At 45.2% G+C, this 69,596-nt stretch overlaps 6 protein-coding genes and 2 long non-coding RNA genes across 10 annotated transcripts; 5 read left to right on the forward strand and 3 right to left on the reverse strand.

Annotated features, from left to right (window-relative positions):
• The first annotated feature begins 6,399 nt into the window (after positions 1 to 6,399).
• Positions 6,400 to 9,319, forward strand: LOC120665535 (zinc finger MYM-type protein 1-like). Its single transcript, XM_039945124.1, has 2 exons — positions 6,400 to 6,584; positions 6,696 to 9,319. The coding sequence occupies exon 2, from the start codon at positions 6,696 to 6,698 to the stop codon at positions 9,213 to 9,215; it is 2,520 nt and encodes an 839-aa protein (XP_039801058.1). The 5' UTR covers positions 6,400 to 6,584; the 3' UTR covers positions 9,216 to 9,319.
• A 506-nt stretch (positions 9,320 to 9,825) lies between these two features.
• Positions 9,826 to 11,542, reverse strand: LOC120665537 (probable aspartic proteinase GIP2). The gene has a single exon (XM_039945125.1). The coding sequence runs from the start codon at positions 11,323 to 11,325 to the stop codon at positions 9,991 to 9,993; it is 1,335 nt and encodes a 444-aa protein (XP_039801059.1). The 5' UTR covers positions 11,326 to 11,542; the 3' UTR covers positions 9,826 to 9,990.
• Positions 11,543 to 14,251: 2,709 nt separating this feature from the next.
• LOC120665538 (probable manganese-transporting ATPase PDR2) lies at positions 14,252 to 24,185 on the forward strand. Of its 2 annotated transcripts, XM_039945127.1 has the most exons (22): positions 14,281 to 14,407; positions 14,490 to 14,772; positions 14,880 to 14,972; positions 15,055 to 15,257; positions 16,257 to 16,329; positions 16,408 to 16,580; positions 16,656 to 16,821; positions 17,555 to 17,659; positions 17,736 to 17,846; positions 17,928 to 18,014; positions 18,125 to 18,307; positions 18,380 to 18,430; positions 18,510 to 18,635; positions 18,748 to 18,827; positions 19,018 to 19,126; positions 19,847 to 19,975; positions 20,776 to 20,841; positions 20,940 to 21,011; positions 21,222 to 21,370; positions 21,787 to 21,898; positions 21,987 to 22,103; positions 22,894 to 24,185. In XM_039945127.1, the coding sequence occupies exons 2-22, from the start codon at positions 14,524 to 14,526 to the stop codon at positions 23,953 to 23,955; spliced, it is 3,516 nt and encodes a 1,171-aa protein (XP_039801061.1). In that variant the 5' UTR covers positions 14,281 to 14,407; positions 14,490 to 14,523; the 3' UTR covers positions 23,956 to 24,185. The 2 variants fall into 2 exon arrangements, with proteins under 2 accessions (XP_039801060.1, XP_039801061.1); XM_039945126.1 differs by having other exon boundaries at positions 14,252 to 14,772.
• Positions 24,186 to 24,562: 377 nt separating this feature from the next.
• On the reverse strand, positions 24,563 to 24,934 carry LOC120665539. The gene is made up of 2 exons (XR_005671202.1): positions 24,843 to 24,934; positions 24,563 to 24,742 (listed from the first exon to the last, which is right to left on the reverse strand). It is a non-coding gene; the product is annotated as an uncharacterized LOC120665539 (long non-coding RNA).
• A 1,684-nt stretch (positions 24,935 to 26,618) lies between these two features.
• Positions 26,619 to 27,703, reverse strand: LOC120668097. The gene is made up of 2 exons (XM_039948040.1): positions 26,939 to 27,703; positions 26,619 to 26,841 (listed from the first exon to the last, which is right to left on the reverse strand). Exons 1-2 carry the CDS (start codon positions 27,587 to 27,589, stop codon positions 26,791 to 26,793), a joined length of 702 nt encoding a protein of 233 aa, XP_039803974.1. The 5' UTR covers positions 27,590 to 27,703; the 3' UTR covers positions 26,619 to 26,790.
• Positions 27,704 to 43,678: 15,975 nt separating this feature from the next.
• LOC120665540 lies at positions 43,679 to 47,862 on the forward strand. 2 transcript variants are annotated; one of them, XM_039945129.1, is made up of 7 exons: positions 43,679 to 43,855; positions 44,911 to 45,012; positions 45,097 to 45,504; positions 45,609 to 45,694; positions 46,927 to 47,320; positions 47,442 to 47,540; positions 47,581 to 47,862. In XM_039945129.1, exons 2-7 carry the CDS (start codon positions 44,952 to 44,954, stop codon positions 47,652 to 47,654), a joined length of 1,122 nt encoding a protein of 373 aa, XP_039801063.1. In that variant the 5' UTR covers positions 43,679 to 43,855; positions 44,911 to 44,951; the 3' UTR covers positions 47,655 to 47,862. The 2 variants fall into 2 exon arrangements, with proteins under 2 accessions (XP_039801063.1, XP_039801064.1); XM_039945130.1 differs by having other exon boundaries at positions 43,683 to 43,855; positions 47,442 to 47,862.
• A 1,950-nt stretch (positions 47,863 to 49,812) lies between these two features.
• On the forward strand, positions 49,813 to 53,281 carry LOC120665541 (BI1-like protein). The gene is made up of 4 exons (XM_039945131.1): positions 49,813 to 50,285; positions 52,344 to 52,457; positions 52,543 to 52,700; positions 52,817 to 53,281. Exons 1-4 carry the CDS (start codon positions 49,976 to 49,978, stop codon positions 53,027 to 53,029), a joined length of 795 nt encoding a protein of 264 aa, XP_039801065.1. The 5' UTR covers positions 49,813 to 49,975; the 3' UTR covers positions 53,030 to 53,281.
• Positions 53,282 to 62,243: 8,962 nt separating this feature from the next.
• Positions 62,244 to 65,303, forward strand: LOC120668098. Its single transcript, XR_005672234.1, has 3 exons — positions 62,244 to 62,526; positions 64,089 to 64,965; positions 65,073 to 65,303. It is a non-coding gene; the product is annotated as an uncharacterized LOC120668098 (long non-coding RNA).
• Positions 65,304 to 69,596: the final 4,293 nt, after the last annotated feature.

Genomic DNA, 69,596 nt, shown 5'->3' on the forward strand with positions numbered 1-69,596 from the left:
TATATTTAAATAATTAATTGTAATTCAAGCAATTTTTTGAATCAAGTCACATTTGAACTGCAAGTGATTCTAATAATAAAGTAAAATGAGTGGAAAAATGATACTCATATTATTTAATATGGTTCGAGCACAAAGCGAGGAGTTGACTATATGGAGAGCCCCTTTTAGGGCCAAGGGAAGAGCTGTCAGTTGTTCAAATGTGAAAACCTGTGCAATTTATGATAAAAAAGTCATCTAAATTCACAATAAAATCACACGTGTAGATGATATGAAATTTATTATTTTTATATCTCACAAACGAAGTCGAGTTTGGACAAGATATTTCACAAGATTGTGTATCATCATATTATCTATATGTATGATTTTTTTGGTGAATTTAGACGACTCTTTTTCTATGATTTGCATGAGTTTTCATAAAGATTGTGATTTTTATTTGATATGTTCCATGTTACTATTCCCACCTTGCTGCATCCCCACGCATACTGCACCACAAACCCACTATTTGGTAATGGGTCTACACACACATGGGTAACAGGCACAGAGTATATTACAGTTGTTGTATTACAAATGACTCGTTAAATATAATGGACCTTATGCCCAGCACCTATAACAGTGTTACTGATAACGGGCCACGCAGAGGCCTGTTAAAGGCTCAAAAGTAACGAGACACATGGATGCCTGTTGTCTACAGCACCATAAAGGTGTTCGCACCCAAAAGTAGCGGCCTAGAGAAGACCGGTCAGATCTTTTTCTCTAACCGATCAGACCGGTTTGATTCAAGTCCTCAAAATATAAATTGGACTTCATCATTGGATAGCTCTCGTCGAGTAGATCAAGATTCATATGTAAAATATCCAATTTGAACTTTGGATGCAAGAGTATGAAGATTGGAAGATTTGCTGCTGCAGGAAACAAGAGGTTCCGGGATTGATTTCGAATATTCCGGATTTGGTACAGAAAGTTTGAGTCGAAGTTGTAATCTGACACGTTTTCTTTAGGGAATTTGACTGTACTCGGGGCAAGTCCTCCCCACCTTATAAATATAAAGGATCACGGCTGATTAAAAAGAAACAGCACAATCGAACCTATCAAAACACATCTTTTATCATTTTATCTTATTCTCTTTACCCTAGCTTTTCAATCTCGACATTTTGTTCTTCCTTCGTCTCCATGACGTTTGAGGACGCTCTTGCTGGCCTACCGAATCAAGGGCAACCTATGTGCGTTTGCTCTGACAGGGTCCCTCTCGAGTAAGTGTTCGTCGGATTCGCCGGTCTATTCCGATGAAACCAGTATGACCGGTTCTAGCCACCGGTCTGACCAGTATTTGTAGAAGGCGCTGCAAGGAGCTCCTCCTCAAGCCGCGCGATCTAGCATGATCGTGTGTTGGCCCGAAAAATACGAACAAAAGGTAATGGGTCTCTATGAGCCCGTTACCAATGAGAGTATATAGGTAATGGGCCTCATGTTGCCCGTTACAAATGTGGGATTAAAAGATAAAAAAATTTACCTCTAAAAAAGCTAAGAAATAAAATTGAAAATGGAATTGTTCCTTTTCTATATGCATACATACACGAGTGTTTTCACAGACATCCATACACAAATGTATTTCCAAGTTAGCACTAAGTGAAACATGCCTATCTTTCTTCTCTTTGCGGTAACATTATTATAATAAATGTAGGTTCATCCTACTCCCAGACAAGATAATTGTATCAACAGCCAACACTTATTTATCTTTCTAGTACTAATCCCGATAATATCCTGCAACCATGAACAAAAGCATCCGATCACTATTATTTGCAAGATCTGGAATTGGGAAAAGAGAAATATCACAATGTGTAGTAATAAAAGCTATCCAACCATGAACCAAAAGCATCCAATCACTATAATTTGCATGATTTGGAATTGGAAAACGAGAAATATCACAATGTGTAGTAAAACTATCTAGAATACATGCACTATTTCACTAGGGAACGTATCTGGGCATAAGGACTTAAAAGCCCAATTTGACACCATTTTAGGCAAACCGCCGATCATTATCATAAAGATGAGAGCTAACACGCGCTCGCCCAAGAGCATGCCACGTGTTAACCCGAATCTAAAGACACGAACAACCGACACGTAATTCGCCCAAAATAATATTAAATCCGGTAGTCCCGGTACATGCTTGTCACATGCCCAAGATCGAGCGCACATACCATTTACGAAAGGCACATTACCAAAGAACATAGAGAGCAATTTTAAACATAAAGTGGTACAATAATTAGATTATTATAAGTTCGACATAGGATGGTCCAAATCTGAAAATAAAAGGTTCAACAACATAAATCAAGTTTGGTTCAAATGAAAGAGACATGAATAATAGAGTTTAGTGTTTGTCATGATCTCCCAAGAACCCATCTCGCAGTGGAAACGATAATCGCAACAAACGCGTGGAGTAACTTAGGTCCACCGGGGACACCTCTAAACTTCCCTACACATAGGTCCACCGGGGACACCTCTAAACCTCCCTGCATAGCCTCTTGGCCACGTATTTAGGACCGTGCATCAAAGACCAAGTCAAAGAAGGTAATTGACTCATCCATACCATTATTTAGGATATGTGGTAGCACGGAAAGTTGCTCAAAACCAACATCATCCACGGACGGTCCTTAATCGGTTCAAGCGGACTATGCCTCCGAGACTCCTTTCTCTAGGCCCTAACCTTCTGCCCAAACCATGAAACCAACTTTCCAACATAACCAACCCAACCTTTCCAACATAGCCTAAACCGAACTCGTGCGATCAAGGGTAACCAAGTGAGTGTGATGACTCTAAATCATTCCTTCTTTTTCTACCAAGTGATACAAAATATTCTAAGCATGGTTAAGCATCTAGTCAAGTTAAGTATTCAATTAACTAACATGTGACAAGGACAAGGGTAAAATAAACTCAAGGAAGGGTAATGCATAAAAGTAGGTACAAGAATGCAATAAATAATATAATATAGATAACCCAATAATACCCAAGTGAGATATCTAAATTGCATCAATTTAAATAGGCATAAGGAATAATGCATAGCTGCTTGCCTTGGTTTTCTTCCGGCTCAACAAGGAACTCAACACCAGGCTCGGGCTCAACGGACTCGGCAGGCTCAACGGGTTTGCTCTCCGGCGTCTCGATCACTATAATGCATGAATGAGATGTATGCATTAGTGCAATGACATATTCGTGCATGAAATGATATGCCATGAAGAAGAATGGTTCAACATGCGATGATGCACAACAATGACACAAGCAATAGCAATCACGCACAAGCCACTAATACAAGAATAAATCAACAAAAATTTATACAGAAAGCATAAATTATGAAATAAATAAAGTATACAGAAGACATCTAAAGGAACCCAATAGAGTTGGATTTTCAGCAAAAACATTTTTCTATAATTACTTATGAATATTCCAAGTTTCAGCTGTCCTAAAAAAGTTAATTCAGAACATACATGTAAACTTAATTTAAAAAATATAATAAAATTACCACAGATACTAGGCATGGATATAAAGCTAACAAAACCAGTTTCACCATTTTATCATTGTTCTACAAAGAGTTATGCAATAAACAATCTTTCAGACAGCAAGTATGAATCGAGATAAAACCCTAACAAACATGTGCGATTCAAGCCAACGTGTTGCACTACTGGAAATAACAGTTCATAAGGATTCTAAAAAAATTTAGTTTGACATTTTTAGAACAGTACACAATTATATAAGCATTTTACTCACTTTTCCAACAATAAATCATAAGTAAATCTACAGAAGAGTAACATGCAAAACAATATTTTTCCAGAGTATATCTAATCATTATGAATCCAACAGAACAAGTTTCACATTTTTCGGAGATATACACAAATTTACAAGATTTTTTTAAAAAAAACTCAGCACCACACAACAATCCATAAAATGCTAGATCTACACCAAAGGAACCACCCCAGCCCACTGACGGGTGGGCCCAGGAGGCCAGGCGGCTCCCCAGCCTAGGTCAAGGCCACAGGCTTGCCTTGACCGGGCCAGAGCGCGCGCGGCGCGACGCCGCGGCGAGGCGGCATGGCGGCCGGCGGGGACGCGTGGGGAACGGCGGGGTGGCGCGCGCACGGGGACGAGGACCGGTAGGTGAGCCTCATGGGCGGCTCGGACAGGGCGGAACGTCGGTGTGGAGGCTGCGCGACGAGGGAGGGCGGCGGCCGGCGGCGAGCTCCGCCAAGAGGCCCTGCAGAGAGAGGGAGGAAGGGGTTTGAGGGCCGAAATCGGTCGAGGATAGGGAGGAGAAGCTTCCCCTGCGAGGAATCGAGCCACGGCTCACCGGAGACGACGAATCAACGGCGGCAAGGAGCTCCGGGTGGTGGCAATGGAGGTGGCAGCGGCTAGGGTTTGGGGGAAAAGGAGAAGGGGCGGCCGGCCACGCTTTAAAGGAAGGAGGAGAGAGGCGAGCGGCGCGGCGCCCGGCTGCCCGCGGCCACGCTGGACCAGCCAACGGCCGACGGCGTGCGCCACCGCCCCTGCTGCCCAATCCATGGGCAAGCAGGCACGGGAGAGGCGGGTGGAGGGGATGACAGATGGGCCCGGGTGCAAGGAGAAGGGTGGAAGTTAAAAAATCGAATTCAAGGTCTTCCCGGGATAAAAAAATTCATGAAAAATTTACTGAAGCTAGATAAAATCACCAAGAACATTTTCCAAGAAGAATTACTCAAAAGTATTTTGTAGATTGGTCGCAGTAAAATAAACAAGACAGCTGTTTTCAAATATTCCAAGAATTTTATGGCTCAGTTCAAAGGTACTAAAATCCTAAAAAAATATTTTAAAATCAACATTTGAAATCTAGTATTTGAATAAAAAATTTTAGGGCACAATTGTATAGGAAAATTTCAACTTCCTTCACAAGCACTCATATCAAGCAAGCACAAACATTAAATAAATACATGCCACACATGCACATGATGCTCCATTATGCACTAATGATGCTCATGATGATGTTGGTTAATTGTTAATCGTGTTTACAAAGTTTGGGTCGTGACAAGTAGCATCATCACGCATTGCATGAAAGTCCAATACAGAAAACCAGATAAAGAATTTATAACGTTCCAAGGACCATATTGATAAATTCAGGAAGACAGAGACAAATGGGTGCCAGATTAGAAGCTGCAGCCAAGCAGAATGGCGATCAAGCTGATATATAGCAATGTCTAACCAGTTGCTTTGTACCAATCAATCAAGGCACTTCTGGCCATGGGCTAATGGTATTAATATAAGATACTTGTTTTCCAGTTTCAAGTACCAATTGATTCTTACAAAAGCCATGTCTACAATTTCAGTGTGCACTTGCAATCTACTTCATCCGTTCCATATTATAATTCGTTTGACTTCTTAACCCTAATTTTGACCAGTTGTCTTATTCAAAAAAAATTACAAACATAGTCAATTTAAATCATTCTTGAATAACTTTTATTAATAAAGCAAGCCACAACAACAAGAAGTGATATTTTGCATAAATTTTTGAATAAGATGAGTGGTCAAACTTAGAGTCCAAAAAGTCAAAAAATTTATCGAATATGCAAATGATTTGCGCAACTCTATAATTAAGGTAGAAGAAAGTAACTATACAAACGACGCGCTTATTGAAAGCGCTTTAGGAGGTCAACGGAGCTGCTGGACCGTCCTAGCATACAACAGATTCAGAGTTCAATACTACATAAGATATACCACCGAAGCATGCGCGGTGGAGCAACCTATGAGTCAAAAAGGTCAAACGAATTATAATTTGTAACCGAGGGAGTACCTAAGAAAGAAAAAGGCATGCACGGTGTGGTTTACAACCCCTGACAGTGCCAGCTTGGACCTGAGATAGATGCCAGGGGCGGCGCTAGGGGTATGCCCCTGTATGCCTAGGCATACCCAAGATTTGGAGAAAAATACTAGTATGTATTCATATATGTATACTATCATCTACAGCATATGGGCCTAATTCAACGAAAAGCCCAACAACGAAATCACTCCCCACTCCCTGTCTCTGCGCCGTGCGCCCCCGAGGCCCCATCCGCTCCGCTCCTCAACCTCCGCCAGTCCGCCCCTGCCTCCGGCCAGCCGCCAGGCGCCAGCGCCCCAGGTCCCCAGCTCCAGCATCCGACTGATCCGGCTCCGGCCTCCACCCAGCAGGCAAGCAGCAGGGGCGGGCCATCCAGCCGGCAGGAGCGGCGAGCACGGATCCGGACCGCCCCTGCCCCCTGGCCCCTGCACGGCTGCACCAGGCACCACCGCACCAGTGCCGCAGGGGGCTGGGGGCAGCCGGCGGCCAGAGTGAGAGGACTGGAGGCCAGTGCGCACAGCCGCAGCCAGGTCCGTTGTTGCATCGGATTTTTTTTTGAACAATTGCATCGGATATTTCCTCCTCAAGTGCAAACGATGTTCTTCTGAAGGAAAGGTCCCAACGATGTTCAGACTTCAGAGAGCTTCAAGGCTCTAGCGGAGCCCGCAGCGGGTGGCAGGCCGGCAGCCAGCGGCGCGCCGAGTACTGCCTTCAATTCAAGCAAGCCGGCAGCCCAGCGAGCAAGGTAAGATGAAAGTGATGAACACCCTAGATCCAGATCGATCCACTCATCAGTGAACTATACGAATTTTTTTTTCTAATTCTTTCGATTGTGTTCTTAATTTTTGTAATGTAGATGAAGAAGAAGCATGTTAGCATAGTTGCATTGTGGGAGAAAGCTGCAAAGGCCAAAAAAACAGCATCCACATCCACACCAAATGCTGTTGAGATTGAGAGTAATGAGAGCAATGTGCAGTTAGCACTTGTGCCACTGCCAGCGCAGAATGATGGTGAAAAAAATGGTGAAGCTCCCCAGCCGGACAGAGGCTCCCCAACTCCAATTGTAGAAGAAACTGCAAGTGATGAAGAGGCTGAGATGTCTGAAATTAGAGTAGATTTGGAAGCGCTTGAGCATGATCCTGGGAAGCGGATTCCCATCTCAAGGTATGATGTCAATGACCGAGATAGTGTTAGAAGGAGATATATTGAGTTAGGGCCATGTCAACCAAAAAATCATGATTTCAAATACAGAGATATAGGTGGTCATCCACGTCGCTTTTGCCCTGTTTGGTTTAAGGAGAATAAATGGCTTGAGTATAGTGTAGAAAAAGGTGCTGCCTTTTGCTTTATTTGCTATTTGTTCAAGGATAGAATAAAATGTCCTGGTGGAGATACATTTGTGAATGGTGGATGGAGGAACTGGAACCTAAAATCAAGATTGAAAAAACATATTGGTGGTGTCACTAGTGCTCATGCCGAAGCGCAAGAAAAATATGATAGGTTCACTACACCCAGAACATCAATTCGGGAATCTTTTGCTTCTAACACCACCGAGTACAAAGCTTTATATGTACTCCGTTTGACATGGACACTAAAGTGCTTGAGATTTTTGTTGCACCAAGGCTTGGCATTTAGAGGGCATGATGAAAGTGAACAGTCACTGAACAAAGGAAATTTTCTTGAGCTCTTAAATTGGCTTGCAGGAAATTTTGATGAGGTTGACAAGGTGGTTCTAAGGAATGCTCCACAAAATTGTAAGATGACATGCCATGAAATACAACATGAGCTCATCAAGTGTTGTGCCCAAGAAACTACTAAGCTAGTAATTGAAGAACTTGGTGGTCAACATTTTGCAATACTTGCTGATGAGTCTGCTGATGTGTACCAGAATGAGCAGCTAGCTGTTTGCTTGCGTTATGTTGATAAAAAAGGACGAGCAGTTGTCAGGTTTCTTGGTATTGCCCATGTTGAAGATACTAGTGCTCTGACACTTAAGGCTGCAGTGGAGCATATGCTTATGAAGTATAATTTGACCTTGGCGATGGTTCGTGGGCAAGGATACGATGGAGCTAGCAATATGAAAGGTAATGCTAATGGGCTGAAGAAACTAATTATGGATGAGTCTCCATATGCTTATTATGTTCATTGCTTTGCTCATCAGCTGCAATTAACTCTGGTTGCTGTTGCTAAGGAGAGTGGGGATTGCACATGGTTTTTTGGACAGCTTGGTATCTTGTTAAATGTTCTTAGCAATTCTTGTAAAAAGATGAGAATGCTTCGAATGGCTCAGGCTGAGGAACTAATTGATGCATTAGAGTTGGAGGAAGTAGAAACTGGGAGGGGTTTGAATCAAGAAATGGGTTTGGGAAGGCCATGTGATACTCGTTGGGGCTCTCACTACAAAACTGTGATGCATGTTATCTCTATGTATCCTGCAATCCGACGTGTTCTAGTGAAAATTGGAAAAGAATATACTACAGCGGAGGCCCAAGCAGCTATGACTATGTTGACATCGTTTCGGTCATTTGAGTTTGTATTCATGGCACACTTGATGCAAGAAATATTTGGTTATACCGAGGACTTGAGTAGAGCTTTGCAAAAGAAAGATCAAGATATTGTGAATGCTATGAAGCTTGTTGATCTTACAAAGTTTCATTTGCAATGCTTGCGGGAAGAGGAAGGATGGAATGGTTTTCTTGAGAGGGTCACTTCTTTTTGTGTGAAGTACAATATTAAAGTTGTTGACATGGAGGGTCCTTATTATCCTGTTGGTAGACCTAAAAGAGGGTTCTATAATGGTGCAATGAACTATCATCGCTTCCATGTTGATATGTTTGTGAGTGTCATTGATAGGCAACTTCGAGAACTGAATGACAGATTTGATGAGGTAAACACAGAACTACTTTCTTGCATGGCAGCATTTAGTCCACTTAATTCATTTGCTGCTTATGATCAAGTCAAGTTGGTTACACTTGCTACAAAGTTTTATCCTAAGGATTTCACAACCGAGGAATTATCGAAACTTCCATGGCAGCTTACTATGTACATTTCTCATGTTCGTAGAGATGAAAGGTTTAAAAATTTGAAGAACCTATGTGAGCTTTCAGTTAAGCTTGTGGAGACAGAAAAAGATGATCAATATCATGTTGTTTACAAGCTTCTTAAGTTGGTGCTAATTCTTCCCGTAGCCACCGCTAGTGTTGAAAGAGTGTTTTCCACGATGAATTTTGTGAAGAATAAGCAAAGGAACAAAATGGGTGATCAATATTTGAACAATTGCTTGGTTACTTTTATCGAGAGAGAATTCTTTAGTCAAGTGAAAGATCAGGATATCATCAATCTCTTCCAACAAGGGGATCGTAGGGTTATATTGTAGTATCATTTACTGTTTTGTAATATTTTTAAATTATCCATGTTCAAAACTTGTACTTTAGTTATTATTATGGATTTGCTATGACCGTTATAACTTATCGTTCATTATGTTGCGTATTAGCTGTGATTGTTTTTATATATTTGGCATACCCATCCGCAAATTCCTGGCTCCGCCACTGATAGATGCAAATGAGGACTGAAGTTCAGTCAAAGCAAATACTCGGCGTTAGCTTTGTTCAAAGAGGCAAAGAGCATCCAAGCAACTCCATTTTTTTAGCTGTGATGTTCATTTCCTCTTTGTTTCAGCAGTTTTTGGAACCGCTAGAGATAATTTTGGGAGAGCGTAATAAGAGGTCAAAATTGCGTCCTGACTTGTTGTTGAACATAAAATTCTGTATGAATGATCCTGTGTAGCCTGCCTAACTTCTTCACGTCGTTCCACTCCGTTTTTGTGATTCCTTAACGACATTTGAGAAACACAAGAAACTACCCATTGCCGCAAACCTAACCTCATTCTGTTGAGCTTGAGCACTCTTGTTCTTAGTATATACTAGCCTATCAATGTACTGTGGTATTCTATCAATCCACAACGCTGCTCTGCATCAACATTGCTATTTGGTAGTACCATTGGAGATGAACAATTTATTCAGACAGCGACTGCCCAAACCCGAGACCATCTTCTCTGGTCTCAGACGGACATACAGACACAATCATACAACCCAATCAACGTTGAGGCCGGGCAATGGCGTTTCGCAAGTGGCGGCTGCTGGCATTGTCGGCTAGCCTAGGCGGAAGTTGTTGCAGTTCGTCTGCCGGAATAGCAGCGACGAACTGAACCCGAGCCGCGACGCCTCCAGGTCGAACTCCACCAGGTTGTCCTCCATCATGTGCCCGCCGATCACCACCGACGTCCTCGGCGTCTTGCCGCCGTCCACCACGCCGAGGCACAGCGCGCCGCCCTTGGCGGCCACCATCGAGTTCTCCCCGAACACCACCCACGACGCGGCCTCGCTCCCCAGCAGCAGCTCGATGGTCGGCACCGCGGGGCCCACGCGCGTGCTCCCGACCTTGCTCCCGTCGTAGCACAGCTTGAAGGGTGCCACGGGCGCGGCGCGCGGGATCATGGCCGTCTCGGCCGCGAACGCGTCGGTGACGGCCTTGTGGATGGAGGTCTCCAGCACGGTGTAGGGCTCCACCGTGCTGAGCTTGGTCCCGCCCACGCCCTTCTTGTCGATGGCCAGCAGCGTCGCGTTCAGCGGCACGGAGCGGCCGTTCACCTTGATGCCCGTCACGCCGACGAAGTACTCGTCCGACTTGTCGCCCTTGGCGGACACGCCCGCCGTGCTCACCGGGTTGACGAGGAGCGGGGTGTAGATGAGCGACGCGTTGGACAGCACGAGGCCGGGCTGGAACGCGTAGGGCGCGTCGCCGAAGACGACGGCGCCCGCCGCGCCCGCCGGCGGCAGGCAGAGCGCGAACCTGCGCGAGAACCGGAACGTGGCGGCGAGCTGCGTGGGCAGCGCGAAGCGGGCGCGGCTGAGCGACGCCATCCCCGCGGCGCCCGCCGCGAGGCCCTCCGTCAGGAACGTGGAGCCGCAGGTGAAGAGGAACGCCGGCGCCGTGGCGAGCGGGCCCGGCGCCGGGCGGAACGTGGTGGGCAGCGCCAGCACGTCGGTGATGATGTTGCCGCCCGTGCTGACGTGCGTGACCGTGTTCCCGGGGAACCCGGCGCAGGTGTCGTTGAGGCAGGACGGGCTCGGCGGCCCCGAGCAGGTGGTGGCGCAGGCGGCGGAGCGCGAGAGGCGGCAGGGCTTGGACCCGCACGGCACGCGGCGGTAGGTGGAGGACGCGTACCCGGCGTCGCAGTCCACCCAGAGCGTGGCGCCCGCGAGGTCCAGCACCGCCTGCACGGGCACCAGCGGCGTGCGCTGCCGGAACCCCGCCACGTACTGCTGCGTGGCGGCCGCGTCTTTGCTCACCGGCAGCACCACGGCGCTCGTGGGGTTGCTGCCGCCGGAGCCGGCCGCGTCGGCGCGGCAGGCCGACAGCGCGCAGAGGAAGAGGAGAGCGGCGAGACGAGTACCAGCAGGGGGTCGTGGTCGTGGTCGTGCCATGCTGGGCTGGGCAGCAGGACGCGATGGCCGATGGCGATGTGAAGTTGCTGCTAGCAGCTGCAAGCTAGGAATTTTATAGCCGAGGTGGGGATTGGAGATGGGGGAAGTGGCGCCGTGGCGGGGCGCGCGCGCGTCGCCGCCCGAAATGGACCGGTCGACGGTCGTAGTGGCTGGTTGGTGCGCACCAGTGTCTTTTCGGCTGGCGAGGCTGCGAGTCCACGGCGGCCCGGCGGCCAGACTGCGCCGCGCGTCTGCATGGCGCGACCATTTTTGTATGGGTCAGATCTAGGAGGCGGGCGAGGGGGATCTCGCCCAGGCCACGAGCGCTTATCCTGACGCACCGACGTGGCGCCGGTTGTCGCCGCCTCTGACTTGGACTTTTTTTAGTGCTGGTTCCCACTGAGCTGACGAGTCGTTGTCTTGTCTTTCTGGAGAACTGCGCAGATCCGGGCAAACCCACCGGCGACGGCGAGCCCGGCCAACGGTGAAACCATGGGGGGAAGTGTAGTTTTTGGGAGAAAAAGGTCGGCAGCTCGGCGTTCCCGGCACGCGGGACACGCACCAGTTTTTGCGCACGCCGGCAGGGGATGGGGATGGGGCGAGGCAGGGATATGCAGGAAACGAACTGGACCACGACCACGACGCTGCCGGCGATGGGCATCTGGTTCTGGTGGATGAAGGATGAGGACTGAGGAGGCTTGGAACTTTTGGTCCACGATGCTGTCAGGTCAGCAGGACAGCCGCGTGCTGAATCTGCTGATGTAGGAGATCAGAACATGCAAATGTCTGGGCATGACAGGCCAGCGCACACCAAACGGCCCGGAGCTAGTTTCTACGCCGGATGGAATTGGCAAGGCCCAGATAGATGGCCAGATCTTTAGGGACATGTTGATCTCTTTGCTCGATCTTGCTCTTTTTTTTTCTGAATGGATTGATCTTGCTCTTCCTTCTAATAAGCAACAAAAAAGGGGATAACTTTGCTTTGTTCAAAGCAAATTAGCTAGCTTCCGGTACAGACAGATGCCACTGACAGCTGCTTAAAGGGAAGTCATAATCATGCTCTCAACTCCAATAATACTGACTGAATTTGGAGAAGTCCTGTCTTTTAAAAAAGGAGATTTACTCCTTTTAAAGTGATTTAGATATTGTATTTGCTAAGTCACCAACATGGACCGTTGGATCCCATTTAGGACCGATCTGTGTGTCTTGTTTTGTTTTTGTGTTTATGTTTATGTTTATGCTTATGTTTTATTCTATTTTGTTTTTTTATCTTGTTTTTGTGTCTAGTGTTACAAGTGACTTCACTTTAAAAAGTACTTCATAGGAAAAAAAAAGTTTACTATAATTTATATATACTAGTACACATAAGCTTTGACTAATTGTCAGTCAAAATTTTTACAAAGATTGAATAAATATTTAATGCTAATAGGCCCTATGAAAATAAATGGAGGAAGTATCAAGTCACTGGTAGGGTGTTCATTTGACAAGTGGATTGGTTATGGATCCTTCATTCAAACTTTAAATGGAACCAACTTGTTTGGTTTGAGAATTGCATTGATGGAGGTCCATCTCTACCTCACCTCTCACAATCACATTGTTACTTAATAATAACAAATGATCCCATCTTACTAAATTTAGATTTCATAGGATGATCATACAATAGAGATTCCATTCTAAATGAGTTGGCACCCCAGTCCAAACACCTTATAGGTCTACCACCTTATTCACAATAATGACATCCTTCCTAATATCTATTCCTTTCTTATCCATTCTTCTATAATGGTACTAGTAAGGCATGTTTGGATGATTACATCAACATACTAGACTTTTTTAGGTAAAGTATAGCAATCCAATTTGTAGGTGCCAATTTAACCAACTTTAGGCAAATAGGACATGGTACAAAAGATCTGCCACTAGCACTGCAATGAAGAAAGCACATGCCTAACTTGGTTCGTGCATGAAGAATCTATGTTAGCTTTTGTACTATGCTTAAAAATATTATAATTTAGGATAATAAGTCCATATTGCCCTTAATTCTTCCATTTGTCTAATTTTGTCTTCAGCACTAATGTTCTTTTGGTTAGTATATCAACACCAATCAAAAGCAATTTAATGCTGATAATATTTTTCAATTTAAAGGGAAAAACTCAAACAAGTTAGAAAATTATGAAAGTGACTAGAACTCTCGGAACAAGTTGTATAAGCTTTACCAGTTTCAAAGAAGGATATAATAAATTCAAAAAAAAATAAATTTTAAATAAATTCATATGTGATCAATGGCAAGAAATCTCTTCATCTTAAACTGCTTTGACCAAGACCATTGATGAAAAAAAAAGACATAACTGATAGTTGGGATACTCAAACTAATTGAAAGTTGGGATACTCAAATCAATCCGAATTGGAGTTTGGGATCAAATAGAATAAATTGGAAGTTGAGGTGTAAACATAAACTTATGCTAAAATATAGTTCAGCTTGTCGAGAATCATCTACTTGTATTTGGCTGGCACTTTGCTTCAAAAAAAAATGGCTGGCATAGTTTCCTCCCAAATATTTTACACCTCGTCATATTAAAGAGAATCTTGCTATTCATGAGTATTAAATAAAATCTGTTTGCAAAATTTTTTACACAGATGAGTTGTAAATCGCGAGATGAATCTAATGAGCCTACTTAATTCATAATTTGCACCAGTGATGTTATAGTAATCATCCGCTAATTATGGATTAATTAGGTTTATTAAATTCATCTCGCCATTTACAACTTATTCGTGCAAAATGTTTTGTAAACAAATTTTATTAATATACTCTTACGTAGCAAGATTTTTGTAATTTAAGTAAAGTGTTTTGCTTAAATTACGAAAGGAAAAAGAAAAGGAAAAGGAAAAGGAAAAAGAAAAAGAAAAGTCTCTCGAGAATTCAGATCGGCGTGGGAATCCGCACCGTAAAACCACTGACAACGCCTTCCAATTCCAAGAGCAGAGGCGCAGCGAAGCAGCAGCGGCGAGAAAGCCCTCCGTCGGTCGCGGCCGTCGCCCGCCGCTGCCGATCGGACCCCGTCGAGCCTAGCCTAGCCGAGCTGAGCCGGTAAACCTTCCCCAAATCTCCACCCGTGTCATCTCGCTGATCCACATCGGGGCCCGATCTGAGAGTCCCGGCGTCTCCGCAGCGCTCTCCCCGATCCGGGCGGCCGCGGCGCCGGCATGGCGCGGTTCGAGGTGAACGGCAAGTCGGTGCAGGGCGTGGACCTGCTGCGGCGGCGGTACTGGGCGTCGCGCCTCGACTCCTGGCCCTTCCTCGCGCTCTATGCGCTCTGGCTGCTGCTCGCCGTCCCTGCGCTCGACTTCACTGACGCGCTTATCGTCCTCGCGGCGCTCTCCGCTGCCCACATCCTCGCCTTCCTCTTCACCGCCTGGTCCGTCGACTTCCGGGCCTTCGTCGGATACTCCAAGGCGAGTTGCCTCACAGGGCTCCAAAACCCATCTAGTCAGCATTATCCGCATCTGTTTGGGGGCTTTAAATTTTAGGTCTGAACGACTTGAGCTTGGCGACGGTGCAGGTCAAGGATATCCATGCGGCTAATGCGTGCAAGGTGACTCCCGCAAAGTTCTCTGGGTCCAAGGAGATTGTGCCCTTGCACATACGGAGAAATGTCAGTACAACATCGTTTTCTAAGAGCTGGTAGTTAGCTTAGAATTTTTGCTACAAAGCTTGATGATTGGGTATCTGTTCAGGTGGCCTCGTCTTCGGCTGCAGGAGAGAATGAGGAGATTTACTTTGATTTTCGGAAGCAGAGGTTCATCTACTCAGCGGAGAAAGATAACTTTTTAAAACTCCGGTACCCAACGAAGGAGCCAATCAGCAATTATGCCAAGGGTACTGGATTTGGAACTGAGGCCAAGATTAACACTGCTGTGGATAAATGGGGTAGAAACATGTAAGATGCATCTTTGCTCCCTATTTTGTACTGGGCTTTCAGGAATTTAGCTAGAGAGCTTTTAACTGGTAGCTGCATAATCGATCATCACGTAGATCAAACGTGAGAAACACAAGTATAGTTTAAGATGGTAAGGCTGAACTTAATTGTAGGTTAGTGTCTTAAAATTCAGTGTGCAATTTGAGTTTAAAATTTACTCCATCCAGTACCACATCTTGAAGGAAATTCTCAATTCAAACTTATGCTGAATCCATCATGAGCATAGAGGAATATTGCTGAGCTACAATGCACATTCATGCCACATATTATCTGAAATAAATAGACTTGTACACTAGGTGAACCAATTGTGGACTAGATTTAAACGAGTAGCTAAAGGGATTTGTGCTGCATACATGGACATGCCAACATAACTTGTTACTATATCGAATTCTTATTGCACTTCATCCTATCACATGTAGTTGTATTTTTTGCACAAACTTGCTGTCAAAACCTTCGAATATTTTGACTACCAATGTTCTAAGTATTTAGATTGGAATCTTGAAATCATCTGTATAGGGAAAGGACATGGACAATGTTATAATCCTATTGGATTTGGTAAATGTAGTACAATAAATAAATTCTAATTTAGTGGTCAAAGCATTTTGGAGACTGTGCCTGTGCCATCGTCCAAAACAGCATGTATTTGTTATTTGTGACTGGACATCAGAGGAATAGTTTATGGTAATATTGGCAACATGTAACTGTTTTAAGTCCAAATTCTGAGTACATAATGGGATGCAAAGGAATACATGCTGCAGGGATGATCTAGGGAATAAATGCAAAGTGAAAAATACTAGGTGTCAGGGAATTTTAATTATGCACAGTGGATGTGGATGCTTCTGATTCTACTAGTGACTTTTGCATCAAATTGAACATACTAGGTTCGAATATATGGAAGTTTTACACTATACATTCAGCTGTTAACAAAAGTGTCTAACAATATTTATTGTTCCTCTCTAGATTTGAGTATCCGCAGCCCACATTTCAGAAATTAATGAAGGAGCAAATCATGGAACCATTTTTTGTTTTCCAGGTTACTCTCTTTTATCTCTATATACTTATTATTTTGCCCACTTATATATCTTTGATGGCATTGAGCTTCTTTATGCAGGTTTTCTGCGTTGCTCTTTGGTGCCTGGACGAGTATTGGTACTACAGTTTGTTTACGCTCTTCATGCTTTTCCTGTTTGAGTCTACTATGGCAAAGAATAGACTGAAGACATTGACTGAGCTAAGACGTGTGAAAGTTGATAATCAGATTGTGTTGACCTATAGATGTGGAAAGTATGGCTCCTTCCATTTGATTGAGTGCTTATCTATTTCAGTATATACCATCCTAATTGCAAGTTCTTTCTTCAGATGGGTTAAAATCCCTGGAACTGAACTACTACCTGGAGATATTGTGTCAATAGGTCGCTCAACTAGTGGTGAAGATAGATCTGTACCAGCAGATATGCTATTATTAGCTGGGTCTGCAATAGTAAATGAAGCTATTCTTACAGGAGAATCTACTCCACAGTGGAAGGTTTTCTTTCATTTCCCCTTGGACTTATTTAATTAGAAAAATCTCATTTCATCTGGAAAAGTTGCACTTTCCACCCTATTTTTTGAAATTCCATTCTGGATGCGGTTCTAATTTCTGAAGTCATATAGACTATTATAATATGCCATTCTTGTGTTGCACATTTTGTTCAAAATACGTTACAACAGTCAACAAGTTTTCTTGCATATTATATAACTAAAAATCAATGCTTTACGTTTATCTCTTAAAATTTACAACCAAGTCACTGGAGAGCATCTGTTCCACAGATATAAGTACATTGGATTCGGCAATAAAATGTAAAACAAGTGTTACTTGACAAAGAAGATATAGATGATAGTTCCTAAGCAATATTTTTAGGATGCATTTATTGATCATCTCAGGAGGAGACTGTATATGGATTGTCACAAAGCTACCTGAATGGTTGGGATTTTACCAGAATGGCTGGAATGACCTGGTGTTTTTTTTTGTTAGAACAAAACCATGCTTAAATTCAATTCTTTTTGCTACAGTTAAATAGTGCAATCATTCTGGCTAGAAACAGATGAAATTAACAGTGTGCTTCAGATTATATGTTCTGTGTTACTTCCAAAACTCTGTTCTCTAAATTCCTTGCTCCTATTCTTTTTTTGTTAGACCAATTCCTTGCTCCTATTCTTGTGCCTTAGCTATATAGTATTTGTTCTCTCGAAGGCTCTGACTATACATCTACTGATAGGTTTCAATTGCTGGCCGTGGTCCTGAGGAAATGCTATCTATAAAGCGGGATAAAAACCATATCCTATTTGGTGGCACTAAGATATTGCAACACACTGCAGATAAGGTAGATATGCGCCTCTCCTGCCAGCTATCTGTGCCCAATAGATTTCTACCTTTGCTGACATGTTTGCTGTGTATAGTCGGTAAATCTTAGAGCACCTGATGGTGGTTGTGTAGCCTTTGTATTGAGAACTGGATTTGAGACTAGCCAAGGAAAATTGATGAGGACCATTTTATTTTCAACTGAGAGGGTAACATCTTTTTCTTTGGTAATGAAAGTAACTTGTATGAAGGCATGAAGGTCTGATATTCTCATTTTGATTGCGCAACAGGTTACTGCAAACAACAAGGAAAGTGGCTTGTTTATACTCTTTTTGCTCTTCTTTGCCATTATCGCGTCTGGTTATGTGCTTATGAAGGTTACACCAGAAACTACTATCTGTGCAGTGGATCATTGTTTTTTATCCTACCATGTAGTTCCTTGCCTCTTCTTGTCCTCCATTAAACTGTTGTTTTATCTTATGTGTAGGGACTGGAGGACCCGACAAGGAGCAGATACAAGCTTTTATTGAGTTGTTCCTTGATTATTACTTCTGTGATACCCCCTGAACTACCAATGGAGCTCTCCATAGCAGTCAACACATCTTTAATTGCGTTAGCTCGGCGTGGTATTTTCTGCACTGAGCCATTCAGAATACCATTTGCTGGGAAGGTTAGTAAGGAAACCTTACCAAGTCAGCATGTCTTCTTTCTTTACAAGCTTTTAAGAGTTCTCTTTGATCAGGTTGACATATGCTGCTTCGACAAGACGGGGACTCTGACATCAGATGATATGGTAAGTTATGTGCTTAGTTTATTTCCTTATGTAAGTCAATATAAGGGGGGGTTCAAAACTGACAAACCCTAACTTTCAGGAATTCCAAGGTATTGTTACTTTGGAAGATGATGATGAGCTAATATCTGATGCAAATAAGCTGCCCCTCCGAACTCAAGAAGTGCTTTCCAGTTGCCATGCGTTGGTATTTGTCGACAACAAACTGGTATGGTGCAATTAGCTAATAACTAACTGTTTGCATGAAGATGTGAAGTATAATAAAGTAACCATGAAAGCATATCCCTTTTTTATTGATGGTATCTTTCATCTTAATAAAGGTTGGTGATCCCCTTGAAAAGGCTGCTATAAAGGGCATAGACTGGATCTACACATCTGATGAGAAGGCCATGTCTAAAAAGTAAGCTGTTATATGCATTAATCTGCATGAATATGTGAGCAGCCAAGCTTGTGATTGAGTGAACTTGATGCTCATGGATGATGTCATTGTTTTATCACTGGGAAAGAATATCTTGGGCGGTTATTACTGCTTTCCCTGCTTCACTGCTAGCATTAGATATTACATTTATGTCATGTTTTCTTTGTTGCAGGCCTGGTGGTCAACCTGTACAGATTGTGCACAGGTTCCATTTTGCTTCTCACTTGAAGAGAATGTCTGTTGTCGTCCGTATTCAGGAGAAATTTTATGCTTTCATTAAGGTAAGAATTTTGAGAGATGAGTATTTTCTCTTATTCCAAGACATCTGTATCTTGGAGAAAAGAGAACCAAAATGATCTTCATAGGGTTTTGATAATTTGAATATTTACCGTTGGAGGTTAAGACCTCTGTTGGCCATATTGTTTCAATGGAAAAGGTTGGAAATCTTTGGCAGATGTGATTAGAGTTCAAAGCAGAGTTCACCTTTGTCACCCGCAGTTCGAAGCAGTCTTTGTCAAATTGACTGTATTCTCTATTAGAGTAACTATTATTTGTATATACTTTTCTTTATTTGCTACCTAAACAAAAAATGTTATGTCTTGTGTTCAAGAAAAAAAAATGTTCAGTTTCCGAACAAAAAAGTCTTAACATATGGACCTAAGTGTGATACAACCAATTCTCCATTCAAAACTATGGTTGAATCTCTCTATGTTAGAATAGCTGCCATTCAACAAGTCTTAGCACTATCTTTCTTTCTATCACAGTTGACAGGGGGAAAAATTATAGCTGGAAAAAGGGAAAATCACAATATTTGTTGAGTTTTATAATTCAGAAAACAATCATTACATGAATTAATTTTTAGTTGGCCCATAAGAACAAGTCAATCATTTATTCTGTGGCTGAGGTGCTGTGAGATTACTTTCAATATTTTTCCCGGTATCTTGATTGATTTGGTCTTCTTTTTTCTTATGCCCATGTGTCTTATACCTTTTGATCTTCAGGGTGCACCAGAGACCATCCAAGAGAGATTAGTTGATTTACCTGCTGCATATGTGGAGACATACAAGAAATTCACGCGGCAGGGTTCTCGGGTCTTGGCTCTTGCATATAAATTGCTTCCTGAGATGCCTGTAAGTTTCTGTTTGATTTTAATCATGTTATTTGCCTGTAGCCATTCCCTGCTACTCTATTACTATTGTCAGTGTACTTCCATAAATTTCCTGAGAACAAAGGAAAAACCTTATTGATTAATTGATGCAGAGGGGCCATCCAAATTTCAACTTTCCAAGCATTGTCGATTTTGTGAACTCCAATGATACTCCACATGCATGCAGCTTGTTGCTAGATCAGATAAAATCATTATTTACTGGAAATTGGAATCCTATAGTTTTTTATTAGCTTTGATAGTGCTGATGGATTGATGGGCTAATTGAAAAGGTCTGGTAAAAGAATTATTGCTTTACAAAACAGGATATATGTTAATAGTATCATTATCCAATTTCAGAATTATCCTCTTTTATGCATTTGATGTGTTTCACTTGATCACTTCGTGTACTTGATATCCGCCACATTGAGATAATTTATTCTTGAAAGGTCAGATAATAATATATTCGAAATTCCTGTGGTAGATTTCACAAAGCATCATTACCTGCTTGCCTTAAGTAACTTCTAAATGGAGTTCATCACCCTGCATGTACCTTGGGACTTCATGGCTATTTGCATCTGTTCATAGTTTTTGTCTGTCTATGAGGCGTCAACTGCTTAGATATTAACTGAAATAACTTTGAAACAGAGTTTATTATCTGCCTGTGTTTAACTTGTAATGTTTGAACTTTAAAGCTATTTGTATTTGTTCATATCTTCCTTTCCTTGCTTGTTTTCTCTGAAAAATGTATCTGGTTATAGTGACCTCTTGTTGTTTAAATAACAGGTTAGTGAAGCTAGAAGTCTGGAAAGGGATCAAGTAGAGAGCGACCTAACATTTTCTGGTTTTGCAGTATGATTTTTTCCTCTTATGCATCATTTTTTTCTTTGCAAATTTTCTAGAGTCGGTTGACATGTTTTTCTTATGTGGTTGTGTTGGGTTGGAATCAGGTCTTCAACTGTCCTATAAGGAGTGACTCTGGTGCTGTCTTACAAGAACTAGGACAATCTTCCCATGACTTGGTATATCCTCCTATTTATCTTGTAACCATTTATGGTAATAAATTTGCGTACTGCAAGCTTGATTTCATGCCAGTAATGTCGTACATATATACAAGTGCATCCCCCAAAGGTTGTAGACATACTGGTGCACTCATAGCAGCAACCTAGAAGAACTGTAAATCATATTTTTCTGTTTTATATGATTAATGTACTTACTGGCTCTGTTATCAGGTCATGATTACTGGAGACCAAGCGTTGACTGCCTGCCATGTTGCTAGCCAAGTACATATATCTTCCAAACCTGTTTTAATTTTGACACGGATGAAGACTGGTGGTTTTGAGTGGGTTTCGCCAGATGAAACTGATAGAGCTCCTTACAGGTAACTGTCTATATGCAGTCTTAGATAATGGTAGATGCTTATACCTTTACTGATTCTTTTGTATTGAGTTTTTACCTCATTTTCTCGCATTCAAATCTTTATCCTGTTCCAGTGCAAGGGGTTAGTCTCCTCACTTCGCGTGAAATATAGTGTTGCTTGTTTTATTACCTGGTCTAGGTCACAAGCATTTTTGGTTTATAGTAGTCATTTTTGGAAAGATGATAAATGTGTCTATTTGTTGAACAAAATTGTTATTGTTCCATTTCCCCCCTCAAGTTACAATAGTTTTTTGTGTTAATATCTAAGATATTGTTGTCATATGAAGTCCGTTGTTTATGATCTCAACTGGTGCTGCAACTACCTACAACTTGTTGTTTTTTTACGTCCTGTTTGATGTCTTGTATGTTGTTTTGTAGTGCTGCGGAGGTCGCAGGTTTATCAGAATCACATGACCTTTGTATTAATGGGGACTGCTTTGAAATGCTACAAAGTACTGAGGCTGTTCTCCAGGTTATTCCTTATGTGAAGGTATGTGTGAACAGATTACATCCTCTGTACAGAATATGAAGGCCTTCATTTGCATGCTAAGCGGTTCTTATAATTGTGGTTCTTTTAGGTTTTTGCACGTGTTGCTCCAGAGCAGAAAGAACTTGTACTGACTACATTCAAAAGTGTTGGGAGGGTGACACTGATGTGTGGAGATGGAACCAATGATGTTGGTGCACTGAAGCAGGTGATGACCTGTCTTATATCCCACTTAGTTTTGTTCAATTTACATAAAAAACTACTCTAATTTCTGACTTGATTTGACACAACAACAATTTTGGTTGTTACCGATGCCAATTGTTGCATTGATCTCAAAATTGCTTCCTGACATTGATTAGACTTTTCACTACAATTTCTTTTTTTTAAACTTCCATTTACTTTTCTTCGTTTGGTTGAGAGAGCATCATGGTAATACTTGTTACCTGATTATGTAATGTTTACCTCCAGTCGGTGCAACAAGTCATGTCCAACAGGATGGTTGAACTGGCGATAGGCAAAATCCCTAGGTCAGGATGATGTATTTCTGGCTGGAAAGAGTGAAATGTAACTGAATGTTCTTTACACTTTCTTATTAAAGATGGCTTCTATATATTATAGCTTATACCATAAGGATGGCACTTATGGAAGAAAATAGAGCCAATGACATTTATGTGAGTGGCAGAGGTCCATGTTACTGAATAACTAATATGCAGATTGATCGATGTTAACCTGGCATTTTGTTCTTTTCTTATTGTTCGATACCATGATAACTAAAAAGAAGCAGTAATAGCAAAACGCTTGAAGGTTAATAATTAATATATAAATTTCTGAACCTGGGTGCAACTGTATCTTCTACATGATTTTGTTAGCTCTTTTATTTTGCTACTGGTGCTTTTAATTTGTTTACTGGAAAGTAGCACTCCTGTTATCCATCTTATGAGATATTATTTAATGGAAAATCTGTTAAATTTTTCGTTCATTTCATGATCTTCTTTCAGGCACATGTTGGCATAGCTCTTTTGAATGCTGAACCAGTTCAGAAAGCCGACTCAAAATCCAAAGCTGAAAATAAATCTGGGAAATTGAAAAAACAGAAGCCTGCTAATGAAGCATCGTCACAAGTGACTCCAGCAGCTAACAGTTCTGCTAAAGCATCGAGCAGCCGCCCCTTGACTGCTGCTGAGAGGCAGCGAGAAAAGCTGCAGAAGATGTTGGACGAAATGAATGATGAAAGTGATGGTCGTTCGGCACCGATTGTGAAGCTTGGGGATGCTTCTATGGCCTCACCATTCACAGCAAAGCATGCCTCCGTTGCCCCCACTCTTGACATCATCCGCCAAGGGAGAAGCACCCTAGTCACCACACTTCAAATGTTCAAGATTCTTGGACTCAACTGCCTTGCAACAGCATACGTTCTCAGTGTCATGTACCTGGATGGTGTCAAACTCGGCGATGTTCAGGCTACAATCAGCGGTGTCTTCACTGCAGCCTTCTTCCTCTTCATCTCCCATGCTCGGCCGCTCCAAACGCTGTCCGCAGAGCGGCCTCACCCTAACATATTCTGTGCATATGTTTTGCTCTCCATTCTCGGTCAGTTTGCCATGCACATATTCTTCCTAATCACAGCCGTCAATGAAGCATCCAAGCATATGCCAGAGGAATGCATTGAACCGGACTCAGACTTCCATCCGAACCTTGTGAACACGGTTTCATATATGGTGAACATGATGATCCAGGTGGCAACCTTTGCTGTAAACTACATGGGCCATCCATTCAACCAGAGCATCTCCGAGAACAAGCCCTTCAAGTATGCTTTGTACGGAGCAGTTGCTTTCTTCACAGTGATCACTTCGGATATGTTCAGGGATCTGAATGACTACATGAAACTGGAACCCTTGCCAGAAGGAATGAGGGGCAAACTGATGCTTTGGGCAATGCTTATGTTCTGTGGATGCTATGGGTGGGAGCGCCTTCTGCGATGGGCTTTCCCAGGGAAGATGCCGTCATGGGAGAAGCGTCAGAAACAGGCAGTTGCAAACCTGGAGAAAAAGCACGACTAGAATTTTCTCCATTTTTTGTTCTCCCCACAATCATTCTTTACACTTTACCCATAGATGGCCATTTCTTACGAGGCACCAATCTTGTCACTAGTCTACCGATCATATTTTGGCATAGCTGCAATCTAATCTGTAGCTTAGGGGAATTTTGAGAGTGCGTAGGCCCTAAAGATAGGAGGATACATGGTGGACACTTCAACTACTTGTCAGGATACAAAATTTCAAGTACCATATATGTAGGGAACATATTTGGTGAAAACCACAACTTCGTGAAAACCCATGCAAACCACGACAAAAAAGACATCTAAATTCACCAAAAAAAATCACACAGTAAGCTAATATTAGATAGCATGAATATTGGTTGATGTACAATGCATACAGATAACATATGTTAGGCTTTTACTGTTAAAGCACTGATGTTACTAGCCCATTTGAGGTACATCGCAGTATTGATCGTCCCAAATTTCATGGGCACAAGAAAGTTCCCTTATTTTGAGACCTGTTTGAGGGCAAGAGTCAGCGCTAATGTAGTAATGTCTAAGGCCTCGCACCTCATTCCAGATCAACTGCTCTTTCTTTCTTTCTTTTTTTTGCGAAAGGGAGAACTGTATTAAAGTCGCATACAGTATACTCTTGCCTTTTTGCAGGAAACACCCTAGTACATTTGAAAATGACGTACACATCTGGCGATGTCTCCATCTTCGTTCTCCACGCCGGCGACCTCAGACGACTGAAGCCCGGCCAAATCCTCCTTCCGCCATGTCAAGGGACTCCAATATCTTGGACACTGCTGCAAGACCCGGCACCTTGGACCATCCATGATGCTTTGAATCCACTGAACGCGCATCAGCCATCCCCATGGCACGAACAGAAGAGGAAGCAATCTGCACCAGCGCTCAACGAAGCACCAGTCGGAAGAAGTAGCCACCGTCGCCGGCCACACCAGCAACCCGGCAAAAACTTGCAAAGCAGGGAAGAACTGCTCTTTCTTCTACGCATTTTGATTTTTAGTTTAAAAAAGAATCAAATGACAGAGTTATTTTTATATTTATTTTTGTATGACGCAGCAGTTAATTTTTATTGTTGTGATGGAGCATTTGATGGAAAACTTTTCATCGGACATCTAAACGCTAGTAGCTCCGTAAAAGAAAAGATGGGTTCCCATCAAACGTCTGGAGCTAGTAGGTCCATAATAGAAAAGATAGCTTGTTTTTGTACCGCGTGATATAAACACAAGCCACCAGTCGGCCATGCACACCATCCGTTCCTCTCTCTCGTGGGAAAAAGAAATCACGGGGTCATCTCCGCCACCCACCCTCCACGCTAATCCGACGATGTCGAGCTCCCCTATCCCAAATCCGGTCCACCGATTATCCTCTGACCGCCAGCGGCGGGTGGCGTCCCCGCTGCCTCATCGTTTGCACTTGCAACGGGCCTCTACCGTCCGTACCACCTCTTCTATGGCTGTCGATGGTCATTGAACCCTGCCAACCCCCACCCTAAACTCCGGCTACTGCTGCCTCAACATGGAAGATGAGCAGGATCACGGCAGCGGCCTTCTACGACGCCACACATTGTACCCGGGCGCGCAATGGATAGCAGGATAGGTTGCGCCGATGCTGCTACTCCTTCCGTTCTTTTTTATATGACACCGATGACTTTTTTCTTCAACTTTGACTAATAATATTTAATTAATTAGTTAATTAAATGAAGTGAAATGAGTACCTTTACGTCTATAAAGTCTATTATCAAGAGTCTCTTGAATCTAACTTGAAGATTTGGCTATTTGCATAAATATTTGTACAAAAGATGAATAGTCAAACGAAGAAAAAAAATCAATGGTGTCATATATTTAAGAACAGAGGGAGTACCCGCTAGAGCGCATGGACCAGAAATTAACCATCGGATTGGGCTAGCAAGTCTGTCAGATCAAGTTTGAGCCAATTGACAACCTAGTCCTGCTCTACCGTCTTAGATTACCCTTGGGCCATCACGGTCTTCTGTTTATACTTCTATTATAGTTTAGTAGTTCTTTAAACTGTACTAAGATATGCCACTTTACAAGGTTGTTTATTTTGTTTACTGTCATTTTTTAAATAATGTCTATTTATGTACGTGTCACACATAGATTTCGATTGTAGGAGCATGTTTGTTGAGTTGTTGATGTATCATAGTTCATAAGGAACAATGGTCCGCCGGTGGTTGTTGGACAATAGGGTTTATGCTTTCTTTTGTTGTTCCCAACATTTTTGTCAGGTACCTTTTTTTAATCGTTTATGCATACTATCATTATTTTTTCACCAAAATATATACTCTCACAATGAGTAGTAACTCTTAAGTTCTTCTTTTCAGGCGATATCTTTTGACTTGCCCAGAATAGCAGTAAGGGACCAACAGTGTGCAAAAACTTGTTGCAAACTCGCAATATTGCCCAGTAAATTTGAGTATTACTTTTTAATGGTTCCTTTAAGTGGTTGTCTGGCTACTATGTTACCAACTTACCTCAATGAAAAATATGTTTTTGAGATTTTTTGGGTGAGATGAATCATGTATTCTTGTTTTATTTCTTTTTTTCCCCTTTTGAGAACAAATCCTTTCTTCAGAGGTGCTTGATTGATGGCACTGACAAGCTGAACAATATGACTTGAAACATGAAACTATGAAACTATGGTTCAAGGATGAACCTGATATGGATATTGTTACTGTGCCAGTATATGAATCTCCATGTCTTTAAATGGCTCGCAACTTTACAAGAGAAATATCAATACAATAATCAAATGTAAGCGCTTGCAAATGTGCAAGCCGCTACCAGTTAGGCAATAACAAGTGAACGACTGACTACAGGAGGTCCCTGAGAGTTGTGGTTGTCCTGGCATTCTTCCTTTTGCCCTGATAAAAATCAAGTTTGATTTTTGAGACGTCTAGAAATAATGAATGTTATTCAGCACTGAGATCTCAAAGTCTCAAAAGTAATACAATGTGTTACCTTGGACTCATGTTTCCTTGCTCTGCTCATCAGGTGGTCTGCTCTGTTCTGGGAGCCGCTCTGCAGGGGCCGTCCATGCTCGTCATACAGTATGAGCCCGCTGAATCGTGGCAGCTCGCACCTGGTCCCCATGAGGATCCTCCGCTGCCACACCGGCGTCCTCCTTGGTGTCATCGGAGTCCTGCACCACTCTGCTGCAGCAGCTGCCCTCCCGTCGGCTGTCGCGCCACTGGACATCGGCGGCGGTCTTGTCTTGTCTGCTGCCATCGGCTCCACCGCGACAATTCTGGTGCTTCCGCAAGGGAGCATGGGGTGCTTAGGCGCACGGAGCCTCCTGCTCAGCGCGTCCGTGCAGTCGTATCCGCACTTGTCATAATTCCTGCTGTCCGCTCTGCCAGGTTTCTGTAACCTCGAGCCGCCATAGCTATGTGTGTGGAACACTAGTCCCTCTGGCTTGGACTGCCGGCCGTTGTTCCTGACGATGAAGAGCGCCTTGGGCGTGCTGCGCCGGGGCTCGGGCTGTCCCCTCTTGGCCTTCCATGGCAACATGGATGCGCAGAGTCCCATGGGCGCTGTAGATTCAGGAATATGGAAATATGGAGAAGACAATTTTGCAGAAGGCACGCGCTGGAGTTTGTACTGAGAATTCATATAGCTTGTTCGCGGGTCCTTTGCATTGAATTTTGTTTTATGGAGCAAGCAAGCAGAACGAGATGACTAATGGAAGTGAGCTAGATGGGGAAATAAAGGAAGGTTGCTTGAGCTATCTGGGCTTTCTTTTCCTTCCGTGCATCGGAGTATGTATCCGAAGCCTTGCTAAAGAATAAGTAAATTCGGGGGTGGAACGAATTGCTTCCCCGCAATTCCTTCGAATTGCGGCGTTGGTTGCCTCTTGTGCGAGGCCAAATGTATTTGTGTCAACATCCACAGCCGCCTTGTTCGATCGATGTGCTTTTCTTTGCATGGGACGTATGCATTCCCAATTCTGGTAGCCTTTGCCCGGGGGTCAGATGAGTGGTATTTCTTCATATTAAATAATACTCGGTAATGCTAATTCACGAGCGTCCGACGTCAGGTTGAATTACACCGCTGGAGGTTTCATTGCCTGGCCTGGCGTCCTCATCCATTCGTTCTTTGAGCCCGTTTCTTCCATATACAACAAGTATCACGGGCTATAGGACCAGATAAACCCCACCCGACCCAATTAATGCGTGGGCCGGGCTTAGGCCAAATTTTTTTGACCTGACAAAAAAAAACAGGCCGGGCTCGGGCCGAATTTTTTGACCCGAAACCCGACCTGAGTTTTATACACAAAAATTCGGATTTGATCCGACCCGAACCCGACTCGACCATGTGACGGGTCGAACGGCACTCGACGAGTGCGTTTCTATTGATAAAGTAGAAAAATACAAGATTACAACCCCGGAAGGCCATAACCAGACAACAAAAAGAGAAAAAAAATAGCACCGGCGGGTTGGATTGGGGCATCAACACGCCGAACTCAACACTACTCAACAAATCAGGCCGGTCGGATTGGGGCATCGACGCAGCCGCACAACTCATCTCCACAGCAACTCCACGCGACAAAAATCAGCAGAAGCAGAGCTCGCGGCGCTCACCGAACCATCCACACTCATGTAGTTGCCGAGAACTCCAGACGTGACCCTGCGTCAACAGAGAACCGAAAGATGCGGACCGCACCGCACCGGGAAGACCACCGCCATGCAGGATCCACCACCGCCGTGCCGCTGCAACACCACCGACCACCTGACGGAGTGATACCACCGAAACCGGACCTCTCGTAGGCTGCCACGCAGTCGCCACCACGATAACACAACGCGCGGGGGCCTCGCCACTTCCGCCGTTGGACCTCACTCTCGTCGCCTCGAATAATCACCACGCGCGGGGGCCTTGCCACGCCCGCCACAGTACTCCACGCCAAGGTTTCGTTTTCTTTATTGCCGTCGAGGTGGTGAGCAATGTTGCCCCACGTCCACGTCCCCATCAAAGCTGAGCCACCGCCGCAGGCCGGCCTCACCTATTTGCTTCACCCGCGCACATAACCTCCGCTGCCATGCCAGGAAGCCGGAGAAGTCGCTTGCGCCGTCTTCCGACGATATACCGCACCGGGAAACCCAGCCAAGCTGAGCAGCCCGCCGCGATCCGCTGCAAGCCAAGTCGTCCCATGATACCGAAGCCGCCAGCGCCGTCCTTCGACGCAGTCCCACGCTGTACTGACGGTTGCCAAGCAACGCCAGCCGCCGCGGTCCGCTGCAAGCTGCCACAACTGACAACCATGCAACAACCACCGGCCGCCACCATAGCTGCGAACGGCACCCACGAGAGCTCAGCATCACCCATGCAGCTCGCCGCACGGCAGAAAGGCCAACTCCGTCCAAAGCTGCCGATGAATCAATGGATCAGGAAAGTCCAGATAGGCCTCAGAAGACGACGCCTCCAAGGAGGACACGACGCCAAAGGCGCCGCCGTCACTCGTCCAGGAACTGGACCAGGTTTTCACCCCGAAAACCCCGTGTAACAAGGTTGTTGCTTCAAGATGACGCCCCCAACAGGGAAACGACGCCCTAGGGCGCCGCCGTCATCTCTACCATCAAGAATGCCGGCAAGGGCTTTCGCCCGGAGCTTCCAAACCCTCGCTACACGTTCATGGCTTGGCACTTTCGACTGTTGACACGGCAGCCCGTCCGGAGTGGCGCCGCCGCCGCGCCTCCACGTACCATGCCGCCGACCTCCAACTCTGTTGTGCCCGTCGCCCGGACCTCCTCACTCGTGGCAATCACCCTTGCACGACTGCCGCAGCCCTCCACGGCGTGGTCCTTCACGGCATAAACCGGCGCAGCAACGCGTGGCTGCACAGCCCCCACGGGCCGCACCACGCCGCCGGTGGGGCCCAGCCTACCGCCGCCGGCCTCCTCTTCTACCACATGCGCAGCAGAAGAAGGACGTGCCGCCGATCCCAGGCCGGAAGGACAGCAGCCGCAGCTTGTCCTCCGCCGGGACGTCGGCCCTGTCAGCTCGCCCATCGCAGCTCCTGCTGCAGCGCTCCTGCGGCACGCAGCTCCCGCCTCAAACGGTGTTGCAGCAAGGCGGTAACATCCCGGATTTTTTCGGAATGTTATAAAGTCTAAAAATGTGAATTTTTAAAAACTTTTGTGTGCAAGTGTAAATAGGTAGAAATAATGTAAAGATTTAATTCTCTTCTAACTCAAATCCTAGTAAATTAAAGACAAATAAAAAATAAGGATGATATTTTGATAGTGTGCAGTATTTGAATTTATTTGGATCTTTTGAATCTACTTGTTTAAAAATGTTTGATTGAATTTTATTTGAATTGGGTGGAGTTTAGTTTGAATTGAACCATTCAAACTAAACTCAAAATGCTAACTATCCCCTAACCTCACCTTGGGCCCAAACCCTTGAACCAACTCAGCCCAAGATCTAAACCTGGCCCAGCATGACCCACCTTGACCCGGACTGCACAGCCCACAAACCAACCCGCGCGGCCCGCATCGCCCCCACCTCGCCAGCCCAGTCTCCCGCCTTGGCCCAACCCGCGCGGCCACCAGCCATCCGGCCCAGCTTGCCGCGTCGCCCCTCTCCCCACGCCTGCTGCCGCTGACATCCCGGTCCCGCCTGTCAGCCCGCTCCTTCACCCCTTGCCGCTGACAGCCGGCCCTCACCTATCAGCCGGCGTTGTTCCCCTTTCTCCCTCGCGAGGACGCCGCTCGCCGCCTGCTCTGCTTTTTCCCTCGCGCCGCGCGACGCCATCCCCGCTCCACGACAGAGGCCCGCAACTACAGCCGCACCTCGTGCTGCCCGCTCACGTCACTGTGCCCCCTTCGTCCACCTTTTTCCCTCCTCTGCTTTTCCCCGCCGCGCCGTTCCACGCCACGACAACGCGCAGAGCGCGTCCTCCGCTGGCCGCCTGCCCGCTGACGCCACCGCCTGCACCCCCGGTCGGCCACCTCCCGCGCGCGACTTCGAGCCCGGGTCGAAGATGCCTTGGATGCGCGCCACCCCGCGCCGCGAACCGCCACCCACCGTGCAATCCTCGGCGTCCGTGCTTGTCGAAGCCCTAGCAGCCGCCTATAAGAACCACACCGCCGCGGACCCAGACCCTAGACACCCAATTAGGCTTTCCCTCTCACGCTGCCGCCGAATTCATGAGAGGAAGGGAGAAAACATAGGAGGGAGAGAAGGAGGATGAGCCGCCGCCGGGAATCTCCGTCGAGCCAGCGCCCGTACATCGACGTCGACACAGCTGCGCGGCACGGCACTGCTCCGATGTCCTCCTGCACCGCCTCACCGCTGCACCAAGCCCCGTCGTCCACAGGCCCGACGGTGAGCTCCGCCACCGCACCCTTCCCTCCGCCTTCACTCTGCTCTGGTGAGCCTTGGCCGCCATGGCCGAACCCTAGATGGCCCTAGGACCTCCCTGCCCTTTTGAGTGCTGCCTGCAGGGACCCGTCGTGCCGCAACCATAGCCCGCAGACCGCCGCCATCGTTTTACCTGCGCCGCCGAGCCGAGCCCTCTCGGCAAGGCCACGCCGCGGCCCTGGAGTGCCAGGAGACCGCCCACGCGTGCGCTAGCCCGTGCCCGGGCAAGCCAGGGCGCCGCCCTTTGGCGCGCCGCAGCGAACCCCGCGTGCATGCCGACCTAGGCCACCGCCTCACCGGTGCTAGCCCGATCTAGTATCCTCACCTAACCACGACGCCGCCCCCACACCGGCACCCAGGGCCAGGCCTTTTCCTTGCCTTGGCGCCGAGCAAAGCCGCCACCTGATCCTGCTTGCCGCGTCGCCGTCCTTTGGCGCGTCACGGCAAGCCTCGCCGCGCTCGACTCCTCCATGGCTGTAACATCCCGAAAATTCATATTCAAAAATCATTCAAATTCAAATTTTTTTAAATCTAATTGCATAAGTTCATCTCTTGAGCTCAAATTTCCTTGTCACCTAGATTCTATCTTTTGCCTAAACCTCTATTTAGCTATTCTCTCTCATCATATACGCTCTAGCTAATTAGCTTCCTCCAACACTAATCTCTCTTGTTTTGTTTCTCACCTATGCACTCTCCCGTACACAAGTTGCACCCGCGTAGCGGCTTTTAATCACCTGCATGCAGGCTTAGCATCAAGCTAGCACCCACACGTGCATGCAAGCTTTACAGACCGAGGTTTTCGCTGTGCTCGCTCTCGCTGGCACATGCAGCAACACTTAATGGCATGCATGCTGCCATTAGCTAGCACCCACGTGCATGCAAAGCTTTCAGACAAGCTTTGGCCCGTGCTCGCCTTCGATGACGCTGAGGCACAGCAGCAGTGTGTATGCACATGCTCGCCACAGTGTCGCCGGCGTCTTTTTCTTCTTGGTCTCGCCTGCCCGTCGCTCACGACTGCACGTGCCGCAGTTCGCTCTGCCGCACCCATCATCTCGCCACAGTTCGCTCTGACGCAGCCATCACTTCGCCGCAGACCGCCGCGCATCAAGCTGCCGGCCATCAGCTCGCCGCTCCGCGCCAAGCAGTCCCGCGCACGCGTAGCTACAGCACCGGCAAACACCAGCGCCCTCGCCGGCCTTTGCCCGGCTTTCGTCGCCAACGCCGTCAAGCACAGCGCCGCGCCTGGCCGCACATGATCGGCCGCTCCTCCAACCCCCGGCCTATAAAAGGCGACGCCGAGCTCTCCTTGCCGGCCACCCAGTCCTCGCCGAGCCAGGACGTGTTGGAATTTGGGCTTGGCCCATTAAGGCACATGTGGTGTAAACTTTTAATCCCACATTGCTAGTCGAAGTTGAGGAGACCACGTGACTCTCCTATATATCTAACCCATAGGCTTCACCGGAGAATATCAATCCTATTATTCCTCTTGTAAGCCGCCGCTAGGCGTTGTACACAAACACCCGATATAGTGAAGTTCTTGCTGGCTGGCGCCCGTGGTTTTTACCCTTCGCATTGGAGAGGTTTTCCACGTTAAATCCTCGTGTCTTTCTACGGTTTGATCTTTCTATTTTTCATCGTTTTGTTCGCCGTCGCTTCTAACAAGAGGTATGGTCTGGTACACCTGTAGATTATTCACACTTGAGAGTTTTTGGCTGCACTGCTTATGCTCATGTTGATAATGGAAAATTAGAGCCTAGAGCTATTAAATGTCTATTTCTTGGTTATGGTTCGGGAGTCAAAGGATATAAATTGTGGAATCCTGAAACTAGAAAGACTTTCATGAGCAGAAGTGTTGTTTTCAATGAATCTGTGATGTTTACTGATAGTTTGTCCACAGATGATGCTTTAGTTGAGAAATTGCAGTCACAAGTTAGTGTGCAGGTGGAGCTTATGGATGACCATGAAAATGAAGTTGTTGGTAATGATGTTTCAGATAGTGTTCCTGATACTGTTCAGCACTCACCTCCAGTTTCACAGTCTGATTTGCAGCATGAGGAGGATGTAGATTTACCTATTGCTCTTCGCAGATCAAAGAGGAGTTGTGGACCTCCAAACCGTTTAATTGAGGAGTGTAATCTGATTTATTATGCTTTGAGTTGTGCTGAACAGGTGTAGGATGCTAGTGAGCCAGCAATATATTCTGAAGCCATTGATTCTGTTGATAAGGAGAAGTGGATCTCAGCTATGCAGGAGGAGATGCAGTCTCTGGAGAAGAATGGCACATGGGAGATTGTAAGCTTGCCTGAGAAAAAGAAGATTGTTCGCTGCAAATGGGTCTTCAAGAGAAAGAAGGGTTTGTCTTCTAGTGAGCCTCCAAAATTTAAGGCAAGGTTAGTTGCAAAGGGTTTCAGTCAGATTCCTGGTGTTGACTATAATGATGTGTTCTCTCCAGTTGTGAAGCATAGCTCAATTCGGACTTTCTTTAGTATTGTTGCTATGCATGATCTTGAGCTTGAGCAGTTAGATGTGAAGACTGCATTTTTGCATGGAGAGCTTGAGGAGGAAATTTACATGGATCAGCCAAAAGGATTCATAGTGCCAAGTAAAGAGAATTATGTTTGCAAATTAAAGAAGCCCTTGTATGGTTTGAAACAGTCTCCTCGTCAGTGGTATAAGAGGTTTGATTCATTTATGTTGTTGCATGGTTTTAAAAGATCTGAATATGATAGCTGTGTTTACATTAAGATTATTGAGGAATCACCTATATACTTGCTGTTATATGTTGATGACATGCTTATTGCTGCCAAGAGCAGAAAATAAATCACTACAGTAAAGAAATTGTTGAGTAGTGAATTTGATATGAAGGATCTTGGTGTTGCTAAGAAAATTCTAGGTATGGAGATTACTAGAGACAGAAAATCTGGTTTATTATTTCTTAGTCAGCATAATTACATTAACAAGGTTCTTCAACGTTTCAATATGTATGATTCAAAGCCAGTTAATACTCCTATTGCACCTCACTTTAAATTGTCAGTTGCTCAGTGCCCTAGTTCTGAGGAGGATGTTGAATACATGTCAAAAGTCTCATATTCTAGTGCTGTTGGTTCTTTGATGTATGCCATGGTTTGCTCTCGCCCAGATTTATCATATGCTATGAGTTTGGTTAGCAGATACATGTCTAATCCTGGTAAAGAACACTGGAAGGCAGTTCAGTGGATTTTCAGGTACCTCAGAGGAACAGCAGATTCTTGTTTGAAGTTTGGGAGAACTGATCAGGGACTCATTGGTTATGTGGATTCAGATTATGCTGCTGATTTGGATAGGCGCAGGTCACTCACAGGTTATGTGTTCACTGTTAGCATTTGTGCTGTGAGTTGGAAGACTACTTTGCAGCCTGTTGTTGCTATGTCTACCACAGAAGCAGAATATATGGCTATTGCTGAAGCGTGCAAGGAGTCAGTTTGGCTGAAAGGTTTGTTTGCTGAGCTGTGTGGAGTTGATTCTTGCATTGATCTATTCTGTGACAGTCAAAGTGCTATTTGCCTCACTAAAGATCAGATGTTTCATGAAAGGACAAAGCATATTGATGTCAAGTACCATTATGTTCGTGATGTTATTTCACAAGGTAAATTGAAGGTATGCAAGACCAGTACTCATGATAATCCAGCTGATATGATGACTAAACCAGTTTCTGTAGCTAAGTTTGAGCTTTGGTCAAGCTTAGTTGGTTTGACAGTTTAGCCCAAGAGGCTATTTGGCGCCAGAAGTTATGTTCTTTGTTGTGTTCAGGTGATGATTTTTTGATATGCTACAAGAAGAAATTTGTCTCAAGGTGGAGTATGTTATATTGTGTTCCAAATTCTGATGGGAGATTGTTGGAATTTGGGTTGGCCCATTAAGGCACATGTGGTGTAAACTTTTAATCCCACATTGCTAGTAGAAGTTAAGGAAACCACGTGACTCTCTTATATATCTAACTCATAGGCTTCACCGGAGAATATCAATCCTATTATTCCTCTTGTAAGCCGCCGCTAGGCGTTGTACACAAACACCCGATATAGTAAAGTTTTTACTGACTGGCGCCCGTGGTTTTTACTCTTCGTATTGGAGAGATTTTCCACGTTAAATCCTCGTGTCTTTCTACGATTTTATCTTTCTATTTTTCATAATTTTGTTCGCCGTCGGTTCTAACGTGACGCTCCGCTAGCCAAACCACCGCTTGCAAGTTCATCTTGCCCGTGCTCTGCTCTACGCACGAACCAAAGCCACCGACCGACCCTCCCCCTGAGCAGCTCTGCGCCAAGGCGAGGTCCCCGACAGCTTCTTCCATCCCAGTCTCCCCACCAAAGTTGAGCTCGACAAGCTCGTGAGGCCACGGCCACGGCTGCCACGTGGCCAGAGCCGACCTGCGCCTCTCATGCTCGAAGCTGTCAAAATGAAACCCCCTCGCCCTCCTCTTTCTCCCCATGTTCTCAGTGTCAAGTATGGTGGCCTGAGCTGCCGTACGGCAAGTTGCAGAAGCTTAAGCTGCCTCCCATGGTGGCTGAAGCCTAAGGAGCACGAAGCCCCTGTCTACCTGCCCCTTCTCTGTTTATTTCTTCCTAGGCCTAAAAGTGCAAATCACGCCTAAAAGCCCAAGTACATCTCAGCTCATCTTAAACCAGCCCATCACGTGCAACCCAAAGCATGTGAAGCTCCCTTCTATTTATGTTAATCCATTTTCAGGATTAGTTAAACACCCAATGTTACAACTACAATATCTCACCCATCCAAACTCAAATTCCATTTATTTTTTTCCTAAATTCTTCTAAAATCATACACTATCTATTCCTCCTATTTTCATCTTCTCTTGAGCTCATTTTATGTTTGTGCTTGCTTGTTTTTGTTTGTCTTGCGTGCCGTCATCACCGTAGCCGACGGTGTGAACGAGAGAGAACCGGTCGACGTGCAGTACCGCGAGCAAGTGTGGGAGGACCAGTACCGCGACCCCAAATTCGAAGGACAGTACCTCGATCAGGACTTCCCGAAAGGCTTTGTGAACGGCAAGTTCAATCCCATCCTTTGATGCATGTTTTGTCCTAGTTTTACAAACACAACCCATCGGCCTGTTTTGCAAAACTGCATATGTTTTGACTGCTGAAAACATGGTTAGATAGCCACTCCTTTGATTTGTTATAATCATTCCTTGACCACCTAGATTAATGTCTGAATGTGATCTGTTTGGACGTTAATCGCTGCTAGAACGCTTAGGACTTTAAACACGGTACAACTTGTTTTATAAAAGGAAAATGTGTGAGTGTGTGTGGGAAGGAAAAATGTAGAATTTTCGAAAGATGAGTTTAGACAGGATGGATGTCACTTCTGTGTGAATTGCCGAATGGTGTGCTCGTACCTGTGTGGTTGAGCAAGGTTGGGATATATCCATCTTGTCACAATTAAGGACCGAGTTGATGTGTCATCTTGCCTAACTCCACTATCGTGCAAACCACTCGACCGTTGTATGTGGCAACGGCTTAGCATAAACCCCACTAGTTAGTCTGATAGCCATAAGAAGAGCTGAGAGCAACGGGTGACTAAGGAGAAGAGATAAGCTCTGTGTGACTTATGCCCCGGTTAAACCTCGGAGATAGGTCAATGACCCCTTGGTGGATCCCGTGGTGGCTAGTCAGGTTTAGCTAAGGTGGGTAATGGCTTTGTTGGGATCTACACCGACACTACGGTGATCGTGCTGTGGTACCCCGCTTGTGGGTAAAGTTGCACACCTCTTCAGAGTTAAAATTTATTCGAATAGCTGTGCCCATGGTACTGGGTGAGTTATGGTTTGGTCACACAACTAGCATTTCTTCTGGGAATGGATGGGTTGGCGTGAGTTATTTTGGAAAAGTGTCCGGCAGCTGTGCCGTGTGCTACGGCGGATGAGGAGTCCGGTAGCAATTTAAAACTTGGATCCTGTGTGGATCAACCCTACGTGTACTCGGTACAAGACAATTGCTTTGGAAAACCCTTTTCTTTCAAATAAACCCATGCATAAAAATTAGCTTTCCGCAAAGTAAAACTTAGCCTTATTCTTGATTTATACTGTGCATTATATTCTGTTTATACCCCCTCCGTGGGTGTGGTTGGACTTGCTGAGTACGTTTGTACTCACCGCTTACTTAATTTTTACAGAGGAAGATCCAGACTTTGTTCCCGAGGACGTTTAGTAGGGGTTCCGTTCTGCACCCAACCTTGCCTATGGAAAGGGTCACCAAGCTTCGTATGGCGCAAGACTCTGATGACCTCTTCGTAGTTAATATCGTTGTGTGGGTTTTAGTTGTTATCCTCGCGATAGTGGCGCTTCACTGCCCATTACAACGTAGAGTTGTACGGTGATGTACCATCTGATGTAATAAATGTGTTATTAGTCTCCTGGGGCTGATATTGTATCACATTTAAGTCTTCTCTTATGAGGGGACGCTTCAATGGCCTTTGCCACGGCCGAGCCGAACACAGACGCACAAGCCGGCGCGCCCACGCCCCCGCGCGTGCGCGCGCTACCTGGGCCTGAACAAGCCAAGGCGTCGCCCTTTTTGGCACGCCGCGGCAGACTCCGCCGCCCTGAGCAGTGTCATGGCTGCGCTATCGCCTTGCCATGGTCGCACCCCAACCCAAGTGTAAGGATCACCGGGGTGTCCGACCCTAGAGGGAGAGGGGGTGAATAGGGTCGCTAATCGCTTTCTATCCTAGGGCTTAATCTATTTACATAAGATAAACCTAACACGTCCTACACATGCTAGTTATGACTAAGGTTTATCTATGCTACTCTCTACTTACCCCTAAAAGACTTGCAACCTATAGCCAATCCTAATCAAACTAACTAGGAAAGTAAAGGCACGTAAGATAGAGTAAATGCGGAAACGTAATACGGTAAGTAAAGAGGTAAGGGAGAGAATATGAAAACTCCCGTGAAGACACCAAGACATGATTTAACGTGGTTCGGTTAGGACACCAAGTCCCTCCCTACGTCCACGGCCACTTGTCCAACACGAACAAGTGTGATGCCGAGTCTCTTCGCTTGATCACCGTCTTGCGTTCGCCACCAAGGCTCCCGGCAAGTAAAGGCTAAGTGACCCCAAGTCACCAAGACAATGCCACCGCCACCGTCTCTCTCGAAGCATCACCAACGGCGTCGTCTTCACTATCGGAGCTTCTCACCAAGAGGGGTCTCCTTCCCCGCATAAAGTGTCGTTGCCGCTCCACACCAAGTCAGAGGGTCACACGACGAGTACACAAGATGCTTGCCGCAGCAAGACTTTCACTCAAGCCAGTTCTCTCAAGAACTAAGCCTAAACAAGCACTAAGCACTCTCACAAGTGTGCTTAAGCCTATATGATGTACAATGAAGCTCTAAGGTGGTTGGAGAGGATCTTTAACTCTTTTATGCTTTCATAGTCTCCAGCAACCTCAAATGACCCGGCCTTGGGGGTATATATAGGCAGCAAAAGCCAATATAGCCGTTGGAGAAAAGCTGCCAGAAAAATACTTAACGCCGGTTAATCCGACGCACCTCCAATAGCCATCGTCGGTTCAACCGGTGAAACTAAAGTGCCCGCCTCAAAAACTAGCCGTTACGTGTACGGGCAATCAACCGATGCTGCGTCGGTTTAACCGGTGAGTGTAGTTGTCCTGTGAACTCTGATAAACCAACTCTCTGGACAACTGCACCGACGTTCACAAAGACCCGATCGTCGGTTCATCCGGTGTATAGACCTTGCCTCAGCTTCTGGGTCCATTGCACCGACGTTCTCAACTTTCCTAACGTCGGTTCAACCGGTGATACTAAACTTCCTGGTGTGCTCCAAGTCAATGCACCGACGTATATGATTTTCTCAGCGTCGGTTCAACCGATGATACTAAAGTATTTCTGTCTTGATTTCTTTGACTTGGATTTCTTCACGATCTCTTCAATTCTTGTCCTTTGAACCACCGTAGGTGCGGCCCTTCGGGCCTAGCTATGCCTATCTTCTATTTGTCATCACTTAAACCTAAAAGCCTAAGAATGGTCATCTTAACAATCATATTAGTCCAAGTGTTGTGTTGTCTATATCAATCACCAAAATATTATATTGAAATATGGCATGAGAGGTCATTTTCGCTACACCAAGGCTGTGCTCTGGGCCTTCACCCGTGCACGCACCACGTCGCACAACCTTGCCGAGCCGCCGTCACGTCCGCGCGCGGCGACGGCCAAGCCGCCCTCCGCACGTAGTACCGCACGAGCCATGCCTTGGTGCCTGACTGCACGCGTGCGCTGCCCACGCCATCGGCCCCTGACCCAAGTGCCGCCGGCACACCGTGATCTCCACGCGGCAACGTAGAACACGAACCCGACCACGTGCACCGTGCCTTTGCCGGTGCCGTTCGTCGCCGTCCACCTTGACCCCTCCTTGACCTCGTCGGAGCCTTGCCGCCACCCCCGTTGGCCTCGTCGTCGCCGCGGGTTCGAGAAGTTAGAGCGCGCACGCACGCCAACCTCTGCCCTCCTTGCCCTGCCCTACCCTTGCCTCGCCACTCCTCTGTTCCACCCCGCCGCGTCCACCTCGCCATCGACACGCCTTGCCCTCGCCTCGACCGCCGCCGCCGAGCACAAGGAAGGAGAGGAGCCATCGCCGAGGGGGGAAAGGAACGCCACCGTCGCCGTCGCTGCCTCGCTGTTCGACGCCATTTCGCCGTAGAGAAGAAACGGAAGAAAGGAAGAAAGAAGAACGGGAGACTTGCCGGGCCGAGACCCGCTTCACAGCCCAAACCACCGAGCCGAGCCGAGCTGACTGAGCGAAGCCAGCGCAACGCCCGAAGCCAAACCTGAGCCGGCCTGTGGAGCCGTGGGCCCAGCCGCCGAACCGACCAGCCGCACGTTTGGGCCAAACTGAGCTGGCCTGCCTCCCCTTTGAGCCCAAAAACCCTAAAGCCTTTTCTTTTTCTTTCCTTTTTAACCAAACTGACACGCGGGACCCACTGGTCAGTGACACAGTGTCGCTGACACATGGACGTGGACCTGTTGACCGTTGACTTGGTCAATGTTGACCAAGTCAACGATGACGTCAGTATCTGCGGACCCCGTGCTGACGTCAGCATGACACGTGGTACAACCAGAGGCAGCCACGTGTCAGCCTGTGTGTTTTTCTTTTTCCGAAAATCATTTATTAATTTCAGAAAATGATTTAACACTAGAAAATTCATAATAAATCAGTCGGAGCTCCAAAAATTATGAAACCAGTTTCATAATTCTTCTAAAATCATGATCTACACGTTAGAGTAGGTTTTGTTGTGTGGTTGGATCTTATTTGAGCAGTTTTGTGCACTTTCGCACTTCAGTCCCTATAGTTATATGTAATTACGAATAGGTCCCTGCGAGAAGGAGCTGACCGACGCCCCGGACGATCAAAGGATCCAAAAGGACGTACCCGGAGGCCAGAAGCCCCAGGAGACTCAGGAATACTACGAAGAGATACCAGGTTCGCGCCCATCTACGACTTGAATTCCTATTAGGCATTGCTTGCTAGAATTGCTATTGCTTTGTGTGTGTGTGTGTGTGATGAACCTGCATGGCCTATTTATTTACTATATTCCTTGCATACCTATGATTCCTTGATTGATTCTGGAATGTTTTGGCTACTACGAGAGTGAATGGGAATCGGAATCCGTGATATGATAGTCTTGGCATGCATGAAGATCCACCATGTGAGGAGCCAGTGATAGGGCTTTTTGCGGGGGCAAGCGACAGGCCGGGGATGTGTAGTGGGCACATCCTAAGGAGCACCTATGGCGGGTGTAGGACGAGGAGGGGCAATACCTGTTATGGGTGCCCAAGGAGAGGCGATACCTGTTATGGGTGCCTTTGGCGGACCACTGCGGAGGACCGCGCGAGAAGATGCTTTACCCCGGCAAGATTAAGGACTTGAGCTTGTGGACCTGGAAACGGAACTATATCAAACGTGCACGCCACTTATCCCTGTATGGGCGGGGGTTCCAGCCATTCCTAGCTGTGGCGAATTGGCTTGTAGTCCAATGGTAGGACGGTCCAGTGGGACGCTACCCACCAGGGTTCAAATTCTGGTGCTCGCACCTTTTCCTGAGATTTTCCTAGGATTTACCGATGTTACACGTTAAGTGGTAAGCGACGTTCCCGTCGACGACGAGGCGCCAGTGGTGACATCGGGAATCTTCAGATCTGCCGGTGCTCAGTCCTTTGGAGGTTCTCATAGGGGTAGGGTTTGCGTACGTGTATTCATAGGGTGTGAGTGTGCGTGCGTGTTGTGGGCGTCTTCGTTGTACTGTGTGATTCTAAAAAAAGCCATTCCTAGCTGTGCGGTACTAGGACTGTAGGAGCTTTGTGTCAGGAGAGGGTAGGCCACGCATGCCCATGGGAATTCGGGGTGCATTGGGCCCGGTCAGGTACTCCGACCCTAGTCTCCGAGACTCTCGAAGCCAGTTGGCCAGGTTAGAGATTCACAACCCTGGGACATTCGTTGCAGCGAATGTATTCCACCCTGGGGAAGCAGGATGGTACCGTCATAGTTAAGGAGTCATGGTTGTGGGCTGTGTCTCAGGACGGCGACGGCCGTCTTTGCAGCCCGAGTGGGTACGTGTGTACAACCCCTGCAGGGTGAAAACTATACGTATAGCCGCGTACTAGGTCATGTACAACTCTGAATTCGGCTTCACATTCTAGAGTAGATCCACTTGCTATATTTCTACCTCCCTCTAGTCCACTTCCTCCTGTGGAGTCAGATGAGGTGTAGGGAGAGGGAGTTCCTGCACCGACCTGTGATGGGTGAGAGATATAATTATACCTATTGATATGTTTGCATAGGAAACCTCAGCCTATCCATTAGCTATTTTTATACCTTTTTGCATCTACTTAAAGCTTGCATACGGATGGTGATGTGAACTTATCCCGTCCTTGGGGATAGCCTGGTAGATGCAGGATCTGAGCGGAGGATCATCCAAGAAGACGAAGGATGAAGCTAAGGATGGTTCGTGCTACGCTCAAGTGCTGCCTGTGGAGAGGAGACATCAAGATGAAGGATGCCTAGAAGAATAGCTACCGATTTCGATTTCTGTTTGCTTTCTTTTAGCCCAAGGGGCTTGTACTCTGATTTTCGTACCATAACCCTCAGGGTTATGTAATAAATAAATCCATGTAATGATTTTCAATGTTGTATGTCTGTGATATATAATTGAAATGAGTTTTGTATGTGATAGCTACTGATCCAGGGATTATCACGACGATACAGGGATTCAGGTTCTCCTTTCGGAAACTCGGGTCGTTTCAAAGGCCGACGTCGTGCCCTCTGCCGGACATCACCGCTCCGCGCCGTCCGTCGCTCAGAGGGAGAGGGGCGGAGACAACAGATCCGGTGGTGGGAGAACCGGATCCGCCTGCAGCCGGCCGGAATCGCGCCGTTGTGGCTCCAGCCCGACGCCCGGCCATGGCCGCCGATGCTGGCCCGCCCCAGCTCTGGAGGCCCCCACCGGCCGATTCGCCCTACCGTCGCCTTCCTCGCCGGCCGCCGGGCTTCCGCGGGCCCGCTCGGGCGACGACGAGGGAGGGTGGAGGCGGCGGCTGGGGGTCTTGGAGCGGCGGCGTGAAGGGGCTCCCTCGGTCTCCTAGCGGGGGCGACGCGAGGGAGCGGACTCTGGTTGGCTTATTTTCATTATTCAGTTGCAACTGGGTCGGGTCGGGCCGGGTACGAGCCGAAGAAAAACATGTCGGGTTTTTTTTTATCCGACCCGATAAATAATCAGACCTAGTCCAACATCATTGAGTGGATGTTGCAAAGCGTGGCGGCATAGGAAACATTGCGTCCCTCCTCCCTGAGCACTTAGATCATAAAAAAGGGAAATTTTTATTACTTTTTTTGTAGTAAAATCTCTAAAACGTCTTACCACAATAGTGAAAATAATTGCAATTGGAAAACAAGCGGACCCTATATCTTTCCATTTTTCCAATAACTATTGAGAGAAACCAATAATCCACTCTAACTCTCCCCAAATAGAGGGAGTGTTGAAGCTCTTGCAATACTGTCGGTTTGAGATAAAATTATTGGAAAACTGCAAAATTAACCCTCGTAACAAATATAAAAGAATTATTAGGACATTCCCATTAGATAGCTATTGGAAAAGATTTATTATTAGGAAACTGCTCCAGCGAGTTGAGCCGTTACAAAGTACTACGGGCCTAGGAACTTAGCCCAGCGACGGGCGAAACGGACTAGACGGGATTCCACAGATGGGCTGTTGGGCCGCAGCGGAGTTTTAGGCCTTCCGTCCGTACGGCAAGCACACCGACCTCAAATGCGACCGTTGCCTCCCCTGCTCGTCCTCCCTCCGCCCCCAATCCCCTCCAAGGTCGTACCGCCAGCACACAACTCCCACGCACGGCGGACCTTGGCAAGACAATCGAGCACCAACCGCCGCCGCGGGCTCGTCCCTTCTCTCCCCGTCCGCGTCCTCCCTACTGAGCGGAGCGGAGTTGAGGTGAGATAGCCCGGGTTGGGGAATCGGTTCCCCCGGCCGCTTTTTGCTTGCATCGACTTAACTCTGCATAGATTTCTTGCCCCCACCCCCCGCTCTTCCTTGGTACGATGTGAACATCCGAGTCGAGACTCGAAACCCTAAGGTTGCCGCGACGTCCCTTCCTAGTCATGTATGATCGCGTCGCGCGCGTTAGGGATGGGGTGCCCCGTTTGGGGATCTACCCGCTCTTATTTCGCTATTTCTAGATGTGCTCTATCCAAGAAGCGAGATTAATATCCGTGTTAGGAAATCGCGTCTTGGGGGCGCGTCGCCAAGGTTTCAGGGCAGCGTGTTATGCCGAAGGATTCTAGTCGCGTACTGGATTTTCTCTAACCCTATGACAGTTAAGAATTGTTAGGCTGCTTATGTAAATCTCTCTGTGATCTTGCTTGACTTCATAGACGGCGTGTGTTTTGATATTCTTGGGCTAGGGCTTGCATTAATCGTAGGGACTGATCCAACCTGCTAGGATTTTCTAATGTGAGCTCTATTACACAATCACTTTAAATTGCTACCATCAGTATACTTTTGATACATCAAATTCCAAAATGTATCGCTGTAAAAAGAAATGTAACTTTTCTGCCTGTTCCTTCTTCTCCCGTTGCCGCCGATTGTGTACTTTTGCTGTGATTTCGTCATTAATAATTTTATGTTTATCTAAATTAGCACCTGCATAGCGGAACTCTGCCCAGGTGCCTTCACCCCTGTGGTCATCGATAAGTACTTATGATGCGATTTAGTTCCTTGATTCCTTCACAATTTCCTGTCTATCTTAAATTAGCAGCTGCATAGCATGACTTTGCCGCCGATGCCTCCCCCCTGTCCCTGTCGATTACTTTTGCTGTGATTTAATTCATTTACAGTTTTCAGTCTATCTTAAATTTAGCACTAGCATAGCACATTTCTGGATCCTTTTTAAACTTCAATAGAACAAAATAGCTTAGTGGAGTTGTTTTGTATTTTTTTACTATTTCTGTATTCTGATTATTTCTCCTTCATCAACAATTGAACTTCAGTTGGGCTTTCAAGGTTGAAAAAGAAACCGTTCTGTTCAGTCATGGCTTTCCGAACTCCAGCAGCTGTTCTGCTTAATGAGAATATGCAGATGATACAGAAAGGTGAGATTGTTTTTTTCCTGAAAGCTGATTTGTGACTGACATTTCCTGAAACATATAACCAACTTGTTTGATCCACATGTTTAGGCAAGAGGGCTGATGCACCAAGTACCAAACCAATGAAGCCATCAACAAAACCTGGGCTTCAGGAGCGGAAGGCTCTTCAGGATGTGTCTAACATTCCTAAAGGCACTGCTTTAAGTAACAGCTCCTCCGTCAAAGAGAGGTCCATCCTGAAAGATAAGTCCACTGTGAAAGAAAGGTCCACCCTGAAAGAGAGACCTGCTCTTCACAACGTGTCTAACACCCTCAAAGAGAGGTCCATCCTGAAAGAAAAGTCTGATCTGCGTAGCCATCAGGCAATTAATAGCCCAGTGAATATTTTTGCTGATGAAGAGACCAAGAAGTGTCATGAATGGGCTAAACATGGGGTGGAAGGCACTCACTTCACCGGAAATGATTCTCAGAAGTTGGATAAGGATGTGCAAGACAAACGTAAGAATTTTTAAGTCTGATTATTGCTCTTTTTCTTTCTTCAATACGCATGTTGTATTTTCTTTTTCTGTAGTTGCGTCTGTATGACTGTGTATGTTATATAGGTGTCAAGAAGAAAGTGGCGAAAGTTATGTCAGCATTACATGGCTGGTCAGATGTGGTAGTTGATCCTGTGATGTTTCCAGCTACGGTATGTGGCCCAACAGTACAATAATTCACATTTCACGCAGGTTGTCTTAAGGTCCAAGTACTTTACCACTGATTTAGATTCAGTGGGTATTCACATTTGAAATAGTCAGGTCTGTTTCTATAAGCCTATGACGCTACACATTCGCAGTCAGGCATAAAAACTTATTATTCTTAAATAGGGAATTTAAAAAGTACATCTTCTTGCTATTTTGTTGCTTAGTTCTTGGACAGCTGGAGTTATGGGTTAAGCCAGTAAAATCATTTGTCACCTAGCTTTCCAGAGTCAACATAGTGCTTTATGTAATAGTTTGGCCTATTATGTTTGATTAGTTACAAGCAAGGAAGAGAACTTGCGGCGATGAATTTGAACTGTTCTGCACTTATGTTACCTAAATTTGGTTGATAAATCGATTAAAAGAGCTTGGTTTTGATGGTTCATCCATGTCTTGCATGAAGGAATATCATGTCTTCTGTCATGTAAGATTATACAATGTTATCGGCTGACAAGCTTATTGTGCTGGTAGTAACTATTTGGCAAGATATGCTTATGAGATGGTACTTCAGGCGATTCAGAATTGGGCTCTTTTACTTTAAAACATTTCTTATCCAGAAGTATGTTCTGAAATGTGAAGTGTCTTTGAATAATCATCCTGTTTCTAGATGTTGGAATTTTTTTCTTTGCCAGCAGTACTGAACGAAACTGGTTATCTACGAATATGTATTGTGTCACAAGATACGGACATCTTGTTCCATTGTAGGCTCTTCATTTTGTGTCACTTAAAAATATCTCGTGTCATCAGAAGGAGTCCTACGCATTTTACTTGTCATTTGGTATGACACTGCCGCTGGCCTATTTTTGTCTAAATGTTGCCATTTAAGGGGGGAAAACACCAGAACTCCATGTAGATTAAGGGCTGATGATATGTACCATCAGTAGAAGTTCAATGACATTTCATTCATGTGAATTATTCATCATCTTGAGTGTTTCAGTTATCATCTGCATGCAGTTTGAGTTATGTCCCGCTCTTGACACATACAAAATGCTCAGAAACTGTTTAAACATGTACATAAATCATATGATTTTTTTCCTGCATATAGCTCCATTTAAAGCAAGTGAGCAACAGAGCACCAGAAGCATAATGTTCCAAAAAATAGCGTTCTTGCATTCTTCTCCATTCTTGCTGCACATTATTGTACTATAAATGTGATATCATATGTCTCTTTATGATTTAGGAGGTTGCCAATTTTCCAGAAGAACTAAAAGAACTGGAGCTGGAACCAGAGATTCTCCCAGACAACATTAGGTATCTCTCTACCTCAGGCAAGAGGGCCAAACCACTGAAGCCATCTGTGAAGCCTTGGCGTCAAGGGCGGAAGGCTCTTCAGGATTTGTCTAACACCCTCTCAGAGGGGAAGGGTCTTCAGGATATGTCTAACACCCTCAAAGAGGAGTCCATCCTGAAAGAGAGGTCTGCTTTGTTCAGCCACAAAGTGACTCAGAATCCGCTGAAAATATTCACTGTTGAAGAGACCAGAAAATGTCATGAATGGGCTAAGGATGTGATTGAGGGCTCTCACTTCACAGGAAATGATCCTCAGAAGTTGGACAAGGACGTGCAAGGAGAACGTAAGAATTTATGTTGTGATTGCTTTTTTGTTTCTTCAATATGCTGATAGTATCTTGTTCTGTTTGATTTTTTTTGAAATATTTCAGTTTACTCGCATGTAACATATACTTCCCCATGCAGGTGACAAAGCACAGCTTGCTGAAGAATCTTCTACTGATGTTGAGCATGACGAGTACCCATTTCTGGACAACAATCCTGTTAAGTTTGAGCTGCAAGATGGGCCAGGGATCCCGGACCTGCGAGCGGATTGATGAATCTATGCCTGCCTTAACTGAAAGCTATGCTTTTGCTGAGCTTTATGCTGCTTGCTCTGTAGCACTCTATGTAGTATGATGTATAGTATGCTAGTGGATTTGAGATGTGTATTATGTAGGAAGTGGTGTTGCCAGGTTGATGTTAAATCATTTGCTGAATATAAGTATGATGGGGGTGAATACCGTTGATGCCGGCTTTTACTGTTATCACTAGCCTTCTGGAGGCTTTAGATTTCTTTGGGCGAATAACATCAATCATCTGAACATGCCATGGGCACATGAAAGAAGTTTGGTCTAGTAATTGCCGGTGCACTGAGATGCTCAGATCTGAAGATGAGGTGCTACCTTATCAAGAAAACATGATGAGCATCTCCAAGAGTTACTCATTTTTTATTCCTCAAATCATAGTTTTTACCAACTCCCAAAATAGTATGGGGAGGGAAAAAATAGACCATCTCCAAGAGTTTCCTATATTTCACTTGGAAAAGGGATCGGGAGTCACAATGTGGTGCCTATTTTTGAGCACAAAGATGAGGAATAGGCCAATTGTTAGGAGATGAGGAATTAGAATAGGGGACTATTAGAGAGTTTTTTTTCTTTTTCCAAAAAAACAAGGATGGGAAAGAGAAATAGAGAACTATTGGAGTTGCTAATAATAGTATTTTTTTATTTCTTTGCTATAAACTTCGTATTTTGATATATCAAATTATAGATTGTTTCAATTTACTACGATATATCTTGATACCTAGGAAAAAACTTATAATTTGAAATGGGACCAGCATGTACTACGCATGATATCAGTTGGCGGTTGCTGGGTTGTGATGGAGGAGATTCCCTCGCTGTCAGCCCAGAAGATGTTCAGGTGTATGGTTTGATTCGATGAGGCCTGCTCTGCGGCACCTCCGTGAGTCAACCCGGCGCATCTCCCGTGCGCACGGCCGAACCAAAACAGAAGCCCCGAACCGACGCAACGCGCGTACGCGTTTACGTCGGAATGGAGGAGCTTCGTGATTCGCCCCTGAAAGTCTACTGTCCTCGGCCTTCGACCAGTTCTACTTCCACGGTTCCATCACATGCTTTCCAGCACCCTTCCTAAACGCTACTGCCACAGCTCTAGCTCCCCACCACCGGTCAAGAAGTTGAAATGAGCTGGAGCAAACTCGGAGGAAAAATACCATCGAATAATAGATACTCTCTCTATTCTAAATTATAAGTCATTCTAAGAATTTTGGAGAGTTAAAATTTTTCAAGTTTGACCAAATTTATATAACAAGATAATAACAATTATGATATCAATTAAGTATCGTTAGATTCTTTGTTAGCTATATTTTCATAGTATACTTATTTGATATCATAAATCTTTGTGTTCCTCTATAATTTTAGTCAAACTTTAAGATGATTTGACTCTCCAAAATTTTTGGAATGACTTATAATTTAGAACGGAGGGAGTAGACACCTCCGCAATCAACTTAGTCTAAAAGGCCAAAAATACAAGGGATCCCAAAATACAATCTAACAGTGTCTTAACCACACAAAGTTTTTTTTTTAATGTTGCAAGAGATTTTTTATATTGCAAGTGTTATTTATTAAAAATATTGCGAGTTGAACGGTAGAAGTGCCGCACATAGTGCTAAGCAAAATGGATGACCCAATAGACTAAAGGGCTAGTTACAAAGTCAACTGTGGTACTCCCTTCATTTTTTTACATATCATATTAGATTTGTTGTATGTCAAACTTGTTCAACTTAACCAAATTTATAAAAAAATATAATAGCATCTCCAGTCCTAAAATTGTTTGATTGAATCTATTATGGAATATATTTTGAGAATGCATATATTTAGTAGTATAAATATTGTATTTATAAATTTAGTTAAAATTGGATAACTTTGATTTATGACAAATGTAATATGGATATGTAGAAAAGTCAGACTAAAGGTGTGTTTAGATCACTTTTTATTTTGCATTTTTGCGTTTTTGGAACGAAATCTTCAATATTTGAAGTATTAAATGTAGACTAATCACAAAACTAATTATAAATCTCGTCTGTAAACTTAGACAAAAAATTTGCGTTTTACGATTTGGGATCTAAACAAGACCTAACTATGTCATAGCTTTGCGAGTCAATTAAAAATCAATTTGTCGGTCAGGGAAAAGCTGCCCTAGGACCGGTTTCTGAGTGCTCCGCCCACCCCTCCGCCCGATCTGTCCCCACTTTTCAGTGGCCGAGGACAAGTTTGGCAGGATTCACGCGTCCCCGTAGGCCGTAGCAATCTACAAATCCCCACCCGTCCGCCGCCCCGACAAGTCCTTCCATCCGCAGCGACGCGCAACAACCGCGTCCCGAGCGAAAATTCCCGATTTCCCCGCGGCCTCATCCCATCGGGGAGAGAGGGAGAGAGATGGCGTCGGTGTCGGAGATGCAGCCGCTCGCGCCGGCGGGGTACCGCCGCGCGCCGGAGATGAAGGAGAAGGTGGAGGCGTCGGCGGTGGACCTGGAGGCCGGGACCGGGGAGACGCTGTACCCGGGGATCTCGCGCGGGGAGAGCGCCCTCCGCTGGGGCTTCGTCCGCAAGGTCTACGGCATCCTCGCCGCGCAGCTGCTCCTCACCACCGCAGTCTCCGCCCTCACCGTCCTCCACCCCACCCTCAACGCCACGCTCTCCGACTCCGCGGGCCTCGCGCTCGTGCTCGCCGTCCTGCCCTTCATCCGTAAGCCCCCGTGTTCACGTCTGGGTTTGCTGTGCTTGGTGTGAGAATATTCTGCTTTCTGATATCGGTTGATTAGGGTGATGCGTTGCCCATATACGGCACTAATTAGCGATTAGTTTGATGCGTTGGTCGAATCTAGATTCAGACATCTGGATGCAGTGTTCCTTTTTGTTAGTTACGACGAATAGCTGTTTGGATCTGGCTCGAATAGCTGTTTTGGATCTGGATCCAGGATGTAACTAACCCAAGCTTGAATTTTGTCACATGTTTTGCAGAAGTTAATGGGTCTTTGGTCTCCCAATTCCTTAACTAGATATATGTTGCTCAAATTTCTTTTTTCTTTGCAATTCATGTTACATGCTTTACAAAAGTTAACTGCACTTAGTGTGGAGGACCTGTATAGATATTATAGATGTGCACTTACCTTAACTAAGGTTTCATAGGGTCAATGGGCTTCTTAGGTCTAATACGTAATTTAGTCCCATATTGATTATGAATTCTAAAGGATATTATTTTACATATTCCAGTTGCATAATTTAATTGGGAAAGTGGACTATTTCCATTGTCACTTGTCAATTTTTCCAGTTTAATATTTCCATGATTGAGTGCTTGATCCCTGGCAACTTGATCACATATTCTGAGCAGATGATCTCATCCAGGCTTCATAGGAACTTGCCTGGTCTCACATGTGTAATGTGTTGTACGAAGTTACTATGCGACAATTATTGTGCTGATGATGAGTTGTTCAACTTGCAGTCATATTTCCAATCATCAAATAGAAGCATGTTGTAGCTCTAAAATTTCTCTCAACTGTATTGTGCACTTGACACAGCATGTGCAGTGATTCCATGATATTAGGAGCAAGAGAGGTTCACTATGTATAGTGGGAGCCATTTGTGTCTAATGAGTTCTAGTGTTGTTAAACTCTCCGCATGTTAAAGCCCATGTTACAACATTAAGAGATGCCAAATGCATAACCAAGTTGAGAGAGCTTAGCATTGCCACCGATTTGTCTTGTTCCAATTTGATGTTTGTCTTGATCATCTTCAACTCAACCATAACATTGCAACATGTTACAACACTATAATGGCCTTACTTAGGGATCCTGGTTTGTTGCCAGGGAGTGCTATCGTGCTGATAACGTGTTGTGATATCATGGCTATGTTGCTGATGATGCAATACAAATATAAATTGGAACAAGAGAGATGTGTTGTCGTGCTAGCTTTGTATGCCTTTATTATGCCATCGATGTGGTGTAAAGGTGGATGAAATTGCCCCAGCCCTCAGGATAGTGTAGGAATAGGGTTAATAGTGGAATTTGAGTTGAGGATTGATTTGAGAATATAAGGAGATACGAGTATGGCATTTTGCAAAGGAGGCATGAAACTGAGTTGGCATTTGCCTTTTAAAAGGAATTATCCAAAACCCCCTTACTACCTTACTCTATAGAGTAGAGTAGAATTGAGTGTGGAGAGAGAAGTAGGGGAACAGCTTTCGAGTGCTGGGTGTGTACATATTCTCTCCATTTTTGTTTGCTTGATATTGAATTTGGCTATCATCAAGGTTTTTGACCAATATTAAAAGATTGTAGAATGCCAATTTTGTAGCATAAAAGTAGCAAAAGTTGACTTGTAATCAAAATTTCTATCATTGTGCATTTAAAGCTCAACCAAAGTCAATGGTGTCAAGTAAATGAAAATGGAGGTAGTATAATGTATGGCTTGACAATGCTTTCTGCAGCAAATGGCTTGACCCAATTGAGGGTTCCGATTATCTAGCTCAACTGTAGAGTTTCTGGGTTGCTGTTTGCCAGATAAACAGGCATACAAGAATGCTTTGATAATTAAATCAGTAGATTTTATCTGTGGATTATGGAGGGATTCAGGTTTATTTTTACTTATGATAGTGTCTATCTTAGGTTTTTGCTAGCATCACTGTTTCCTCTTATGACACCCAAATATACTTTCTTTTTGAGAAAAAATCTGAGCAGCCATGATTGTTATTTTCAGTAACTAGATTGGTTTTTATTCACTAACTATATTCTGATATTTTTTGCAGTGTTGATCCCATTGTATCATTATCAGCACAAGCACCCCCACAATTTCGTTTTCCTGGGTCTGTTCACTTTGTGCTTGAGCTTCAGCATTGGTGTGGCTTGTGCTAACACTCAAGGTTTGTTATTTTTCTTCAAATAGTTTGATTCTTTTTCTGTGGATATTTATTGTGGTTTTGTTTACCAATCATTTACTTATTGCAGGAAAAATTGTTCTAGAGGCTTTGGTATTGACAGCTGGTGTGGTTGCTTCTTTGACTGCTTATGCCTTCTGGGCTTCAAAGAAGGGCAAGGAATTCGGATACCTGGGGCCTGTTCTGTCTTCTGCTCTTACTATCCTTGTCCTAACAAGCTTTCTTCAGGTAATGCCTAATAAGCTCTAAAGGGATACACTCTGTTCACAAATACGTCATGTTACCACCTGAGCAATCCAGTGCTTGCAATAACCGTTTGTTCTGTGGGGGGTGCTGTTTTGCAGATTTTCTTCCCACTGGGACCTGTATCGGTTGCTTTATTTGGCGGGCTTGGAGCTTTGGTCTTTTCAGGCTTCATTCTGTATGACACCGAGAACTTGATCAGGCGCCACACCTATGATGAGTACATCTGGGCGTCTGTTGGGCTCTACCTTGACATCCTGAACCTGTTCCTTTCCATTCTGAACATGCTCAGGAGCATGCAATCCGACAACTAGTGGGCTCCATCTACATGAACTGGACCTTGTGCCAACCTGGTCAGGGCGCCGTCCTTTGCATGGTCCCGTGGTCTTTTGAACTGTAATACGTATACAGCCCTGTGAGTCCGACTATCGTCAGAGGGTGAGATCAAAGTACAACATGCGTATAGTTCTTAGTTCGAGTCTGTCTAATTTAACACTGCCACGGTCACGTGCCGTAAGATTGTGATGTCATGCTGCCAATAATTTTCACATTGCTTCTTTTGTGCCTGCGCGTGCCTATTTGCTCTCTCCTTATTGGCTTCGGTAAAGGATTTCTCCACATTCATTGTTCTCAGCCAGCAAATCATACTGCAGGCGGAGGGCGTGTTTTACAATCGCGATGTGCCTTTCGCAGTTCGTAGAAGTGGAGTTCTCTTCAAGGTGCATTAGTGCGCGTTTGCTCTTGATGCGTGCTGAGTTTGTTGCTTTAGCTGCACTGCTGGTGCATCCAATTATTCAGTTACGGGAATTAGGTGTTGTTCACTCTAATCATATTTTCATATCCACATGCAGAAGTTGAGCACAGTTCACGTTCAGTGCACACCAGCAGCCCAGTCATGAAAACCCAGCATCTTGGTTTTCATGCGGTTCACGTTCAGGCAAATTTGGACGTTCAGCACAGCTTTTTTTTTAAGCACCTTATCAGGTGCTTCAAAAACCAAAATGCCGTCCTTTCATAAAAAGACTCAAATGCCGTGTTGGGCTTTATCTGTCTGCAATAGGGCAATAGGCACAGATGCAATGTTGGAGGACGTATCCGTTTGGCAATAGGGTAGGGTAGTACGAGTACACCTGTGGGCTGGGCTGGCAATTTGGCATTTCGTTTCTTGCTTCCAGGCTATCGCACCACGCTGACCGCTCTCTATTATTACTTTATCATCGGGTTGCAAGCGTGCTGGGTCTATACTTACTATGTTTATTTGGTTTGTCAGTCAATCAGCCAGTAATATTTTTCTCTCACACTAAATCAACACCAGCCACCAGCCAGCCAGCAGTAATTTTCTCTCATAACAAATCAGCACCAACTACCAACCACAGCCAAATGAACAGAGTGAGTACTGTCTGCAAGAAAACTAGAGCATTTTACAGAGCCAATCCTGAATTCCTGATGGGTGATGATGTTAGCAATAAAAGTGCTTGTGGAGAGCGCTGATCTGCTGCTGGATGTCATCGTCGACGGCGACCTTGGCGATGAGGTCAGCCACAGCAGAGTTGACACTGGTTTCCAGCTCGCGATCTCCAGGGTGGCGTCCTCAACGACGGAGAAGCGTTTCCTAGGGAAGTCTCCAAGCCATCGACCGCGGAGAAGCGGTCGCCGAGCTTCTTTATCTCATCAAGCAGTAGCTCACGGTGAAATCAGGTGAATTGGTGATTCGGAGGTTACGGATAAATAAGATAAACAAGATATATCGGAAATATTGGACCAAATTTTAAAAAAGTTCAAATTGTTTCTAAAAAATCAGAGAATTTGATTGAAACTATTTCTAACCTATTAACCATCACTTTTTCACAAATAAAAATAAAAATAAATATTATGAGTGCGGGATCGTCGTGCTAGTGAATTTGGGCCGTCTGTATAGAAGCAAGATAAATAGGAAATTTTGGCAGATATCTAATCTTTTTGGATCCTATGGATAGAAGGAAAATTTTGGAAATTTCAGTGAATATCGGCCGATAAAGGAACCGTGGAGGAAGGAAGAGGAGAACAAGCGGAGGAACGAGGACAATTCAGATAGTTTGTTGTGTTACAAGATGGTTCCTGCGTGATCTCTCTGCTCGCCTCTACTTAAGGGAATTACATAGCGGGCCGGACCCATTTTGGGCCGGACAGGCGTACATTGGACTGAGTGGGCCGGGTTATAGCCGTGCTCCGGCTCGAGTTCGCACAGCCAGTCAGCCATCCCCGCCCCCTGTCGGCACCCGCCGGCGGACCACCACCCAGGAAGGAGGCTACGGGCTACGGCCTATGGCCTATGGCGCGGCCTGCTGCACTCCACGGGCAATTCCGTTCCCTCGAGAAGCCAAATCCCGCCACTCGGTTGGCGTCGGCCGTCGCAACAGGATCACGACCGCCCGTCGCATCCCCTGCGGGAAATTGTGCGCGGCGTGGCGCGGCGCGCCCAGTCGCCGCCGAGTGTGCCGGCGCCCGACGCCCGGAGCGGCCGGCAGCTTTCCGGCTTTTCCCCGTGACCGCGAGCCGCCCCGCCCGCGCCCCCCGTCGCTCCGGGCGGGCCCCGCCCCGTGCTAGGCCAACGGGAAAAGCTAAAAGGCAGGGTGGCTGTCCGGTCCGGCCGGCCGTCGCCTCCCCTCACCTCGTGCCGGCGGCCATCCCCAGCCTCCCGTGCAAAGCTGATCAGCAAAGGGGTGGATGGATGATGGCTGGACGGGACAAGCGCGCGCGTCGACCCACACCCCTCCCGTGCGCCGGGCTGCCGGCCACTCGCTCTTTCCACCATTCCACTGTTGGCGACCGCGTCTTTGCTTGCCACCCGGCCCCCGGGCCAAACAAAATCCCCGCGCCATGCCCGTGCGCCGCGGGTGAGCAGCTGAGCATGGCGGGAGGCGGGTAGGCTGGCAGGCAGGTTCCCAAGAGGGGAAAAGGAAAAAAAAAAGGTTACGGATTTTACCCAAAAGATGTGGCACGGCGCACTGGCGGTAATCTTGGTTCGTGGGCACGGAGGTTAGGCTGTGTTTAGTTCGCGAAAATTTTGGTGGTTTTTGATACCGTAGCATTTTCATTGTTATTTGTCAATTAATATCTAATTATAGACTAATTAGACTTAAAAGATTCGTCTCGTCATTTACAATTAAACTGTGTAATTAGTTATTTTATCTAACTATATTTAATGTCCATATATGTGTCTGAAGATTCGATGTGATAAGTACAATAAAATTTTTTGAGAACAGTACTTTTGGGAACAGTACTTTCGAGGCCCTCCTGCCATGCCGTGCTCCCAAATTACACGCCTTGCGAGGCCCATGTTGTGCTGAGCGTTCGAACTAACCGTCCCCAATCGCAAAGGAGTAGTACGAAAATTCAGGGCACTTGCGGTATGGGATGGAGAGGGGAGAGAGAATGGAGAAAGGAGGGCAAAGAAGAACGTGAAAAAAAAGATGGCAAATGTGGCAAATTCCCCTCCGAGATTGGTTTCATTAAGCTGGTATAAAGTACTCTCTGTCCTATTGTTGGCACTACTTTCGTTACATAAACACTGCGCAGAACCTCTCTTCGGAGACACCCGGAAAAAGTATTGGGATTAAGAAAAATAAGGTACCAGGGAAAAGGTAGCAACTTTTCGTTCTAAAAACCCTAAAAGCCAATGGCAGCGGTGGTTACAAATGCGCATGTTCCCAATCATGCGGCGCCCCTGCTCAAACAGATGGACATTCTCCTTTACAATCAGCCTCGAAAGCAAACGTCGTCAGATCATGTGGGGGTACATGAAGCTTGTAAGAGAGGCTTGTCCCTTCCCTTATTAAGACCGGATTAGAAAGGCAATTGCAGGGATGCTGCTAAGGATGCGAAACAAGCAGAGAGATGGCATAATGACAATAATCTAAAGGTGCCTTTTAGCACAAAATGGGTAGATATGAGCTGATGATCGATACCATCTTTTTTTAAAAAAAAAAATAGTACACGAAGCTCTAGTTTCACCTAGTCTCGCCTTCCGCAGGATCTTTCGCGCTCCAGTTGTACTGTAGCCCTCAGGAGCCGGAGCCGGCGAAGCTAGAATTTTGGGCTTCACCTGCTCCTAGTGGTTTGCTAGCTGATTTTGCCAAGGGAGAAGAAAGTAGCTTCAATGCACATTGCTGGTACAGACATTTGTAGAGGAGCCAACGCACTTGTGATCCTTTGAAATGTTATAGTGAGGTGAACTTTTTCACAACAAGGTAAGGGATATTAAGGTTGCTCTCACGGTTGAGGTCCTGGTCGAATACTTGCGCTTTTAGGACCACATACAAGTGCACCTTAGTTCATTGAAATCAGACCATTTTGTTTGTAGGTGGTTACTGAGATTTATTTCATGATCAGGTACTTGTAAAACAAATCAGGAAGGGTTTTGACTAACAAATGTCAGATTTGGATTGAATGGAACAATAGGACCTGTGAGAGGAGAAAAAGCGGCTGCAGCAGCGGCCAGTCGCAGATAGCTTAGTATCATCAGCTCTGATTGATGCCAGGGTATAATTCATCCAGATAGTTAGCTTGGTGTTGGATGGTGGTGAGCATTAATTGTTGAGACCGTCATTCTAAGTTTAGGGGTGGTAAAGGGTCTTAATTTTTAGCCTAGATAATCTAAGAGTCGGACCCTAAAAAGACTGGACTCTAATCTTATTTTATTTTAAGCTAAAAATATTAACGGTTAAGTTGGATTGTGAAGAGAGTATTATGACTATGGTCCATTACCACCTCTCTAAGTTTAGTCTTGTTTCTTAGTTTGTGATAGTGTAACAGTCTATTTATAAAGCTCTTGTTATTTTTTATTGAAATGCTTCCCCATGTACTACAAAATATCTCGGGAAAGAAGAAGAAAAAATAAAATAACCTTTGAAAAAGGTGGGAAAAAGAATGAGAGGAAAGAGTAGACAGTCGGAACTACCCGATAGCGCTGCGACACGGTAGGCTTTTGGATGGGCGCGTACCGACTAAAGACGGGCGCGCGGGAATATGAGCACGGTGTGTGTGTGTGTGTATCCGATGCAAATACCCTAGCGAGAATATGATAAAGTACGCATACATTACACGCTGCCCCACTGATTGGCACGGCACGCCTTTCCTCCTTTCGCGAAACTTACCACCGTACCGTATCCTGTTGCAACTTGCAGTCCAGATCATGATGGATCGATAGGGCAGAATCAATCTCCCGTTGCTTGCTTCCCATGGCTAGGGTAGCAGCAAGTCCTGAGCATACTGTTCCCTGTCATTTTCCTCGCGGGACATCTATTTCCACCGCCAAGCTCACGCAGCTCTCGCCTGCACACTCTCCACTGCACATTGCCATCAGCTGGACGCCCTGTTGTTTTTCCTCCGGGGAGGGACGACACGTATGTACGCCGCGGCCGGCGTCGCGATCGGCGTCGAGTGCCTGGAGGCCCCCCGGCCGGTCCGGGCCGTACCGTATCCGCACCTGCACGTCGCCGGTGCAGTGATCACGCGGCGGCAGGACTGGATGCCGATGCGAACGCGATGGGATCGGGCAGGAGCTAGCTAGCAGGACCGGTGGGTTGGGGGAACGGCCGGGGATAGGTGATGGATCCTCCCACTCGCGATCGCCGCACAAGCACCCCGGCCGTTGCAGTCCCGTGTGCGTGCACTCATCGCCAAGCCGGGGACGGCGGATGGGCTGGGCGATCCGTTCCTCCTCCCTTTGCACGGGCGGACGGGATGGAATGGGCATCGGAATCCGATGCCCTCCGGGCACTGTGGGTGCAGCGCGTAGGGCAGCCGGGGTGGTGGTGGTGGTGGCCATCGAGTGCCCGTCGTCCGATCCCCGGGTCCGTGGATCGGTGGCCCGTGGTAGAGTAAACGATGCCCAGTGATGCTGGGGCTGCAGGGCCATTAGGGTGCTGCTGAAACAAGGGAAAAGGGAGCTTTCTCAAGGCCATCTTCTGACGCTCTGCTCCACATTGTGCTCTATGCACTGTAAGTCACAAAGCGAACTTCTTGTTGAACGTCGCGTCTGAAAATGCAAAAGGATTGAACACTTCAAATCTGCCTAGAGCTCATCATCAAATCTTCAGAGTGAGAGAGAAGAAAAAGAACAACAGCGTAGTGCGCGTCAGTAATTCACAGTGCCAGACCGTGCTGTCATATGTGACGGGCAGATGGTACGGCTGATTCGCCCTAGCTACAACAAAGCAGGGGTGAATGTATGCAGGCATAAAGCTCTGCCCCCCTTTGTCGAGGCTGAATTTGGCGCTGTTAAATCCGATGGTTACATCGGCGCAACTCTTGTCCCTAGAGTAAATTATCTTTTCATTTGAGAACAGCAGAGTAAGTACCAACAAATCTTACATGTTATCTTATCGTCACCGAACCACGCGAAGATCATATGTTCGATTCTTATCAGACCTATATACAAATGTAAGTGACCCAATTACTAAGCTCACCCCCACATTTAAATAATGCTAAATAATTTACTGTTAAAACGACAGAAACGTGCAACACCAGGTTAATTCGCCAGAAAAATTGTCTTGTGACTAAATAATGAATCATTCAAACAAAAGTAATTTAGCGAAGAATCAGATACAACTTTCAAGAAACTACCACCACATCTAAAGACGAGCATTCCTTCAGAGTAATGCTGAAGCCAAAGCCTCCCCACTTGAGCACTTTCAGGCTATTCGGCTGATCTGATGAATAGTGTTCGGCTGTTAGAATGAATAGTATTATGTGAGAGAAAATAAGCCGAAACAAGCCGAGAACTGATGAGCCGAACAGGCTGTTTGTTTTCGCTTTCAATGCGGATCGCCGATGCCACGTGAAGAGCCCCTCAAAGCGCGAAATCTTTTGATGGGTGAGTGAGCTTGATCGAGTTGCAGGCTTGATCGTGAATAGTCATGCGTGCTTGTGATAAAAAAGAAGAGAAGCATCTAGCCGTCCACTGTTGCGTGTGCAGTTAATCACAGGCTTTTTTTTTTCTTGGGTGGCAATCAGTGCATGTCAGTTTCCGAGCTGCAAGAACCTTCCTCCCAGTACATTTATTCGGAGGAAAACAAGGCAAATTTCTCATCCATTGCCGCGCATTGCGTGCTGATCTTGTGCTTTTCGGAGCACTGAAGCTGTTTCTAGTAAAATTAGCTCTTGTTTAGTTGAGCCCGCAAACTTTTTGAAATGAAATCTTTGCACATTTGAAGTATTAATCATAAACTAATTATAAAACTAATTACAGAACTTGTCTGTAAACTAGGAGACGAATCTAATGAGTCTAATTAATCCATCATTAGAGCATGTGTAATGTAGCAATTACTATAGTAATTTAGTGTCTAATCATAGTCTAATTAGACTCATTAGATTCGTCGCACAGTTTACAAGCAAACTATGCAATTCGTTTTTTATTTCATCTAGATTTAATACTTCATGCATTTAAGATTCTCTTTCGATGTGATAGATTTGGAATTTTGAATTTCGCAACTAAACAAGGGCTTAGCCAGTGTTTCAAAACGGTGATGGTGTGGTACTAACAAATCAAGGCGGACCATGTCTAGATAAATGGTTAATATTTTTTATAGCTTAGCTTAGCTCTTGCCAATCGGCAGAGTGTGCAGGGCACTATCAGCATCCTGCTTTTTTTTTTGGAGAATAGTCAACATCGCGATCATGGCAGAATGACTGGTAGGAGCTACTAGCTGGGAAGAAAGTGAGATCGGAAAGCTGGACTCTTCATCTCCCGTTGCTGCCTCTGCAGACTACAGGTGATGGCAATCTTCAGGTGACCTCCACGGCTCGGATTTTCTTGGCACGTTCCGTGGAAGAGAAATTGGGACGGGAACTCGATCGAGATTTGGACACCCAATAGACCAATGAAAAATCCAAGATTTGGTAAGGAAAATGTTTGCAAGCATCAAGCCGTGGAATGCCGTAACGAGCCCAATGGCCAGCAGGCCAGGTGTGTTTGGATGAGCAGGGATTGATGCAGTGCAAGTATCTTTCAGCTAGGATTTGGATTCAAACTCGGAGCCACGAAAGTTCAGTGCGAGTGAATATTCAGACGAAAGAGGCACCGCCTTTCGCCGCGAATAATCAAACCAAAGGAGGATGCTTCTGCGCGCTAGACGCAAGTGAAACCCTGCGAAAAAACCAGCAATGTGGGTGGGGGCTAAAAAGATTAGGAGGATCTCGAAGAAGCTGGCGGCACATATTCCTGGCAATCCATCCATCCTGTGTTCCGACGCCTGCTCTCCCAGAGCCGAGACACGAAGCTCCTGTCCTGACCGATCGCGCGGCATCTGAGGGCGACCGCTCCGCTCCTCCCTTTTTTCCCTTGCCGCACCCGTGCCCGTGGCACGAAAGCGCTCGCGCGCCGCTCCGGCCGGGCACCGGGATGGCGACGGGTTCCTCATCGCCAAGGCGTGTCAGCTTCCCGCCGGCGCTCTTCCGGTTCGTACTCGAGCTCCGTGACGCCGATGGCGACTAAAGCGAGGGGGCACGGGACCCCCACAGGGGCCTCGTCGGCCCAAACACTTGGACGCGCGCCGCGCGACGGCGGCATAGCCCCCGACGTGACGCGTGGAGCTCCGCGGCTGTAAGTGGGTGAGGTTCTGCCGAGACCCGGCGGGTTATGTAAGCGCTGGGGTAAGATTGGATGGTGACGCCGGCATGTACTGTAACCGCGGATGTTTTCTGTGTGTTAACTGTTAAGTTGTATACATCGACCAGTTCGTATAAATTGATGTTGTTAAGTTGTATGCACCGACCAGTTCGTATAAATTGACGGACAAATCAAAGGTGTGTACCATTTTGCGATTCCTATATCTTGTACCTGTACTAATAAGGATACAACAATCCTAGCAGTTTTCCGCTACAGATTATCATCAACAGGAGTGGAAGATGATAGTACCACTGTACCAGCTGCTGCTATTACTCTTCTCCCATTTGAAGCAGGAATCTACCGTTCACACACTGCTCACCACATGCGCAATCCACTGTGCTTCCTAATCGATCCTGACCCAACTGATTCGCTCCTAAACAACGCTTGCCAAGTTCGATTTGTGGTGCGCATCCGATCCTAACAAGCTGCCTGCTAACAATCAAAGCAGCTGGCCAAGATTATCCTCCTCCCCGCAATAGGAAACCAAGACAGATTCCTTTCGGAACCATAGAATATGTACCGGGATCCAGCAGCAACTACCAGCAAGCACACTGTACACCGAACAGGCCCTGCCTTGCCTGCTCGAGTGAGGTGTCAGCGTCCGGAGCTCCCTCGCACACAAGCACTCGCCGTCGTAAAGCCCGCCCCCCTACGCCTCCGCCGGAAAGGAAAAGCCCTCGATTTGGTGGTGCCGGCGCTGAGTTGCGCAGAAAACCCATCTTAAATTCTGACGCGCGTGGAGCGCACAAAAGCCCTCTCCGATGGCCACGAGGGCAAGTTGAGCGAGCGGTTAACAAAGGACCAGGCTGTTGGAATTGATCTCATCAGATAAAACATAAATTGAAGGTTGAGATCAAAACCATTGAAACACAAAGTTTTGCTAGAAACTTGGCCCTCAAGTTTAGTCAAAACTTAGGCCCTAAGTCTTGCCAAAAACCATTTGAGTCTCAAATGGTTTTGCCTATGATCAGTGGGCAATGGCCAATTGTTTTGGTGTTGGTTCCCCTAGTGCACAATAGTATAAATAGAAGAGATGAACAGGATCAATAGATAACCATCTATTTCCTCTCATTCATTCCTGATCAAACTCATCTATTACAAGCACTAGGAAGAGTCACACATACCATCTACACATCTAGATGGGTTCTTCATCTAAAGAAAGTAAGCCTACATTATGTTTTCATGCACATACATGTGATTCATTAGAATCTAGTCGATCTAGAGTATTTAACAGTGGCACCAAAGCCATGCTAGATCATTTTGGACCCTTGTTCATGTGTAATTCATGCCTCTCTAGATCAATTAGTGCCCAAAGTTCATGTCTCTGTGCATGCCCGTGAAAATATTCATGCAATTCAAGTTGCATATGCTTCAATTAGACTTCTATCTAGCACAATCATGCTTTGATTTATGAAATTCATTATGATTATGGTTCAATCTTTTCACTGCATAAGCAGTTCATGTCTAATTTAAGTTTTTGTTCATGATTTTCATCATGATTAGTTCGTTGTTTATATGATTTATGTTTAATTCAAGCCTATGCTCATGATGTTTATCATATTCTTGCATGATTTATTACTGCTAGACCCAAAATCATGAAACCCTAGCCATAGTTTTTCCAAAAATTTCTTGAACCTTAGGCTAAATCCTAAGTTAAGGAATAGCGCCGGACATACCTTAGGGCCGCCATGGATGTCGTTGACTGCGGCATCACCATGGCCGCCACCTCTGAGTGGGTGTCCGCTCCGGGTTTTTGACCCTGAGAGGCCCCTAGTCCGCCGCCGCAGATGCTCAACGCCGGCTCCCCTCGTGCGCGCTGACGTCTGGGGAGGCCGCTGCCGGGCATGGCCGCCGCCGTGGGCCTTTCGTGCTCGCGCGCGAGCAGGCCCTTAAGGCGTCGTCGAGCAGCTCTCGACGGGGCTACGCGCCTGGACAGGCGACACGAAGCTTCGGCGAGCGGAGCTCGGCAGCGCCGCCGGCCCCTCCGCCCTCGATCCGCGCGCGCGCCGCCGCGCCGCGGTCCGGCTCGCCCGCCGCCGCCGGGTGAGGAGAGAGAAAGGGGAAGAGAAAATGAGATTAGGGTTTTTCAGGGGGCTGGGGCGGCCGGTGTTTTTGTTCACCGTGGCGCATCCTGAGCCGTCGGATTAAGATCCGACGGTGTGAGGCGGCCGGCTGCCCTGTGGGCCAAATGGGCTGGTGCGGGGCACCGGTTTTCTCGGCCCAAGCCCAGGTTTTTGTGCCTGGAGCCCATTTAAGGGAAGTTTTGTTTTTTAGGCTGCACATATATTGGGTATTTTATTATTATTATTGAAGTTTTATTTATATTTTTATTTTGCCTATGCAAATAGTAAGCTTTATATTTTTTTAATAATACAAGTTTCTGCTGCAATTTATTTTTTATTGTAATCATTTATGTCTCTATTAAAGTGTGAATTTTATTCATTTTTCTGGCCAAAGCTGATAAATGAATAATTTTCGCAAAATTTTATTTTTTTTCAATCTTTTCTGCCAAAGGTGATTGGATTGGATTAATAAAATAAGTTATGAGGCATATGATAAAGTGTGAATTTTATTCGTTTTTCTGGCTAAAGCTGATGAATGAATAATTTTCACAAAATTTTATTGTTCTTACTCAATTCTGGCCAAAGCTGTTTTGAATATGATCAATAAAAGTAGTTTATGATGTTGCTCACTAAAGTTTTTCTTTATGTTTATGGATGCAGCATCTCATGCTCATATTACCGGACTGATAAACGGTATTGAGCCACTTAATGGGAGCAATTATGTTTTATGGAAAGAGAAATTAGAGATCAATTTAGCTCTGCTGGATCTCGATTATGCTCTCAATAATGACGCTCCTAAAGAGCCTCAGGAGGGCTTTGAAAATTATGAAGCACTCCTGAAGGAATATAATGATAAAAAGGTTTTATGGGAGCCATCAAATCGTAAGTGCCTCATGATAATTAAAAGTTCCATTATTAAAAGTATTAGAGGCGCTATTCCGGACTCAAATACTGCTAAGGAATATCTTAGGAAAGTTGAGGATCAATTCAAAGGTTCCTCAAAAATTTATGCAAGCACTTTGATAAAGAGGCTTGCAGAAGAAAAGTATAATCCGACCGGAAGCTTAAGAGAGCATATTATGAAGAAATACCACATTGCTGCTAAACTTAAGTCTTTGAAAATGGAAATTTCTGATGGCTTTTTTGTGCATTTTATAATGGCACCTTTGCCCCCGGCATTTTCTCCATATACCATCAACTATAATGCTATGAAAATAAATGGAGCATTGATGAAATGATAGCCATGTGTGTCTAAGAGGAAGAAAGGCTTAAGGCTGAGAGGATTGAACATGTTGGTCAATTTCATGCCTCTCAGAAACGGCAATATAAAAAGTTTGCCAATGAATACATGAAGCATAAAAATCCTCAATTAAAAATAAGGGGCAATGTTCTAAGAAAATCCAGCAGAATAAGCCCCAGCAAAATGCCAACACAGATGCGGGAAGTGAAGAAAAGAAAGAAGGATGCCATTTTTGTGGCAAGCCTGGACACTTCTAGAAGGATTGTATTGGTTTTCTAAGGTGGCTTAATAAGAAAGGTAATGATTTTATTACTTTTGTAGATGAGTCCCTGTATGTTGATTATGCCACCAATACATGGTGGATTGACTCAGGAGCAACCATTCACGTTGCTAATTCCTTGCAGGGATTCGCTACCAAGATGACCCTAAGAAAAGGGGAAAGAAAAATCAGAGTGGCTAATGGAGTTGAAGTTGAAGCTGAAGCTGTTGGTGTTTTTACACTTTTGTTGCATACTGGTTTTAAATTTCAACTAAATAATGTATTATATATACCGTCCATGAAAAGAAACTTAGTTTCTGTATCATGTTTGGATGATGATGGTTTTGGTTATGATTTTGGAAATAAGAAATGTATAATTATGTATAATGAGAATAATGTTGGTCTTGCCATCCGACAAGACAAACTTTATCTTATTTCCACAAATGATGCAATCAATAATATTGTATCCACTCCTGATAATAAGTGTAAAAGAAATGATAATGAGACTTCATCGAAATTATGGCACTATCGTTTATGCCATATTTCGAGGGGAAGGATTGAACATCTCATTAAAGAAAATATACTCCAATCCTTGATTTTTGATGATGAAAAATACATAGATTGCATTAAGGGAAAGTATCCTAAGAAAATTAAGAAAGACGCTAATCGAAGCCAAGGGATTTTGGAGATAATCCACACAGATATTTGTGGACCTTTTAATGTCAAATCGGTGGATGGTTTTGATTTATTCATAACCTTCACTGATGATTGCTCCTGTTTTGGTTATATCTATCCGATGAAAGAAAGAGCTGAAGCATTGGACAAGTTCAAACTATTCAAAGCTGAAGTGGAGAATCGACATGATCGGAAGATAAAGATCGTAAGATCTCACTGTGGTGGAGAGTATTATGGGAGGCATATGCCTTATGGCCAAATTCCTGGTCCATTTGCTAAGTTTCTACAAGAAAATGGCATAAAGGCTCAGTACTCTGCACCAGGTGAGCCACAACAAAATGGAGAGGCTGAACGGCATAATCGCACTCTTATGGATATGGTATGAAGTATGTTGAGTCACTCTACTCTACCCATTAATTTATGGATGGAGGCTCTTAAAACAACTTGTCATGTTTTGAATAAAGTTCCCATTAAATCAGTGGCCAAAACACCTTATGAAATATGGACGGGGAGAAAACCAACCCTGAATTATCTACATGTTTGAGGTTATCCTGCTGAAACTAGAGATTTCAATCCTAATATGGGTAAATTGGACCCAAAGACTGTCAGTTGCCATTTCATTGGATATCCTGACAAGTCTAAAACATATCGATTTTACAATCCAAAATCAGTTCACTAAGTTTGTTGAAACAAGACACGCAGTGTTCTTGGAAAGTGAAATGATGAAAGGGGAAATAACACCCCGAGAGATAGATCTTGAAGAAAAGCGGGATTATGTCCCAATGCCTATTATTCAAGAACCATATTTTGCTCCAACTGTTGGGATTGCACCTTCAAATGAAAGAGTTGTTGAAACAACACCAGTTGAGACACCGGTTATTGTCTCACAAGCTACTCCTAATGATCTTCCTAGTGAAGATGTTCAACACCCTCAAACTGTGATTGATATGTCTAATGAAAATACATTGAAGAGATCACAGTGAGTCATTAGGAAGCCTGCAATCTTGAGTGATTATGTCACTAATGTGAATGAAGATATGGATGAGTATGCATTGGATGATGATCCCAAATCATTTAAAGAAGCCATGCATAGTGAATATGCTTCTAAATGGCTTAGTGCAATGCAAGAAGAACTGAAGTCTATGAGTACAAATAAAGTTTGGGATTTAGTTGAAATTCCCCAAAGAGCCAAAACAGTAGGTTGTAAATGGGTCTACAAGACAAAATATGACTCCAAGGGTAATATTGAAAGATTCAAAGCCAGACTCGTGGCTAAAGGCTTCACTCAGAGGGAAGGCATTGATTATAATGAGAATTTCTTGCCTGTTTCCTCAAAAGACTCATTCAGAATAATAATGGCGCTTGTTGCACATTTTAATTTGGAATTACATCAGATGGATGTAAAGACGGCTTTCCTAAATGGTATTTTATATGAGAACGTTTATATGGATCAACCTGAGGGTTTTGCTGTACAAGATATAGAACATTTAGGATGCTGACTTAAGAAATCAGTTTATGGTTTAAAACAAGCGTCAAGACAGTGGTATTTGAAGTTTGACCAAATAATCAGACAATTTGGTTTTAAAGAAAATAAAGTGGACAATTGCATATACACCAAGTTCAGGGGGAGTAAATTTATCTTCTTGGTGTTATATGTGGATGATATTTTTTTAGCCACCAGTGATATAAATTTGCTACTGCAAACCAAGAAGTTCCTATCTTGTAAGTTCGATAGGAAAGATCTTGGTGAATCATCTTATGTTTTGGGCATTGAGATTCACCGAGATAGATCCAATGGGATCTTGGGGTTATCTCAGAAAACATATATTGAGAAAGTACTCAAGAAGTACAATATGCACAAATGTTCAACTTCACCTGCTCCTATTGTCAAGTGCAATAAATTTGGGACATTTCAATATCCAAAGAATGAATATGAAGCTGGGCAGATGAAGACTATCCCATATGCATCAGCAGTGGGAAGTATTATGTATGCACAAGTGTGCACTCGCTCTGACTTAGCATTCATAACTGGGATGCTTGGCAGATATCAATCCAATCCTGGAATTGATCATTGGAAGGCCGTTAAGAAAGCCTTGCGTTATATACAAGGCACTAAAGATCTCATGCTTACATATAAGAGATCTGATAACCTTGAAGTTATAGGTTATTCAGATGTTGATTTTGAGGGATGTGTTGATACTAAGAAATCCACGTCAGGTTATATCTTCACACTCGCTGGTGGAGCTATGTCGTGAAAAAGCTCTAAACAAACAGTTACTGCTTCATCAACGATGCAAGCAGAATTTGTAGCATGTTATGAGGCCACAGGACAGACAACTTGGTTAAAGAACTTCATCCCAGGATTAAGAGTGGTGGATAGTATTTCAGGACCACTCACTTTATACTGCGATAATCAACCAGCAGTAGTTTATTCGAGTAACAACAAGTCAAGTGGTGCTGCCAAACACATTGACATAAAGTACCATGTTGTGAAAGATAGAATTCAAGATCAGACAATAAGTTTGAAATACATAAACATAAAGTTTATGTTAGCGGATCCTCTTACTAAAGGCCTACCGCCCAGTATATTCAGTGATAATGTTGCCGGCATGGATTTGGTAGAAAAGCCTTTGATCTTGAATTAATTGGGACCGTGAAGACACCATCTTCCCATAAACTAAGTGGACTCATTTTGATTTTGAGATATAATAAGAACCATAGTCATTTGGTTCAATAGTACTTAATTGACTATTGTAACCTATTGTCTTGGTGTACTATTTATCATAGAGTTAGTCTGTATCATTATGCATAATGATGTATGAGCTCTTAAGCTAAAGAAGTTTGTTTTGATGTAAATTGGTGTACAATAGTAAATAGGGTCTCGGTACATTATTAACCGTTATGATTTTTTTTATCTTTGTATGCTATTTTATTGATAAATGAACTTATAATATTTTAACCTTACAATCAAGGGGGAGAATGTTGGAATTGATCTCATCAGTTAAAACATAAATTGAAGGTTGAGATCAAAACCATTGAAACACAAATGGTTTTGCCCCAAGTTTTGCTAGAAATTTGGCCCTCAAGTTTAGTCAAAACTTAGACCCTAAGTCTTGCCAAAAACCATTTGAGTCTTAAATGATCAGTGGGCAATGACCAATTATTTTGGTGTTGGTTCCCCTAGTGCACAATAGTATAAATAGAGGAGATGGACATGATCAATAGATAACCATCTATCTCCTCGCATTCATTCCTGATCAAACTCATCTATTGCAAGCACTAAGAAGAGTCACACATACCATCTACACATCTAGATGGATTCTTCATCTAAAAAAATAAATCTACATTATATTTTCATGCACATATATGTGATTCATTAGGATCTAGTCGATCCAGAGTATTTAACACAGGCTTCTTTCACGGTTAGGTCGCGCTGTTACAGCAGAGGCCTCCGGTATCTAGTGGAAGGCCGCTTCCCGATTCGAGCCGGAGGGCTCTTCAATGCGGTGAAAGGGAGCTTCGATTCAGAGGACGCAGCAGCAGTGGAGGAGAGTGGAGACGATCGAGATGGTTGGGGTTGGGACTTGGGAGTCACAAGGCATGCAGCTGAGCTGATCACTGCGGTTGGCGCGGCCTGCTGGCCGGTACTCTGCAGCAGCGGCTCGACCGGAAATGCCAAGTCTACAAGGTGCCTTTCTGCGCTGACAACGAGTGCTCGCCTCCACCACGCGCGCGGGCACGGCACCGCTCGAAAGCGAGGACTCCGCGGCGCGTGCACTGGCAAAGCGAGATCCGCCGCTGCACTGCACTGTTCACGATCCCTAGGATAACGCTGGTCACTAGTGTGGAGCTCGGCGTGCTTGTTTGTTGACCTCGGCAAGAAGCAAGATCGATTTCGCTAGCTGTTAGAAAAAACGGTAACTTGTTTGGAATGGAATCGAACAAAAAGTTTTGCTCAAATGGTTTGTGTGTTCTCTCCTGACGTTGTCGCCAT

This window comes from Panicum virgatum, chromosome 3N (genome assembly GCF_016808335.1).
Source record: "Panicum virgatum strain AP13 chromosome 3N, P.virgatum_v5, whole genome shotgun sequence".
NCBI classification, from domain to species: domain Eukaryota; kingdom Viridiplantae; phylum Streptophyta; class Magnoliopsida; order Poales; family Poaceae; genus Panicum; species Panicum virgatum.

Coding starts and splice junctions, on each gene's coding strand:
- LOC120665535 (XM_039945124.1), top strand. CDS start 6,696: ATGAAGAAGAAGCATGTTAGCATAGTTGCATTGTGGGAGAAAGCTGCA.
- LOC120665537 (XM_039945125.1), bottom strand. CDS start 11,325: ATGGCACGACCACGACCACGACCCCCTGCTGGTACTCGTCTCGCCGCT.
- LOC120665538 (XM_039945126.1), top strand. CDS start 14,524: ATGGCGCGGTTCGAGGTGAACGGCAAGTCGGTGCAGGGCGTGGACCTG. Junction 21,012..21,221: donor GACAATCTTCCCATGACTTG/GTATATCCTCCT, acceptor CTCTGTTATCAG/GTCATGATTACTGGAGACCA. Junction 22,104..22,893: donor ATGTTGGTGCACTGAAGCAG/GTGATGACCTGT, acceptor ATCTTCTTTCAG/GCACATGTTGGCATAGCTCT.
- LOC120668097 (XM_039948040.1), bottom strand. CDS start 27,589: ATGAATTCTCAGTACAAACTCCAGCGCGTGCCTTCTGCAAAATTGTCT. Junction 26,842..26,938: donor CAAGGAAACATGAGTCCAAG/GTAACACATTGT, acceptor GATTTTTATCAG/GGCAAAAGGAAGAATGCCAG.
- LOC120665540 (XM_039945129.1), top strand. CDS start 44,952: ATGGCTTTCCGAACTCCAGCAGCTGTTCTGCTTAATGAGAATATGCAG. Junction 45,695..46,926: donor CTGTGATGTTTCCAGCTACG/GTATGTGGCCCA, acceptor TTTATGATTTAG/GAGGTTGCCAATTTTCCAGA. Junction 47,541..47,580: donor TAAGTTTGAGCTGCAAGATG/GGCCAGGGATCC, acceptor TTGATGAATCTA/TGCCTGCCTTAACTGAAAGC.
- LOC120665541 (XM_039945131.1), top strand. CDS start 49,976: ATGGCGTCGGTGTCGGAGATGCAGCCGCTCGCGCCGGCGGGGTACCGC. Junction 50,286..52,343: donor CGCCGTCCTGCCCTTCATCC/GTAAGCCCCCGT, acceptor TATTTTTTGCAG/TGTTGATCCCATTGTATCAT. Junction 52,701..52,816: donor TCCTAACAAGCTTTCTTCAG/GTAATGCCTAAT, acceptor GCTGTTTTGCAG/ATTTTCTTCCCACTGGGACC.